This window comes from Chaetodon auriga, chromosome 11 (assembly GCF_051107435.1).
Source record: "Chaetodon auriga isolate fChaAug3 chromosome 11, fChaAug3.hap1, whole genome shotgun sequence".
NCBI lineage: Eukaryota > Metazoa > Chordata > Actinopteri > Chaetodontiformes > Chaetodontidae > Chaetodon > Chaetodon auriga.
This window is the reverse complement of record NC_135084.1, coordinates 911,352-970,650: the sequence shown is the minus strand read 5'-3', so window position 1 is coordinate 970,650 and position 59,299 is coordinate 911,352. Positions and strand designations below refer to the sequence as shown.

Below are 59,299 nucleotides of genomic sequence, written 5' to 3'. Positions count from 1 at the left end.
ACATTTTTGTTGAAATATTGTCAGGGGTATGAATAATTTTGAACATGGCATTTTTTGGGAATCCATCAATAAAATACCCCTGAAATGAATATTTTCTTAAATTTTATATTGTTGTCATTCGTTCAATTGTTGTTCACATATAACTGATACACAAACTTAAAAAAAATGTAATATTTCATCACTAAATTAAAAAATCACAAGAATTAGCAAGGGTATGAATAATTTTGAGGACGACTGTATATATATATATATATATATATATATATATATATACACACACACACACACACACACACACACACACACATATATATATATACACACATATATATATATATATATTATTTATTTATTTATTTTTTCTTATCTTCCCTAGTGCCCCCTGGCAGCCCCCCAGGGGGCCACGGCCCCCACCTTGAAAACCACTGCGCTAATGCATCCACATGAAGTAATGTTTCATGTTGTGGCAAACTAGATGCAACAGTTGGGTCGACTGTGGGGTAAAGAAGGGAAACACTCTCATTGCTTGCATTTGCTAATACTGTGCTGCTGCCAACATAAATGACTTCTGAAGTATTCATCTCCACAGTGTCTGTTGTCGAAATGTCTAGGGGGTGGTGATAGATATCAGGTCTGTTATGTGTCTTTTCACTTTCTTGTGCAGTTGCATGACTAGACTCCCCCAGTGTTATGTCACTATAAATGTCCCTCTTCTTGGTTGTTAAATAGAAACGTAAGAGAGGTAACTTTGTCTTTTCAAACAGTTCCCCAACTGTGATACTATCCTCAAATGAATGCTGCTGAAAGTCAGTTAAATCAATGTCAAAATCAGTAAGGCTCCCCTCTGCATTTTTTTTCACCTGGAAAAAATAACTGCATAGCCTTTTCAATCAAGTTCTTTTTTTTTACTGTCCTTCAGGATACTCTTTTCTTGTTCCCCCACCCTTTTTGGTGCGCACCTGCACAAATGCCTCTTCTCTGAAATGCATCCATCCCAACTAAATTTTTCTCTCATTCTTCTGGGTACTCTTTGGAGGGGTTTTATGCTCTTTCTCAGACCCACGATCGCCTTTCTTGAGAGCCTTTCTCTAAGCCGCTCAAAGATCTTTGACTTGCGACTGCTGGGTTCTTTTTCCTTCCTTCTGCAGTATCCAAAAACAGCCCATCGATCACCATAGGATGACAGATACTCTCATAGCTGGTCATCCGTCATGAGGTGTATGACACTGGAATCAATCTAAAATGAAGAAATATTTCATGAATTTATAGGTGAAGTGCATTCAATTATAACAATCAATAATCTGCATATGCAGCACCAGATACTACTTACAAAGCTCTTCCAAACATCAGGTTTTCTAATGTTTCTGTATGATTTGTCAAAATTAAGCATTTTTCCTATTATTAGCTACCTTCTCCTGTTCCATTCGCTGTATGTCTTCTTCAGGCTCATGCCGTGACCTGAAGTAGTCACTTAGCTCATCCATGTTGTGACAGTTCAAAAAACCTCTCCACCCCTGTTGAATAGAATTAAAGTTTAAATGTGACCATAAATAAAATCTATACAGTTGATTTTTACAAAATCTTTTTGTCCTAGTTTTGGTATTCAACCATCTTCAGTCAATTTCATGTTTAAATAAGACAAAAACTTTTTCTATGCTTTCATTTCTTCAGCGAAAGGGAAAACTCCATTTGATTTTACTGTGAGGCAGCTGATGACAGCACTTGATGATGATCTAGTACCTGTAGTGACTGTAGTTTATAATAACATGTTTGGCTGGATGTTGCATAAATTATCAATAACATACAGAAGCCAACAGCAACTACAATGCATGTGTTTAAAATGCTATTTCCTGTTAAAATTAAAAATGGTTAAATAGCCATGAGCCTGTTAATCTGCTTGTTGCTCTGAATTTATTTCAGAACTATGTAGCAAAAAGAGATTTGTACAAAAGTGCTATTATTATATATTTTAAATATATATTATTTGACCCATCTTGCATGGATATTTTATGATCCAATTAGTTAATAGTTATTATACTAACTCAAGACCTTGCATGACATACATTTATTTATTATCTTTATATTGATTATATGATGTTACATGCAAACAACTTAGTTGACCATTTTAACATCAGATATTTTGAACATTACCATTAGGCTTTTCCCTCTTTCATGCACATAAGTTACCTTAGCTATAACATTGTTGTGATTAAAACTGAACCTGGTTACTGAGACAAACACTTAATAATTGAAACAGAGCAATTATTTCTTAAGTATAGTATTTTGTTTTATCACAACCTTGATAGTGCAATGGCCATAAGAGCAATAAAATGTAAATCAGTGGCAATAATTAAACACTATGTGTGACTTTCGTCCTTTTATTTGAACCACTGCAAAAGAAATCACTATCAAACTTAAACTACTGTGTAACCAAAAATTTCAGTCACACTGTACATGTTAATGGAGAACTACGACATTACTACTGCCACTGAATGCCATGAACCTCGCATAGGCACCTGGCCTGTGGCTGGTGATGGAATGAGACACCAAAATATGTTTCAAAACACGTTCAGATTACCGGATTTTAGACAGCGTTGAGCCTTGATACAGTGTGAATGAGATTAGATGTTTGATTGTCCTGTTAAATATCTTATGCCTGAGTCAAATGACCATAATGTGGAATAACATGGACTGAACAAATAGTAAAATATGGAACTGTAGTGCTTATTAACATGAGCAATAGAAGGCGCTAATAATAATAAAGCGCCAATAAACTCTGATGTTATGCACTAGGTGACGTGCATAAATTATGCTTGGTTGAAGTTAGAGTATGCGGAATTATTCATTTGAAACAACATGTGATTGGGACTGTCGTCCAAGTCATTGGCTGCATCTAAGGTTCCTTCCAGCAATTGGTTGAACTTGAACCGAACGGTCTATGCTTGAGAGCAATTATAGACTCACTGATTTTAATAATCTGTATTTTGCTACCACACTCCTGGCTGCATTCTCAAGCACCTGTATAAGTAGGCTGCGTGGTTGTAGACTCAGCATGTAGCCGAGATATCCATGCAATAATCAATGCTATCCATGTTAGCTGGTCCATCTGGACATACGAGGTGCGTGTTATTACGGAGAAAAATCAGTAATTTAGCATTAGCAGGTGCCCCAGAATAGCTAGCTACTGTGTGACTTTTCAGCATACTGTGTGCAAAATGCAGCCGCTTTTGAGTAACATAAAACAACTCACGAAAGCAGTAATGACACTGTTTTCATTTCAGGGACGCCATCTCGAGGCCTGACCTTAACTATAAAACTCATTATTTTGACATTTTATCTCAAAATTTTGACTTATCTCATAATTTTGACTTTCTATCTCATAATTTCGATTTTTTTTATTTCAAAATTTCAACTTATCACATAATTTTGACTTTTCATCTCATAATTTTGACTTTTCATCTCAAAATTTCGACTTTTTAATCTCATAATTTCGACTTTTTAACTCATAATTCTGACATACCATGGGGCTATCTTTTTCGTTCATTGGCAGAAATGGGCTTCCATACTCCCAGGTCAAAAATCAAGCTGTTTCACTTAGGGCTCTCCCTAGAGGCCTGGAGCACTTCTGTTCTGTGGGATTGATCATACCTTGGGCTTCTGTTGCAGCCAGAGGCACAGGGAACACTTCACTGGTAGAGGAAAGAATGCATTCAATTAAATACCAGCAAATTCTGCAATCAAGCATCACACCGTTAATAAATAAGCAGATGATTAAAAGATGATGGCTTTTACAACAGGATAATGATCCTAAACACCTCAAGAGGCACAAGCTGAAGGTTTTGCAGTGGCCCTCACAGTCTCCAGACCTAAATATCATCGAAAATCTGTGGATAGACCTCAAAAGAGTTGTGCATGCAAGATGGCCAAAGAATCTCACAGAACTAGAAGACTTTTGAAAGAAAATATGACCCTTCTGTGCCACTGTTTTTGCTTTTTAATACCTGCTGCCTGTAATGACTTAATTTCCCTGGTGTGGGATCAATAAAGTCTTATTTTATTTAGCTGGCTACAAAAAAGCCTTTACAAGCTGTGATACATGGCAAAAGGGGTGTTACTAAGTACTGACCATGCAGCATGCCCAAACCTTTGCTTCGGGCCCTTTTCCATTTGTTATTTTAAAAGACGGAAATAAAAACTAATCTTGCTTGAAATATTAAAGAAATGTGTTATCTGTATATTTACTTATGTTGAGTGGAAATGAGGCCATCTTTTACTTGCTTAGCTATTCACAGAAACAGAAATTTTTACCAAGGCTGACCATACTTTTCCATGTCACTGAAGGCTGAGACCAAAACTAATCGGTGCATGTAGTTTCCTGACACCCTCTCCAACTCTGCCTGGCTCCTGAGACAGGAAGCCAAACCAACCAACCAAAAGGAAGAGAGAAGGATGTCGCAAAACTTTCAAATTCACAAATCTGAGGGGAAGCAAAACACAAAAAAATGTAATGTGTTTTTTTAGTAGCATTTGAATGAAGATTCATGGAGATATAGATGTTAACTGATTTTGCATATTTTGTATATATTGCATATGCATATAGAGTGATGGACTTCTGAATTGACAGTAGGTTGCAGTGACACAAACCTTTATCACAGTTCAGTGACTGTACAGGGAAAAAAAAAATCAGTTCAGTAGGACATAAAGATGATTTTAGCATTTTGAAATTTGGAACGTGAAATGTCTAGAAATTTAGCCTTGTAATAAGACACACCCACTTTAATCAATCATTATTAAATTTTACAGTGGTCATAGGTCGACTGCTAACAAATAATTACCAAATAATTCTTTAAATAATCCACATGAATTACCACATCAGTCTTAACAAAAAGCAAACACAAGCATTTACTGTTATTTTAGGTATTTGTTTGGCCTTTTATTGAACTTTAATTTGGCTTTTTACTGTGTTGAAAGATCTTGCTATTTTTGCAACCATCTGAATGCTATAAAGTAGTCAATGCTAGTGGAATCATATTAAGAGTCTCCCCTTATGGAAGAGGAAGTCATGTCTGGATACCTCATATATACATCCATCAAATACACACTTTGCATACAAATGTAAAGACTTTAAGACTTTGAATTATACAAAAGAAAAATGCACAATTTTCATGAAATAAAGCTTCATAACAATTAGGCTACAGTTGACAGTTTTATTAAACATACATTCATGTGTTCATGAATTTTGTTGTTTATTAGCCAGCATAAAGTGCTATAGCTGGTTAGATGTTAGAGGCCTCAAGTCCCAGAAAAACATTCCTATGCTTTTAACTGATACACCTCTTGCAGGAGTGCAAGCTATTTCATATACAGATATTTTTTACATTTGGTCATTCAGTCTGCAACAGATAAAATGTTAAGCATTTCTATACCATAATACCACTCCATCGATCTTCTATACCTGCTTCTTCCTGCACACATGGATTCATGGACTGATCCCAGCATGCATTAGGTGAAACAAACATAAAATTCTCAACATTTTGAGACATTCAAGAATCCTTCAGGATGTGTGGACACTGAGTCTCATCCCTTCCAAGAAGTTCCTGTCTTCCTGTCAAGCTCAAAGCATGCTTTGGAAGGCTCCAGCCATTGCAGCGAGAGTGTGAACAGATTTCTGTGTGAATTACAAAACATTTTATATTTTAGCAGTAACTGAAAATCTAAACATGATAGAAATGAAAAATTATCAAACCAACAAATGTCTGTGTGAGCTGAAGGTTTCTTTTTTTCACAGTGGTGACACTGGGGATGCACCTGACTGGAACCAAGTCAAACATTGGTTTTACAACTAGTGTGGCAGCTACAATGGTCCTCAGTATTGAACCAGAGAGAACACAGTGTGTGGTTTCAGTTTCTCAATGCCATTCAGTTCTTTGAGCTCGATGACCACCATGCAGCCCAGAATCTCAGCTTGCTGCTTCTTCATCAACTCACAGGCTGCATACAATGTCCCTGCAAAATGCACACACACACAATTTATTGATATATACAAACAATTTTGAAAACATAGGCTGACTTGAATTTTGAGTTTAAATGAAAAACTACTTCTCTTGACAAATGTCCATGTGCATTATTATTAAACTCCCAACCTCAGTAATTGGTGGAGTATTGCTTTGCCTTAATAATCTCTAAAAAGCAATTTCAGTAAGTGCAGACAAGGTTCAGACACCACTCTTGAATCTTTGCTCATTCATCCAAAAGTTTCCAGCTCATTGAGGTTTGATGCAACTGCTTTCTTAAAATCACAGCAAAGATATTCTATGGGTTTTAACCCAACTTTAGATCATACAGACTAGCAGTAGGTTTTGAAAATCAGCAATATTTATAGGAGTTGAAAAATTGTGACATGATAGTATTAACAAAATATCCTGCCACTCTAAATTACTGCATCATTCATTTCCTTTGTTCTTTTGCTATATCATTCAACTGATAAAGATTTCATTTAAATCAAAATCTAGCTCTGCAGAAAAGTTTAAAATTATTGGAGGGGTTGAATATTTCTGATTACAACTATATAAATTTGTGGTACCAAGACTCTAATGTTATGTGTCTAATTTTTAATCCTCTCATCTACCTAATGCCTGGTCACCACATCAAAAACTGTAGATCACATTAAATAATGTTATGGCATCAGAGTTAATTTAAGTCAGGGTATTATCAACCACAATCACACAGAGGTTCTAGTAAGCGAGGCTGAGGGAAGAAGATGTCTGCCCATTCACCATTGCCCTAAGTGTGCAGAGAGCTTTCAAGTGTGGCACCAATGTGCGTTCCCGTGCTATGGAGTCACAAACTGCCCCTTCATGAAGGTATACGAAGCTAATATGTAAGCAGTCAAGGAAGGGCTGATCTCTGTGTTGTTAGTTAAGTATCAAATGCTACTGTGAATGTTCCAACTTTTCAAATTTTTCGGTCCTCCTTCTTGGTTAGAAATGGTGCAGATAACCAGGACGGATCCAGATGTTGAAGTTTATCCTCCACAGGAGTTTAAGTTTGCCAGCCCAGGAGAATGGATGGAGTGGAAGCAAAGATTCTCAAAGTTCAGACTAGGCAACAAGATAAACAGAGAGGACAGGGAAGTCCAGGTCTGTTTGCTCATTTATGCCATGGGCAGTGAAGCTGAAAAGTCACTGAAGAACGACTACAACACTGTTGTGAAGAAATTAAAAATTGGGCATGTGTGTCGCTCCAAAATACTAGGCAAAACCATGGAGAGTCAGGGACAGTTTCAATTTATGGGGGAATCAGTGAAGCAGCAAGCCTGGATAAATGGATTGTTAATCTTCACATTAGAAATGCACCCATAATCTTTAAGATAGATACAGGGGCAGATGTGAAAGTCACAAGTGGAAAGATATTCCTGACCAAAAGCGTGCAAGTGTCCTGCAAACACACCTTTTCTTGGCCCAGGGGACAAGCTCAGATGTACAGTATAGAGCAGTGAGGTGTGGTGAGGTTCATGACTGGTGAGGCACTGACTCCTCAGGAGTCAGATGTAAAAATATATGAACCCAAAATATAAGCTTATATTTCAATTTTGACCTCAATTGAAACATTTAAATGTTTTAAAAGCTTTTAATTATGCTTTAATCAAGTCCACAGTATTCAACAATACAATAGCAAGAAAAACAAAGGACTATTTAATATAAGGTCAAATTCGATTTTTTAAAAATACATTTTTTTTTTTTGAACACTCATTATTGCCCTCTGCGTAGGAGAGCATGCAGCGATGTGCATTGTGCCGATGGAGCTCAGCACTGCCACCTATCAGTGTGACATAGTACTTTCTGCCTCACCTGGAGCATTTTCACTGCGCATTTATGGGAGATATAAAGAGAGACAACAATGGGCATGCGCCAACTGCCTGCGTCAGTTAGTGTGTGTGACACAGCGCCGTCAGAAGTGAGGCACAGCTATTTTCCCATTTAGATAATTCAAGTGTCATCTAAATCAAATATCCTCATTTCAAAATACACTGCTCAAAAAAATACACAAGGAAAGCTGACCGGTATCTGCTCCTTTGTGTGAGGAGGAACAGGAGGAGCACGGCCAGAGCCCTACAAAATGACCTCCAGCAGGCATATCCTTGGAGGGTCGCACAGACCTCCATGTCATAGCCAATGATACCCTGACTGTTGTTAGGTACCAGGATGAAATCCTCAGAGCGATTGTCAGACCTTACGCTAGGGCAGTGGGCCCTGGGTTTGATCTGAGACTTAATCTAGAGGTTGAACTGAAACTGTGGCAAAAGAAGTGACTTCACAAATGAATACTATCCAGTAGTGGAACCAGACAATTGTCATAGGGGTGTCCAGGCAAAGGCCAGGACTCTCTTTGGTACATATATTAGTATCCTGTTCAGTTTCTGCATGGCATGACACTGTAGAAAGGTTATATTATGATGTCTGGTTATGACCAAAATGTTTCAATCTAAAATAAGCTCCTGATAGTCTTGTGGATGTGCAGGCAATAAAAAATATATATACAGTTTAGTCAGCCACAAAGTGTGCAAGTTCTCCCACTTAAAAAGATGAGAGAGGCCTGTAATTTTCATCATAGGTTCACTTCACTTCATCACTTCAACTATGAGAGACAGAATGGGGGGGAAGAATCCAGGAAATCACATTGTAGGATTTTTAATGAATTGATTGGTAAATTCCTCGGTAAAATAAGTACTTGGTCACCTACAAACAAGCAAGATTTCTGGCTCTCACAGACCTGTAACTTCTTCTTTAAGAGGCTCCTCTGTCCTCCACTCGTTAACTGTATTAATGGCACCTGTTCGAACTCGTTATCAGTGTAAAAGACACCTGTCCACAACCTCAAACAGTCACACTCCAAACTCCACTATGGCCAAGACCAAGGAGCTGTCAAAGGACACCAGAAACAAAATTGTAGACCTGCACCAGGCTGGGAAGACTGAATCTGCAATAGGTAAGCAGCTTGGTGTGAAGAAATCAACTGTGGGAGCAATTATTAGAAAATGGAAGACATACAAGACCACTGATAATCTCCCTTGATCTGGGGCTCCATGCAAGATCTCACCCTGTGGGGTCAAAATGATCACAACAACGGTGAGCAAAAATCCCAGAACCACACGGGGGGACCTAGTGAATGACCTGTAGAGAGCTGGGACCAAAGTAACAAAGGCTACCATCAGTAACACACTACGCCGCCAGGGACTCAAATCCAGTGCCAGACGTGTCCCCCTGCTTAAGCCGGTACATGTCCAGGCCCGTCTGAAGTTTGCTAGAGAGCATTTGGATGAGAGCATTTGGATGATCCAGAAGAGGAGTCTGCGCGAGTTTGATTTGTTTGCGGAAGTTGTAAGGACGAACGGAGGAACATCGCTGGCTGAGAAAACATCTTTCCGTGGATTATTATCGTGTTTTGGACCAAAAATCTTTCCTGCAGTGGATCTGCTGGACCTTGGTCGATGTTACCAGCCCGTTTTTGCCGGCGTGTTATCGTTCTGCGGATTACCGAGAGACGTCACCGGCTACAGGTATGATGGCGGTGTGTGAGTCCTGCCTTCCCACCCTCTCCAAACTACGGGAGAGCATTTCCGGTCTGCGGGCCGATCTCAAGGAGAGGGACAAGATCCTCCTGGACTTCTCGACTGTCGCCACGGCCCAGGCGAAACACATCACCTACCTGAGGGCATCCGGCGCTGGTGACCGGTCCATGGCGGCCACGAACAACACCACCCTGCCGTGGACCGGCTCGATTACCACCGGAACTGCGGCGCCAGCACTGGCCGAGTCCTGCTGGCACCGACAGGGAGCCAAGCCCAAGACATCGGCACCTTCCACTTCCTGCCTTCGCCCCGCGGAGTTGCACTGCTTCACCGGGGAGGGTCCAGTAAGCTCAACTCCACTTAGGCCAAGGCAACCCTGGTCGGTGGTGCACCGGGGCGCTGGAGCCCGGCCATCTCCTCCTCCACCACCTCCGGAGCTGCCACTGGACAACAGGTTCGACATCCTGAGCCTGCAGGATTTCCCTCCCGTCGGTGCCCGATCCAGCTCGCCGCCAGGACCTGTCCACCCAGCTGTCCGCGGCTCCCACCAGTCCAGGAAATGGGATCCGCCAGTCCAGCATGGTCCCTCCCCCCCAGCTCGGCCAGGAGCAACCACGTCGCGACACCGGCAGGCTCCATCTCGCCCCCGCCACACCTCCAGGGAACCAGTGATGCAGCGCACCCCCCCCTCGGTGCTGGTGGTGGGGACCTCCATGGTCAGGCACGTGGCAGTGCTCGGCGGCCGGACCTTCTGCCACCCTGGAGCCCGCGTCACGGAGGTTGCATCCGCTGCTCTTCAGCTGTGTGCGCAGCACAGCCCGGCCTCCACACTGGTCCTGGAGGCCGGCATCAACGACATAAGAAACCAGCAGTCTGAGGTCCTGAAGGAGGACTTCGTGTCTCTGATCGACCGCCTGTTGGACACGGGGAAGCGCCTAATTATCTCCGGCCCGCTTCCCCCACCACGCTACGGTGACGTCATCACCAGCCGGCTTCGCCAGCTGCACCTGTGGCTGAAGGGATACTGCCTGAGTAAAAGTATCCCGTATGTGGACAATTTTATAGCGTTTTTAAACAGACCTTGCCTTTTTAAACGGGACAGTCTCCACCCCAACCAGGAGGGTTCACGGCTTTTATCAGTCAACATCGATCTCACCGTCCGGTCCTGCACTTCAGCCACCTCCTGACTAAATGGTACGACTCACGCACACGGGCCCTCGCCCACCACATGTTTCACCCACACCACACACACCTTTACACCAGTAACCACCTCTCAACCACCAAAAACCCAGGACATTCACTCCATTAGAACCATCACTTCTCACAGACAGTTAAAACCCAGGAATGTTTTTAGATCCAGCACTGTTTTTAATATTCCTTTAAAACACCATGATAAGCGCACGTCCAGCACAGATATTAAATTAGCTGTGCTGAATGTGCGCTCTCTTTTAAACAAATCTTTTATCATAAATGATTTGATTTTAGACAAAAAGCTAGATGGCATTCTCCTTACAGAGACATGGCTTGGCACCGATGCACCTGTTGTTCTCACTGAGGCTTCCCCACCAAATTTTAACTTTTTATTCTCTACTAGGGGGGGCAAAAAAGGAGGCGGAACGGCATCCATCATAACAACTACAATGTGTGCAAATGCAGTCTCTTTTAACAGTTTTACATCATTTGAGCACCATGCCTTTGTTTTTAGCAGCCCTCCTATTCTCTGCATAACGGTCTACAGACCACCCAAGTATTCATCCTGTTTTATCAGTGAATTCTCCGAATTCTTATCAATCATTCACACCACCTACAACAGGATTCTAATAGCTGGTGATTTTCATCTACACATAGACAACAGCTCGGACCCAGTATCCAGAGAATTTTTAAACCTCTTAAACTGTCTGGATTTTAAACAGCACGTTACGCAGCCGACCCATGACAGGGGACACACCCTGGACCTTGTCATAACTTATGGCCTGTCCGTGGGTGTGTCCTCTGTTGTGGATCTGGCTGTGTCTGACCACTATTGTGTGTTTTTTAACATCACCAGTTTTAATCAGCGGGAGGCTCCAGTGAGAACAGTGAGGAAACGCTACCTAACTCCTGAAGTGGCTGCAAATTTTATCCAGATTTTACAGAGCACTCCTGCAGAGATTTTACCAGCACCCTGTGATTTTATTGTTGACAGTTTTAACAGCAATTTGAAGTCAACACTGGACTCAGTGGCTCCCCTTTTAACAAAAACAATTAAGAAAAAACCTATACCTCCGTGGAGAAACGAGGAAATTAAGCAACTGAAAAGAAACTGCAGGAGTGCTGAAAGGAAATGGAGAAAATCAAAACTGACAGTCCACTATGAAGTTTTACGTCAACACCTCAAAACTTACAATAGCACTATTAAACAGGCAAGAATCTCTCACTTCGCAAAACTAATCTCCAACCACAAAAATAATCCCAAATTTCTCTTCTCCACCATTGATCTTTTAACAAACACTAATTGTAACAGATCTTATATGACAATAACAAATACCCTGTGCGAAGACTTTGCAGACCACTTCAGGTACAAAATTGATAACATCAGATCCAGTCTTTTATCTCAACAGGTTTTAACTACCAACATGTCTGGATCACAGGTTCTACCTGAGGAAACACTGGAGAGTTTTGCCCTGGTTGATGCGAGGACACTTGGTCGAGTTTTCTCCCAGGTAAACCCTACAACCTGCCTTTTAGATCCAATTCCCACACCGTTTTTTAAAACACTCTATGGATTCTTTGAGGAACAGCTGTTATACATGGTGAATTGCTCTCTTCAGACGGGTGTCTTCCCCATCTCCTTTAAAACAGCGGTGGTGAGGCCCCTTCTGAAGAAGAGCAATTCAGACCCCAACATTTTAAATAACTACCGACCTGTATCCAACTTACCTTTTTTAAGTAAAATTTTAGAAAAACTTGTTTTTAACCAAGTAAATGACTTTTTAAACAAAAATAACATTTTAGAAAGGCATCAGTCTGGTTTTAGGATGAACCACAGTACCGAGACAGCCCTCTTAAAGATTTTAAACGATATCAGGTCCAACTTGGATAACCACAAGCTCACAGTCTTGGTACTACTGGATCTAACCGCTGCCTTCGATACAGTAGACCATCGCATCTTATTAGACAGGCTGAGGCACCTGGTCGGCCTCTCAGGTACTGCTTTTAACTGGTTCGTCTCATACCTCACTGACCGACACTTCTTTGTAAGTTGGGATACATGTTCCTCAAGAACCCATGAGATCAAGTGTGGGGTTCCCCAGGGGTCAATTTTAGGTCCAACTCTTTTTAATCTGTACATGCTACCCCTAGGGGACGTCATCAGGAGGCACGGCATCAGCTTCCATAGTTATGCTGATGATACGCAACTGTACATTGCCGTGTCTCCTGATGACACAGGGCCAATTGATGCCCTTTTTAACTGCATTTTAGACATAAAGTCATGGATGGCAGAAAATTTCCTTCAGCTAAACCAGGACAAAACAGAGGTCTTAGTCATTGGTCCTGAAGGCCAGAGAGAGAAACTTTTACCTAAACTACAAGATCTTAAACCAACACATTGTGTAAAAAATCTGGGCGTGATTTTTGACTCTGAGCTTACTTTTATTCCACACATCAAAAACATAACAAAGATAGGTTTTTACCATCTCAAGAATATAGCCAGAGTTCGCCCGTTTCTCTCTCAGGCCAGCACGGAGGTGCTGATGCATGCTTTTATCTCCTGTCGCTTAGATTACTGTAATGCCCTGCTTTCTGGTCTTCCTAAAAAGAGTATCTCCAACCTTCAATTGCTACAGAATTCAGCCGCACGAGTGCTGACGAGGACCAGAGGGCGGGAGCACATTACGCCAGTTTTAAAATCGCTGCATTGGCTCCCCGTGCATTTCAGGATAGATTTTAAGGTTCTTTTATTAGTTTTTAAATGTCTTAATGGTCTTGCGCCTTCTTATTTATCTGACCTACTGTTACCCTACCAACCCTCGCGGACCCTGAGGTCCTCCGGTACTGGCCTCTTAACCATACCAAAAGTAAGAACTAAAACACACGGGGAGGCGGCCTTTAGTTATTATGGACCCCGATTGTGGAACAGCCTGCCGGAGAGCCTCAGTGTCGCAGAGACTGTTGATGTTTTTAAAAAGAGGCTCAAGACCCACCTTTTTAATCAGGCTTTCAATTGATTTGTTTGATTTATCTTATTCCTTTAATCACGTTTCTTAGCATGTCTATCTTTGTTATTTTAGTTGCATGTTTTAACAACATGTTTAATTTGCTATTTATTTCATTTACTCATTTTATTTAATTTTATGTTTATGTCTTAGTCCCTTGGTTTTTAGCTCCAGTGTTTCCTCATGGGGGTCCTTGGTTTTTAGGTCAAGCGTTTCCTCATGGGGGCCCCCCTCACTGGGAAATGCTTCTGGCCCACTGATGGGGGCGCTGCTGAGGGGACGGCTCTGGCCTGGATAGCTGGAGACCTCCGCACCCTGGTGTGGGGCCTTCTGTCTGCCTGGGTCGGGGTGGTCTCGGGCGGCGCCCCCCGGTCATGAGCCGGGGGCCCTCTCAGTGTGGATGGCCCCCACAGGTGGCTTACTACTTATCTTATCCGTATGGGTGCGTGTGTGTCTGTGTGTGTGTTTCTGTATGTGGTTATGGGGGCGGGAGGGCTGGGTCTTCTTCTCTGTCATTTTTAGCCTCTGTGAGGCACTTTGTGTTGCTTTTTAAGTATGAAAAGTGCCATATAAATAAATAAAGTTTGAAGTTTGAAGTTTGATTGAGAGAATGTCATATGGTCAGATGAAACCAAAATAGAACTTTTTGGTAAAAATTCAACTTGTCGTGGTTGGAGGAGAAAGAATGCTGAGTTGCATCCAAAGAACACCATACCTACTGTGAAGCATGGGGGTGGAAACATCATGCTTTGGGGCTGTTTTTCTACAAAGGGACCAGGACGACTGATCCGTGTAAAGGAAAGAACGAATGGGGCCATGTATGGTGAGATTTTGAGTGAAAACCTCCTTCCATCAGCAAGGGCATTGAAGATGAAATGTGGCTGAGTCTTTCAGCATGACAATGATCCCAAACACACCACCCAGGCAACGAAGGAGTGGCTTCGTAAGAAGCATTTCAAGGTCCTGGAGTGGCCTAGCCAGTATCCAGATCTCAACCCCACAGAAAATCTTTGGAGGGGGTTGAAAGTCCGTGTTGCCCAGCGACAGCCCCAAAACATCACTGCTCTAGAGGAGATCTGCATGGAGGAATGGGCCAAAATACCAGCAACGGTGTGTGAAAACCTTGTGAAGACTTACAGAAAACGTTTGACCTCTGTCATTGCCAACAAAGGGTATATAACAAAGTATTGAGATGAACTTTTGTTATTGACCAAATACTTATTTTCCACCATAATTTGCAAATAAATTCTTTAAAAAACAATGTGATTTTCTGGAATTTTTTTTCTCATTTTGTCTCTCATAGTTGAGGTATACCTATGATGAAAATTACAGGCCTCTCATCTTTTTAAGTGGGAGAACTCGCACAATTGGTGGCTGACTAAATACTTTTTTGCCCCACTGTATTGAATTTATTTCACAGCAGCAGCTTTAACTGCTATTGTAGCCTGTTCCTGACTTTCAACTGCTTTGTTCTTACTTTCAACAACAGATTTTTGTGTTTTTTGTTTATGACGCAGTCAGACTGATGTTGGCTTCCCATTCATTTATATGTGGAATAGAGGGAGACACATTTGTTTCTGGTAGCAAACTGACCAGCTCTCCAATACCCAGCCCATTTGAGAGAGGGGTTGTGACCAGGGTTCTAAATTAACACCCGCCAAATGCGAGTTTAAATTCATATTGGCGGGTGTAAATAAAAACTTACTAGCCAATTTGGCCGGTAATGCATTAGGCAATCATGTCACTTAGAGCCGCTCTACAGTTCTTGGTCATTTGTCCCCCTGACAGTCCGTCCTACATTTCCCATGAACACTGTCGTAATGCTACGTGATGACGTACAAGACGCCCATTGGCTGTGCGCAGGCACACTACAGTCTGTAGTGCAACCGGCGCGAGAAACCACGGAAACGCAAACACAAAGAAGAAGAAGAAGAATGCACGGCGCCGTATAAACTGTAAAAAAGGAGACTGAGCTAGCTAAAAGTAAAAAGTAAAGTTAAACTAAATGCTGCGGTGGTTGGGACAGATGTCTGGGGGGAGAAGAGGAAGGAGGCAGGGGATGAGAATGTCGACAAAGCGTGCGAAACGAAGAAAAGAAAGTTTAACGCTAAATGGCTGACAGGTCGTGAATGGCTTGTGTTTGATCACGAAAATGCCGTCATGTTTTGTAAGGACTGCCGCATGTACACGAAAGAAAAAAACAAGACGAATAATTTTGTGGTGGGGACTAATAATTTTAAAGTCGAGGCAGTAAAGGACCATGAGTGCCCGAAGTCATCAGGAGAGCCTAAGGAGTCTGCAATACTGACTGCTGCACTATTTGTGTTTTCTAGTTGTACATACATAATTCAATTTATTACCAATGCAATTTTTTGCAAGTGTTTAAGTCATGGCTGTTACTTATATATATTTCTTATTAAAGAAGGAAAGTAGAAACACTTTAAGTTGAAAGGAAAAATACATTTTATTAGGAATGTAATGATACTAAATACTTACTGGAAAAATGTCTTTTAGAAAATAATAAATCTGACAGCATTTTTTGTTTGTATAAATTAAATGTTTGCACTTTCTGTGTATATTTTGTTTCATGTGTTGTACTTTCTGTGCATTTTTCATGCCAACAATGTAAATACAATGATCAAATGTATTCAGTGGCACTCATAATCTCTTATTTTCACCGGGAAAAAATTTGGCTAGTGGATATTCTGATTGGCTGGTAACTTTAGAAGGTCACCAGCCACATTGGCTGGTGATCAAAAAAGTTAATTTAGAACCCTGGTTGTGACTGACCTCTCATTCATGAAATATTGTTCGGTTATCTTCTTGTTTTACGGCTGATGCTGAAATAATGCATATATAGCAAAAAGGAGGGATGCTGCTCATCTTTAGTGAGTGCAAGGACAGCAACAAGGGGTAAATGAGAGTAATATGTTTGATAAAACACTGTACAGTACAATAACAACTTAATGGACTGTTGTTGTTACCCTGATTTATGTTTCCAACCCTTCTCCAGCTGCTTTTAGCCACACCATATGAGTAAATTTTGCCTGGCATATTCAGTTCTGACTACTTACTACTTAGTTAGTTACTGTAAACATTCCCTGTTGCTCCTGCTTCACATTAAAAGCATTCCATTTGTGCCTTTGTTGTGAAGCTTTTATTGTAAAGTAGCCACAGGAAATGTAATTTATATGTCACTGGCATTAGCACCAATGGCCATTATTTGGGGAAAGAAAATACCCTGAATATTTGGGACACTTTTTTTGTAGGTGTATCAGTATTAACGATCACAGGAAGGAATGTCAGGAGAAGACACTGTGAGGCTGTTTTATCATCATCAAACAACCACCAACCACCAGGCATGTCAGAAGATGGTCAGAGGAGTCCAGCATGGCACTGAGGGACTGCTTTGACACTACTGACTGGGATGTGTTAAGCAGCCCACGCGGGGAGGACACTGACAGTTTAACACCTGCATTAGGGACTACATTAACTTCTGCATGGAAAACACTGTGCATACAAAGAAGACATAGTGTTTCTCAAACAATAAACCCTGGGTGTCCCCAGAACTGAGAGCCTTACTGAAGGAGACGAAGAGGGTCTTTAGATCAGGGGACAAAGATGAGATGAGGAGGGTGTCGAGGGAGCTGAAACAATAGATAAGGATAGGCAAGGACAGCTACAGGAGGAAGCTGGAGGAGCGCCTCCTGTTTTCAACAGATTTGATTCTACCCCATTCCTTCCCCCACCCACCAGAGTCCAGACCTGATGCTGCTACTCCTCTACACCTCCTCCCTCCCCCTCGGAGTGCCCCTGACACCAGCAGCACCCTCTTCAAACCACTTAACACACACCCCCCTGTACAGGAGGGACCAAAGTCATCTGCACCTGCTAAGAAGACTGAGGTCCTTTGCAATATAACACTGCTAAAAATTTTGTATGACTCTGTGGTGGCATCTGCTATTTTCGATGCAGTGGTCTGCTGGGGCTGTGGAAGCTCTCAGAGGAACATGAAAAGACTTAAACTGGTCAGGAGAGCTGGCTCTGTCCTGGACTGCCCTCTGGACACCATCGAGGAGGTGGGTGAGAGGAGGATGTTAGTCAGGCTGACATCGATCATGGACAACCCATCCCTCCCCCTGCATGAGACAGTATGGGGCTTAAGCAGCTCCTTCAGTATCAGACTGCTGCATCCAGTCTGTAAGTAAGAATGCTACCGCAGGTCTTTTCATCTCAACAGCTGTCAGACTGTTCTACATCATATAAGGCAACTTCAGGCCACTTCTGTTTTGCACTACTTTTGTCAATGCTAATACATGCTCACATCATCTATTTCATCTGGTGCAATTTCTAAGTTGTATATTTCTCTCAACTGTGCAATAATACTACTTATAATCCATATTGGCAACAGTTTGGCTGTTTTTTATAAACTGTATATATTGTGCACATACACCGATCAAGCATAATGTTATGACCACTGACAGATGACATGAAATGAAATGACTAATTGTAATATATGCTTCCTTTAGAGAAAATTATCGGGAAACACTCAATAAATTTTCATTGCTATGTAGATGATACCCAGCTATATTTATCAATGAAGCCAGAAGAAACCAATCAATAAACTAGACTACAAGGGTGTCTTCAGGACATAAAGACCTGGATTACCTGCAATTTTCTGATGCTAAACTCTGACAAAACTGAGGATATAGTACTAGGCCCTAAACACCCTTGAAACTCACTTTCTGATGACATAGCAGTTATGGATGGCATTGCGCTGGCCTCCAGCACCACTGTAAAGAATCTGGGAGTTATCTTCGATCAGGACATGTCCTTTCACTCCCATGTAAAACAAATTTCAAGGACTGCCTTTTCTCACCTAGGTAACATTGCAAAAATCAGGCACATCCTGTCTCAAAACGATGCAGAAAAACTAGTCCATGCATTCGTAACTTCCAGGTTCGATTACTGCAATTCCTTACTATCAGGCTGCCCAAATTCGTTGCTCAATATTCTCCAGTTCCTCCAGAACACTGCAGCACGTATTCTGACAAAAACAAGGAAGAGAGATCATATTTCTCTGGCTCCCTGCAGAATTTAGAATAGAATTTAAAATCCTCCTTCTTACTTACAAAGCCACAAATGGTCAGGTACCATCTTCTCTTAAACAGCTCATGGTACCTTATTACCCTACTCGAAGACTGTGTTCCCAGAATGCAGGCCTACTTATGCTTCTTACAGTCTCCAAAAGCAGAACAGGAGCCAGAGCATTTAGCTATCAAGCTTGCTCTGGACCAGCCCCTAGTTATGCTGCTTTAGCATTAGACTGCCAGGGACCTCCACAGATACACCAAGCTCCTCTGTCCTTCTCTCCCTCTCCATGTTTTCATGTACTACCATGGCATGTTACTAACTCAGCTTCTTCCCCGGAGTCTCTGTGCTTTGTCATCTCGCAGGTTTCCATGGATAGTGGCTGAATCTGGATTGTGGATTACAGCTACGTCTCCTGCCATGGCCCTGCCTGACATCCACTGCAACTGCTACTGCTATTATTACATCCACTGTCACTCTTCCTGTGATTGCATTTCTGTCTGTCTCTCTCTGTCTGTGTCACTCTCTCTCTCACCCAACCTGTCGCGGCAGATGGCTGCCCACCCAGAGCCTGGTTCTGCCTGAGGTTTCTGCCTGTTAAAGGAAGTTTTTCCTCCCCACTGTCGCCAAGTGCTTCTTCATGAGGGAACTGTTGGGTCTCTGTAGATAAAAGAGCTCGGCCTGTACCAGCTCTATATGGAAAGTGTCCTGAGACAACTTCAGTTGTGATTTGCCGCTATACAAACAAAACTGAATTGAATTGAATTGAAATTGAATGTACACCCTTTCATGCAAACAGTATTCCCTTATGGCTGTGGCCACTTCCAGCAGGATAATGCACCATGCCAAAAAGCAAAAATGGTTCAGGAATGGTTTGAGGAGCACAACGACAAATTCGAAGTGTTGACTTGGCCTACAAATTCCCCAGATCTCAATCCAAAAGAGCATCTGTGGGATGTGGTGGACAAACATGTCCAATCCCCAGACCATCATTGTCCCACCACCGATTTGGTCATGCTGGATGATGTTACAGGTAGCATAACATTCACCATAGCATCTCCAGACTCTTTGACGCCTGTCACATGTGCTCAGTGTGAACCTGCTCTCATCTGTGAAGAGAACGGGACTCCAGTGGCAAACCTGCCAATTCTGGTGTTCTCTGGCGAATGCCAATCGTGTTGCACGGTGCAGGGCTCTGAGCACAGGTCCCACTAGAGGATGTCGGGCCATCTTGCCACCCTCATAGAGTCTGTTTCTGACAGTGTGGTCAGAAACATGCACACCAGTAGTCTGCTGGAGGTCATTTTGTAGGGCTCTGGCAGTGCTCCTCCTGTTCCTCCTCACACAAAGGAGCAGATACCGGTCCTGCTGCTGGGTTGATACCCTTCTATGGCCCTGGCCAGCTCTCCTTGTGTAACTCAAACCTATTTTTCAATATTTCTGGTAATTATACTGCAGAAAATGACTTCAGTTTTATTCCATAATTGACAATGTCACCATGATTCTCTCATTTTGAAATAAAAGCAGAAGAATCAGAGGTGCCAACAAAAAGAAACATTAGATTATATGGACCATTTCCTTTCTATGTGTTTTGTTCATATGTGACAGATCCAGAATCCAACGAACATGATGGTCACAACGCAAATCCAACCAGGGGATTTCTCACCTCCAGTAGCCAGAAGGTCATCAATGAGCAGAATCTTCTGTCCTGGAGTCACTGCATCCTCCTGGATCTCTGCCTCTGCCTGGAAGAACAGAAAAAGCATGGTGACAGCATGCTTCTCAGCAGTAGAGACTGACATTTGTAGCGTGTGTGTTTTTGTGTTCTTTACCTTCCCATACTCCAAATCATATGCCACAGACACAGTGTTTCCAGGCAGCTTGCCTTTCTTTCTGATCAGGACAAAGCCAACACCCAGCCGCTGGGCGAGCAGAGGCCCAAACAGGAAACCACGAGCATCTAAACCTGCACCCAAACAGCATACAAAAACATGATATAATACAATAATAAAAAAATACTAATTCAATACAATGTATAATAATAATAATAATAAGAAGAAGAAGAAGAAGAAGAAGAAGAGGAAGAAGAATGCAAACAATAACAATAACAAAGGGAGTCAGGGATGACAGAGTTGCTATGTAAATAGCTCAGAGTCCAGAGTTGGTTATATGGGGGTAAGCAGTTTGGCAACTCTCAGTCTGAATGCACATATCTGTATAGTCCAGAATCTACTACCTGATGGTAGGGGGTGACCTCGGTGTGTAGTGTCACTGATGATGCAGTGGGCTGTGGGTGTCTTTTATGGGTGGTAGAGCAGTCACTGTGATTCATTAGCCTGTGTTGACCACAAGCTGCAGAGCATTGTGCTCAGATCCTGTGGTGTTACAATACTAAACCTTGATGTAGCTGGCGAGTATGTTCTCCATTGTGTTGAAGTGATAGAAGGTAGTGAGAATCCTGGGCTGTAGGTTGAGTGCAGGCACTGGGGTGCTTTTGTGGTAGAATTTGCTTATGCAAAATGCATTAAAAAATCTTGGAAGTGTTTAGACAGTGAGTAAGGTGTCCTGTGAATGTTCAGGTCATGGATAAACAACAGAAATATTCAGGTCATGATGACCAAACAATAACAGGATACAGGATGTGAACTAATGTGAGCCATTGTAATGTTGACAATGATGGCTGGGCATCCTCCCAAAATTAGAGTGTATTTGTCACGTCAACACAGTGGGTGTATGCATGTCCGCTAAATGAATGTATGTAATGCGTTTGAACATCTGTATGTGTGAGCTCACTAAATAAAGTCCCACTTTGGTTGTCTGTGCTGCACCTTGTTGTCAGTGTCATTTCTCACCACAACATAATTGGCATTATCGTCACGACTGAATAGGGGTCAAGAGGTGACCATGCTGTGTCTCTGCATCAAGTGACAATCGCGCTTGGCACCAATATAAGGTAGGAGACATTTGATTCTCATTTTATAACATCATTATGAGAAACCGGGAAAAAAATGAGAAATTTATGTTGCAGGATGGCCTATTTGAATAGGTCAATCTATAGACTGCAGGAGGGGCCCAGGCATTCTGAGAGTGTTGTATTTTGTAAAGGCATGAAGGCCTGTATTGAGAATGTTGAGTTGTGAAATTCGATGGCCAGCCATGAATCATTGTGTGAATACTGCAGTTGGCCTATAGCCCAGGCAGTGTGTGGGACCTGGCGCAAAAAGCCCAAAGGACCCGAGGTTGGAATATGTGTTACGGGAGCAGGGGGTGCGTTCGGACGAAGCCATCCTCTCATGTTAAATCTGATATCCAAGGTTGTACTTTTAGAGCTCAAAAAGGCGAGAAACCGACAGACTGAGAGACTTGTCTAGGTAAAACCTATGTGAAGGAATCCACTAGACATGAGGAGCATGTAGCGTGACATGTTACTCTAAAGTTCATTCTTATCTCTAGAGGGCACGACTATGGCAATACTATACTAGAGTGATTTCATATCTTAGTAGACAAACTCCATAGTTGTTATAAGACCTCATAAAATAAAGCAACAAAAGATTCCAATAAGAAAATCAGGCAAACATTTAACAATTAGGTTCAGGAGATATTAAGTTGATAAGGAGGTCTATACGGAGGAACTGATTTTGCTCTCAGTTCTTCAGGTGTCCCAGATAAATTTATGATACTCAGCTGGGGTAGAAGTAGGGTTGAGGAAAAAAATATATTTTAATGTATACAAGCACTGCCCAATCCAATATCTCCAGAAAAATTAAAACAACCAACAAGAAGCAAAGTTCATACATACTGTAATTAAATGAATATTAGACCTGACTGACACCCGGCCTGAACAGACTGACTGAAATAACTGTGCAAGTCTGTATGAAAGGGCACCCAGAGTGTGTGAGTACATGTGTACGTGTTTACTTTGTATGTGTGTGTAAAAGAGAAAAATGGACACTTTCTGCTCGTGCCTGTCTCTTCCTCTCTCTCCCAAGCCTGGCATATATGCACAACTGTCATAATAGCCGGTCATATATTACTTAAGCCCATACTTTCATGTTCATAATAGTCTGTCATATTTTACTCAAGCCCATACTTTTCTGTTTGTTTAAGCTTGAATTCAGAAATTGAGCATGTGTAATAGACCTTTCAGACAATAGAAGGCCTTGATAAGTCGAGTAAACAGTTCAAATAGAGTGATAAAGCCTATGATCTTAGATACAGACCCAACATACACCCATTAGACAGATATATTGATCCTGTTCAGTTTCTAATTTTTGACAAAGGGTTATTACTAGGGATGAGCGAGTACACCACTATCTTTTTCTGTATCTGTATCTGTATCTGTTCAACCATCTAAATTATCTGTATCTGTACTTGGAGGGGGCGTGGTTTAACCAGAAATGGGTGGGGCTTAAATTGGTACATTATTTTAAGTCTGAAATTGATATGGATTGACCAGAAGTTGCTAGATTTATTGTTTATTTGAAAACTATTTACAGAACAGCCTCAAAACTGAGATTCAAATCAATGTTTTTGATCACGAAAAGGAAAAGAACTATTTACAGAACAAGTTTTTTATGAATTCAGAACATGAATTGAACATGAAAAGTGTATGAATGAATATTTACAGAACAGCCTCAGAATTGAGATTCAATGTTTTTGATCGCAATATCACCGGCCAAACTAAGAGCAAGCAGACGGTAAAAAAAAAAAAAAAAAAAAAAAAAAAAAAAACCCGACCGGAGTGGAGGCAGTGACTGACGTGACACGAGCCGTTTTCAGCTCTGTCTTGTCAAATGCACTGCGTATGTTTCAAAACAAGTTCACCAAGTAACTTTAAATATCATACAAACCAAAATAGAGGCGAGCTGAACAAAACCTAAGGAGCACTGAAGAGAGCAACATGACTGTGTAGGGAGGGGCGGGTGCTGTGTGTGACTGGCCAATCACAGAGCGTGAAGACAGTCAGTTACCCAATGAGGATTTTCCTTCAGCACGAGCACGGATATTGACGAGTTTTAATCATATCATGCTCGTACTCGTCAAAAATGGTTTATCTGTACCAGATACTCGTCTGAAACGAGTATCCGGCTCAATCCTAGTTATTACATACCGTGGCAAGCACTCAACCTTGTGAGGTTGATCTCTAGACTGCCTGATATTCATGAGGGGCTGGTAAGTGGATAAGGGCATTCGTAGAGGAAACAGTGGGCAAACTGTTAGCCTTGTGAGACATCAAGGCTGTGTGAACTCAGATCCTTGAAGCACCCACTATGAAGAACCTGCTACAGCATTGTGGCAATGGGTGGATGATTAATTCCATGGCAGAAGGTACTGAGTTCAATGCTTATCAAACTGAACTGCGGAGAGCATTGCGATCTGAATATCACACCAATAGACCTGAAAGTGCTGAAAGGCGAGCTGTGATAAAGTACAAGTCTGTATCCCTCCTGTCCCAGTGGAGTACTGTTAGCCTACCTTGCCTCCACTCCACAAGAGGTGCTACAGGTAGATCAGGCTTTGTACTTCTTCCCTGCACTTCTAAATAGAGGTCTGGAGATGGACTTCCTCTCTTTGTTTCTGAACACTTGACGTTGCACTGAGCTTTGAGCTGTCTGAGTGTTTGCCATGTGTCTTTTGATCTACTTTCAATGTAAGTAGCCTTTCTTCCGCTTTTTTGTTCTCATGATATGTTAAGAAATTCTATCAAGGTGAATGATAACTTGCATTCTTTAACTCATTTGCTAAATATGATTTATGAGTTTGACATTATTTGAAAGCTGAATCCATGTTGTTTCACCATTTACTATAACCTGTTTCTTTATTTAGAACCAATCATCATCATCTTCACTATGTTAAAGAAAATAAATCGACATTAAATCAATTAAGAACTCCTGTTTCTTGGTGGTTTGTGTGGCTCCAGTTCGAACCCTTATCCATAACATGACCTACTTGCTGAAAATAAGAATCCACCTACATCAACCAACAGCTAAAGAGGCAGAAAGAACAAGACAGAACAATCCAGTTCTCAGGAATAAAGTAATTGATTCCATTGACAGCTCCAGTGCAACTAAGCTACAGAAGGTGGTGAAACCATAATGATGAATCCTATCTGACCAAACTCTCATCAATTAATTAAGAGGAGATGTACTGTAAAAACAAAGAAGTATCACTGATAAACTTTCGGAAAATGCTAATCAAAATGGGTGGTACAAATGGGTATGGTATACTGTAACGGGAATGACTTCTAACGAAAGCATGCATGCAGAAGCCCTAATAACATCACCCACAGTTGTTCCAGAGAAGCACACATTTGAAGAATGTACCGAGGTACAGCAATATGAGTGTAGAGAAGGTACATTTGTCCCACAACAGGACTAAGCACCACTTTTAGACTCCCTGTGTGTGGAATCCAATGTAGATTTTTGTATGGGTCTCAAAAGAATCATGATTATCTGGACCATCATCCTAAATTTAAATTTTGTGAAAAGTATGCAGAATTTAGGATTTTCACATTACAGAATGCACCACCAACAAACTACGAGGTAGATTATTTGGCAGATTATGAATGTTTTGCTAGTGGAAGATTTTCAACAGATGAAAAAACATACAACACCACAGATAGTTATTTGATGTGTGGTGATAATATTTTGCTACATGTTTTGCCAGTTCGACTGATTGAACTTTGTGCATTAGTATGAATGATGAATGAAATGAATGAACAACATTCTGCCAAAAGTGTATGATTTGTCAGTGGGTCAGTGCAAGGTGTCTGAAAGGCTAGCCTTTATATGTGAGAGGACTGGTCTATCAAAGCCCTTCATGATGATATGTGACAGGGTGCTCGCCTTTCAGCACCTTTATTCAGCATAGGTACTATTATTGTGGTGGCCTTGAGGCAGGTGGAGACAGTTGCCTGGGCCAGGGACATGTTTCGGATGTTGCCGAAGACCTCAGTGAACTGTCCATGGACAGTGTAAGCACGTGGTCGCTGCAGGATGTCATGGCCGAACTAGAGCTTGTTTCTTGCTACTTCTTGATTCCTCAATCATCTACACATAATGGCACATTTGGAGGTTAATAAGGCTTTGGTACGATGGCCTGAGACGTCGACACACTGCAACTTCAGAAAACGCGTTCAGATAAAAATTTGAAAAAGACAAAAACACAAGCAAATTAAGAGAGCATCAACAACACATGCACAGCATTTCAGTTTCCATTGTTGTCAATGCTACTGGCAATATCCTGTTTTTGCAGCCATGTATTATGGACTTGCAGTATGTTTTCTACATGCATGTGCATGTTTTGACAACTTGATGAGGATGTTTTCTTAATTGCTTGCATTTTGTCTTTTTGCATATATTTTCCTCAGTCAGTGCATTGAGTTCTCAGGGCCACTGGAAGGTTCTACTGGAAGGTAAACACCACACTTGAGAGATAAAGGGTTGGAGACCATGTCATTATATAAAGCTCTAACCCATCAGCAAGAGGGTCAAAGTCAAGCCTATGTATGTACCTTGTATGTATGAAACAGACAAGGCCATTTGAAACTGTTAAAGCCTTTTCTACATCTAACGACGCAGCAATTATTGGTTGAATAAGGAAGTTAGCCTCACCAACAAAATTTGAAAAAAGCTATGCATATTATTGTAAGCAAGCCAGTCTGGTATAATCCCAAGAAGTTGTGTCAACAAACACTTTTAAAAAGGTGCTGTTATCACTCTCCTCGACAGTTCCTTTAAGTCTCCATAATAGTAGCTTACATTAAACAATGCTTTGCTTTGTTTTCTTACCTACAATCAGATCAACCTGCTGGTGATTCTTCCTCACATGTTCTTCAAACAAGTCAATTACTGCTGTCAGACTGGCTGGATCCTTCAGAATGGGACAGATATCTCTGCAGGATACACACACACAGATGACGTTAATTCAATAATCAGAAGGTCTGTGGTTCGATCCTTGACCCTGTGACTCAATCGCTGTCTCTGCAGTTGACATGTCAAAGTGTCCTTGGGCAAGGTACTGAACCCATCGGTGTGTGACTGTGCATGTGAATTTTAATTGCTCCTGATAAGCAGATGGCACCTTGCATTGTAGTCTCTGCCACTCGTGTAGGAATGGGTGAATGCTGGCTTGTGTTGTAGAGTGCTTTGAGTGGTTGGCAAGACTAGAAAAGCGTTATATAAATGCAGTCCATTAGTCTTCAGTCATTTAAAATGGATATCAATATGAAATACATTTTCTGGAGAGAGAGAGTTGTTTCACAGCTTCATATACAACTCTGGTTCCAAAAGAGTTAGGACGCTGTGTAAATCCAAAATAAATATCAGAATCTATGGTGGTAAAGTGGGAGCCGAAGAGAACTCCCTGTCATTAGTGCCCTATGGAGATCGTGGGAAATATTTATCCGATATTGAATCTTGTGGAAAAAATTTATCCGACATTGAAGTGAATATAATGTCGAATATAATGGTAACAGAATGAGATAAGTATGAAACTGTGCCATCAAATATAATGACAAAATATAATAAATAATAATAATAATATAATGTAATAATATAATTAATCAAGTGGCACAAGAATGTGTTTGATGTCATTCCCATGAAAATATTAGTTAATGAGAATGGAACATGTTAGTTAATAAGAATGATGTCAGGTACGTATTGGCATGGAGTGTGCTGATATTCACTATATTCAGTTAATGAAAAGGACAATAAACTTCACAGGGCAGTGATGTGTGGTGGAAAGCACAGATAAATAAACAAAAATGTCTTGGCCAGCCAAAAAAAAAAAAGCAAATATTGATGGGAACAAATTTGAATTGAATCTCCACATTAGGAGGAGTTACAAATAGGTTTAAATGAGAGTGATTTCTGTTTCCTGATTCAGCTGCAGGACCAGTTCAGCTTATTGTGTGTATTTTGGGAACACACAATAAACCTATTACATCAGACTCCAATGACTACTGGTCATTATTAGAGTGATATTACTCATGTGTAAGTGGAACTGAACCCATCTGGCCTAGGCTTGGGTGCCTTTTCGCCACAAGATCACCTGGTGAGGGACAATTTGGAGCTCTCTGCTTCTTTTTAGTTATGAGTTGAATGAGCACACCATGCTTTGAAGCTTCACTGAAATCCACTGTAGGTAAACTATCAAGTTAAAGAAGAGAATGAAGGGTTAAAAAAAAAGCTTGTAATGAGGAGGTGGCCTAATCGTGTAGTATGAAAGTGTGTGAATGGGTGAATGTAGACTTGTGTTGTAAAAGCACGGAGTGGTCATCAGAGTAGCAGTATATAGATAAAGTCCATTTACCCTCTGTAACCACCCACTGTCACTCTCACACCACATGTGGCACCAAGATAGTGTGTGTAGGAGGAGAAGGAGAACATCTGTAATGATGTTTTTTTTTTTTTGAGTTGATAATATCAATACTATATGAATTTGGATGCATCCACAATATAAGAAAAGAATGGAAAGCAATATGCAGGCGAAAAGAGTACAAAGCAGCTACACTGATTGCAATATTATCAACAGCCACACTCGTTTGCTGTGTAGCAGGGGAGCAGTGCATTCACTGTGACTGACACTGTAAAAATATGGCTTCAGGGTTAGTGCCCATGCTATTGCCAAATCTCTACTGGTGGACACATTTTGACCATTGCACAGTATATATTTGTATATATATACACAACTGTACATGGCTGCTTCAAACACATTTTAAACCCAACAGCACAGAAGAGCTACACAACAGGCACAGTTTCAAGGTGTTGTGGGGGAATCAGGTCACTATACCTTTGGATTTAATGTTTGCACTCGTAAATATAAAAAGGGGGCACCAACCTTCCTCAGCTCAGAGGGATTTTAGTTATTCTTTTCTTTTAATGCTGATTTAATAATAATTACCGAATCAATGGGAGATCAATCTCATCATCTGAAGCGTAAGCTCTCAATACAGATTGTCTATTTCCAGCTGAAAAGGACACTGTCTGAAAATGACTTAAATGAAAAGTATTATTTATTTGACACAATAATGACAATGGATGTGAATGATGAATGATACCACAAATAATATGGATTATATGATGTAACACAAACAAATGGATGAAGAAGCTATAGCAAAATAATAAAAAGACTGATTTTGGCAATAGTGAGAAGTAGTTTTGAGGAAAAATAAGGACGCGAATGTAGTGTTAATTTCTTGAATGAATGACTAAGCGAGTCAAATGAAAATTGAGATTGTTATAGCCTAGGACAGCAACTCTTTGTTCAAACTCTTCTACTTCTGTGCCAGCGGCGTTCCACTGGCAGCCTATCCCAAACTGCCATGAAGGGAGGAGGCCCCGGGCTGTCAGCTCTGATCTGCGCTGCGGTCCAACGGGGGGAACCAGTCGAACCACGGTGGAGAACCAGTGTTTGACAGAGATGCTTCAGGGGCTGGAAGGCCTTTGATGTCAACAACAGACAAGGAGCGGCTCTTTCGATGGCTATTTGACCAAAACAGATGGGTTAAGTCTGGCTGCAGGACTCTCAGTCCAAAGAGGTTGACGGCCATATGGCAAAAACTTCTGGGTTAATAATAAAGTCGAGAATACTTTCGATGGCCAGTTGAAAATATCTACAAAAATATTCTTATGTGATTCAGCTTTAAAGGTCAAAGAAAAGAAGAGTTCGGCTTTAACTCTGAAAAAGTAATGCGGTTTAACGTGGCGAGTAAAAGTAGACAAAACATTAAAACAACACGCCAATAGGAAATCAGAAATCAGAAAAATCTGAAAAAGCGTTATTGCCAAGTACGTTTTTATACATACAAGGAATTTGTTTTGGTGAAGTTAGTGTATGACACATCTACTAAAAATAAGCTATTAAAGAAGTACCAAATATAACAACATAAATATATATATACACAAGTCTGTTTTTTTTTTCTCCAGAAACACAGTCTGTTTTTTCAGAAAGAAGTCCAAGCTGAGCGTTAATGTAACGCATAGAGTTGTGTCTATTTCAATGTGACAAGATGAGGCAGAGGTGGAGTGTGAAGAGTGTCGGGGGGGGTCCGGGCCTTGTTGATAAGGCTGACAGCAAATGGGAAAAAACTGTTCTTGTGGCATGAGGTTTTGGTCCTGATGGACCGCAGCCTCCTGCCAGAGGGGAGTGTCTCAAAGAGTTTGTGTTCGGGGTGAGAGGGATCAGCCACAATATTTCTTGCACGCCTCAGGGTCCTGGAGGTGTACAGGTCCTGAAGAGATGGGAGATTGCAGCCAATCACCTTCTCTGCAGACCTAATGACACGCTGCAGTCTGTCCTTGTCCTTGGCGGTGGCAGCAGCGTTCCAGATGGTGATGGAGGAGGTGAGGATGGACTCACCTGTGATGGCTGTGTAGAAGTGCACCATCATTGTCTTTGGCAGACTGAATTTCTTCAGCTGCCGTAGGACGTACATCTTCTGCTGTGCTTTTTTGATGAGGGAGCTGATGTTCGGCTCCCACTTGAAGTCCTGGGAGATGATAGTTCCCACGAAGCGGAAAGATTCCACAGTGCCAATAGTGGAGTCACAGAGGGTGATGGGGGCAGGTGAGGCTGAGTTCTTCCTGTAGTCCACAACCATCTCCACTGTCTTTAGAGTATTGAGCTCCAGGTTGTTCTGGTTACACCAGGTCACCAGATGGTCAACCTCCCACCTGTAGGCGAACTCGTCGCCATCAGAGATGAGTCCAATGAGGGTGGTGTCGTCCGCAAACTTCAGGAGCTTGACAGACTGGTGACTGGAGGTGCATCTGTTTGTGTACAGGGAGAAGAGAAGAGGAGAAAGAACACAGCCCTGGGGGGATCCGGTGCTGATGGTCTTTGCGTCGGAGACATGTTTCCCCAGCTTCACGCACTGTTTCCTGTCAGACAGGAAGTCTGTAATCCACCTGCAAGTGGAGTCAGGCACGCTCTGCTGGGAGAGCTTCTCCTGAAGCAGAGTTGGGATGATAGTGTTGAAGGCAGAGCTGAAATCCACAAACAGGATCCTAGCGAGTCCAGGTGCTAGACGATGAAGTGGAGGGCCAAGTTGACTGCATCGTGTTCATACCTGTTGGCTCTGTAGGCAAACTGCAGGGGGTCCAGGAGAGGGTCAGTGATGTCTTTGAGGTGTGAGAGCACAAGGCGCTCAGAGGACTTCATGACCACAGAGGTCAGGGCGATGGGTCTGAAGTCACTAAGTCCTGTGGTCCTTGGCTTCTTGGGAACAGGGATGATGGTTGAAGACTTGAAGCAGGCTGGCACGTCACATGTCTCCAGTGAAAAATGCCTGTGAACACTGGAGACAGCTGATCAGCGCAGTGCTTCAAGGGGGTTCTGTCTCCTGAAGAGTTTGCTGACATCCCTCTCATGGATGGAAAGAGTCGTCACTGAGGTGTGGGGGGGGGGTCTTTAAGGTGGGCATTGGTGGAGGTGACTGGAGCTGGAGCTGTTGGGAGGTGTCGTGGGGGATGGTTGCTGGACTGTCCCTTTGTCTTTCAAAGCGGCAGTAGAACTCGTTCAGGTCGTTGGCTAGGCATCGATCGTTGATGGAGTGGAGGGCTTTAGGCTTGTAGCTGGTGATCTGCCTGAGCCCATTCCAGACAGACGCAGAGCTGTTAGCTGAGAACTGGTGTTGGAGCTTCTCAGAGTACAGTCTAGCCTCTCTCACCGCCTTGGTAAACTTGTACTTCGACTCTTTGAATCTGTCTTTGTCCCCACTCCTGAAGGCCTCTTCCTTTGCCAACCGTAGCTGTCTGAGTTGGGCTGTGAACCAGGGTTTGTCGTTGTTGTAACTCACCCTGGTGCGTGATGGAACACAGCAGTCCTCACAGAAGCTGATGTAGGACGTCACAGCCTCTGTACACTCATCCAGACTGTTGGTAGCAATCCTGAACACATCCCAGTCAGTTGAGTCCAAACACGCCTGGAGATCCTCCACAGCCTCGCTGGTCCACTTCCTTGATGTCCTCACTACAGGCTGCAGAGCTTTAGTTTCTGCCTGTACGCAGGAATCAGGTGTACCATGACATGGTCAGAGTGGCCCAGTGCAGCACGGGGGACAGCGTGATAAGCATCCCTAACTGTGGTGTAACAGTGATCCAGAATATTCTCCTCTCTGGTCGGGCATTTAATAAACTGTCTGTATTTAGGGAGTTCGTGGGTGAGGTTACCTTTGTTAAAGTCGCAGTTACTGATGAAAGATTCCAGGTCAGGAGAACACTGCTGCTGCAGCAGCATCCTCCTCAACAAAGAATAGTAGCACTATACGTGCTGATGTTGAGGCTATCGCGGACCTCATGCTAGAAAAGCAACGCTGTTTTCTCGAAGCTCGTTTTGACCAACTGGAACAAATTGGGAAAGAAACTTGTACTGTAACTATACTTTGTTTTATTTAAATAGCCTGATTTCATTTCGTTTTACCTTTATCTGATGAGTATCTGTATGCAGACGTTACGTTGTCCTTTGGTGCCACCTTGTGGTTTTTCCGTTATATGTCTGTGGGGAGCTGCATCAGATTAATTGCTTCAGTCGGGAGATCGCTAGTGCAGTTCACTCCTCGTTCATGGCGATGTTGGGACACTATATGTCTTTTTACAAAGAATGTTGAGAGTGGATTCAATTACGCTGTTCAAGGATGGAAATATAAGTAAAGACCTTAAACTTCCACGCCTCAGTTTTTCATTGGACCACCTCAAGTGTTAACTATCTGTCTAGTTTGACAGCAACGTATCAGAAGAGGACAGAATAAAACTGATGAGAAATTGTTTGCTATACAACCGGACTTAATGACTTTAAGAGGAAGTATTGGAATTGTGAAGGCAGAAATGGGGAAAATTAACGCTGAGATGATCGCGACAGGAGATGCAACCTCTGCATTATCGGCCTGGCTGAAGGAGTGGAAGGATCAAACGCTGTTCAATTCCTAACAAAATCCCTACCAGAGTGGTTTTCCACTGGGGATGTTCAAGGTGAAATCATGAGGGCACATCAGATATACAGTGACGAGAACAGAACAGGTTCCCGTACCATGATATTTAATGTCCGTTGCTTTACCACCCATCAACACATCCTACGGGCAGCGAGAAAATCACCTGCTACAGTGAATGGACAGAAAATTTGCTTTTCCCCTGACTATAGCACCTACACCCTTAAGAGATACCAGGCCTTCTTTCAAGCCATGGACACAGCAAGAGCTAAAGGAGTTGAATTCTCCCTATGCTACCCTGCCACTCTAAAAATCAAAACAGGTGGTCAAACTGAGTCATTTCACTCTCCCAAGGACGCCGAGGTCAATTCTTTACCGAACCTCAACATACTGTCCTCACTGACAGATAATCTGCAGGACCACGACGTTCAGCTGGTGATGGAGGTGCAGCCAGCTAATGGCGAAGGGTAACTGCAGATGAAGCAATAGTTAGACTACACTTCCCCAGCTCTCATTTTTTGCTTATGGCGCTTTTGCAGCCCTCTGGATTAAACAGTCTTGGTCATTCCTATACAGTGCTTAACAAATTTATTAGACCACCACCCAAAGTAAGGTTTATTCCACAGCTGCCCTAAATTAACAGCATTGGTAATTACCAAAATCATTTTTTATGTTTCTGTAATGGTTAATACACCAATATGTAGAAGCTCTTTAAGCGAAATGATATTTTTAATGCTAAAATATAATTGTTATTGCTATCCAGGAATTTTCAAATTTACTGATTTACAAAAAAAACTGAAAAAATACTAAAGCGCATTATTATTTCTTGATTAATATGTCAAATTATAGTTATTTATTGGCTTTCCTGAACAGAAAAAATAGTTTTAGTGGTTGAATGTTATGCTTGATAAATTTCTGACTTCTCAGAGAAGCCCAGTGAGCCAGCTCAAATTTGGGTATAAAAAGGTGAATTCAGTTTGAAATTCCTCATTCCTCTTCAAAATGGTAAAACGTCGAGAGCTCACTGAAAATGAAAGAGTCCACATTAAAGCACTTCATGATGCTGGATGGTCTCTGAGACAAATAGGGAAAGACATAAAGTGTTCTCACAGTGTGGTCAAGTTGCCGAGACTGGTGCTTACAAAATGCTCCCGGGAAGAGGCAGGAAAGGAAAGTTAACTGAAGCAGATGTCAGACACCTCAAGATTTTAAGTACTAGAGACAGAGGGAAGACCACTGCTGATCGTCAGGCTGAGATGAATGCTTCTAGATCAGAGTCTGAGAAAGTCTCCAGAATGACCACAAGCAGACGACCGACGGAACAAGGCTTAAAGGGAAGAATAGCTGCCAAGAAGCCATTATTGAGGCCTGCAAACATCCAGAAATGCCTCAGATTTGCCTGGGAGCACAAACACTGGACTGTTGATGACTGGAAGAAGGTACTCCAAGTCCAAGTTTAAACTCTTCGGTCAGCATCGTCATGTTTATGTCCGCAGAAAAGCTGGAGAACGTTTTGATGCCAGATGCATTGCACCCACAGTGAAACACAGTTGAGATTCCATTATGGTATGGAAACAGCGTGGGCAAAATTAGTGAAAATCAACGGTATCATGAACAAGACCATCTACCACAGCATCTTAGTGCATCATGGAATCCCTTCTGGACTGAATCTGATTGGGCGTGGGTTCATATACCAACAAGACAATGACCCCAAGCATACTTCAAAGCTTTACAGAGACTATTTGACCAAGAAAAAGGAATCTGGAGTACTGGAACTGATGGACTGGCCAAGTCAAAGTCCGGATTTAAATCCTATCCTCAAAGATTGATTGCACAAAAGTTTCATCTAAAGCAAGTCTGTGGGAATAGCTAGAAACTATTTGGAACTCAATAACAAAAGATACTGTCGAAAAGTACATAAAAACAATGCCAGCAAAAATGCAAGCTGTTATCAAGGCCAAAGGAGGCCATAAAAAATATTAGGCTTTTTGGTTATTATGTGTGAAAAAAGACTATTTAGTCTCAGTTTGTTATTTGCCAAATAAATAACAATAACATTTTTAGTTTTAAACAAGTTTTTGAAAGATTTCTAAAATATTTTTCTCGTTTTTATGACAGGTGGTCTAATAAATTTGTTGCTGCTACATGATCTTCTCACTTGTTGGACTGAAGCCTGGTTTACGCTTCTGCGTCGCAGACCCCTACGCGGACCCTACGCCGTAGCCTGACGCGCACCTCCAAAAAATCCTGACTACGCGTCGACGTGAACGTCGAGGACTGTGATTGATTCGTTCAGAACGTAATTTTCGGTTCAGTCGCAGCCCTATGGTCGCAGCACGAAAACACCGCCATTTTCAAAGTTTCTGTGGTGAGCGCTACAAGAAAAACTAGACCAAGCTGAAGAAAGAATTATCGAGGAGGTACGCAAGTACGACCACCGCTACAACTCCTCTTTGCGGCAGCAAGAAACCGAAACCATACAAAGACACAGCCACACCCCCCTAGCGGCTTGGCGGCGAATTGCGGAGCAACACGTTCTCTCGACGCAGAACTATGAATGCTCAGTGATGGCGTACGGCGTCGCTGCGACGCAGAAGCGTAAACCAAGCTTATGAGGTGATGGGTAAGGAGAGCCTTCTCTTCTATGTAAGTCTTTATCTCCATGTTTAGTACTTGTAAAGCCTATTGCTTGCAGAACTTGTATATTCTGTGGATTGCTGTTATACAGTTACGGTTTGTTATGCTTGTCGCGGGGTTGAGCTTTGGAATGCTGCTGCCCCTTATCCATACATAGTCACGGATCAGCTTAAAGCTACTTCGTTTGCCTGCCTAGCTTATTTTACGTATGTATGTATATGTATGTATCCATTTCTATCTTGTCTTTTTTGTTAGTGTTTGTCCCTTCTGTGTGTTGTCTTTGTCTTCAGGGGATATCTTATGGTCAGATATTACATTATCAATGCGTTATGGGGCAATTCAACATGTATGCCACAGGAGAGTTGTCTGTTTATGCCACTACGCCTGGGATTATCGCCTCCGGTTGTTGCATATGTTTTCCAGTTTCCCTACTTTCTTATGAGATCCTGTCAATACAATAATGGGTGATTTATCTATTTTAGTATGGAATGCTGGCAGTTTAAACATACCACATAAACACACTTGTAGCTAGACGTAATCTTCCGATCAAAGTGCTGGACATCAAAGCGGACACTGTAGGCAGATTGGTTATTGCGAAAGCAGCGCTATATGGACGGAAAGTCGCTCTTGCTTCGGTTTATGCTCCTAATAAAGATTGAGAAAGATTTTTATGACTGTTTAAAGCATCATATGTTAGAACTGACTGAGTATTCAATAGTAGTTGGGGCTGACATGAATGCTGTGTGGGATGTTGCTCTGGATCGTTCCCATCAAAGAGCCTCAAGGGACCAAGAGCTGGCTACTGCTGCTCTGCGATCTTGTAGATGTTTGGCAATCAATGAATCTGGCCTTAAAACACTATTCATTCTTTTCTCACAGGCACAAAACATTTTCTAGAATAGATAGATTTTCTTTTTTCATCCCCCCATCTTTTTCAAAGGAGTGATGCTACTACTTTGTTTCCCATTGCTCTGTCAGACCATAAAGCTGTGTTCTGTTGCGCCACTCTGAAATGCTTATCCAAATGTGCCACTAGATGGCGCTTCAACTTGAAGAATGAGGATTTTAAAGCACAATTCCTTTCTCAGTTGGACAAGTTACTCTCTTTTAATGCGGGTTCAGTAGATAATGCTAGGATATTATGGGATGCAGTGAAGGGTTTTATCAGAAGTAATGCTACACTTTTTAGTTCTAGTTTGCGTAAAGCGAGATCTGCCAGATTACAAACTCTTGAAGTGGAATTTTCTAGATTTGACTTTCTTTTGCGAAATAATTACTCCTCAGACAGAGACCAAATGTGATCTTGTTAAAAAAGAAATGAATCACATTTTGAAACTGCAATCTGAATTCTTAATACATATAACAAGACAATGATACTATTTTCATGGGTCCAGACCCAGTCATTTACTGGCCATGAAAATTAGATCTAACAAATGCTTTGCAGACGTCCCCTCCATTAGATCAACTGATGGCCTCATAACAACAGAACCCAAACAGATTAATAAAACTTTTAGTGATTTTTATTCTGCTTTATACCATTCTGAGGGGCAGCAAAATAAAAATTAATGTGAGAACTATCTTAAACAGCTGGATTTACCATCTCTTACAGTGGAAGATTTTTTGAGCCTTGACAACCCTTTAATGTTAGAAGAATTAGAAAAAGCGGTGCTGTCTATGCAGTCAAATAAATCCCCAGGGTTAGATGGAATACCTCTGGAGTTTTATATTTTGGGAGAAATTAGGTCCTTTACTTTTAGATATGATTACAGCATCAATTAAGGAAGGCGCTTTTTCAAGAGATGTCAATATAGCTCTTATATCACTGCTCTTGAAGAACGAAAAAGACACCACGGACTACGCTAGTTACAGACCCCTGAGCCTGTTAATTGCAGACCTGAAAATCTATGCTAAGCTAATCGCGCGGCGTATTGAGAAGTTTATGCCATTTTTGGTTCATTGTGATCAGACTGGATTCATAAAGACCAGACTTGCCTATGACAATGTTAGGCAACTTCTTCATGTTATTGATACTGCGAAAGACACAAAAGTCCCACTGGCTGTGCTCTCCCTGGATGCTATGAAGGCCTTTAATAGGATGGAGTGGTCCTTTTTGTGGTCTGTATTGGAGACTATGGGGTTGGGCAAGGCTTCATCCATGTGATTCAGGTTTTATATTCTAACCCTTACGCACAAATTCTATCTGGGCAATTATTTCCCACTCCATCCCCTGTCACAAGGAACGTCACTAACGTCCCTGTTGTCCAGTGCTTTCAATATCTTGGAATTAAGATTTTTTTCCTTCTCTGCATTGTATTAGAACTCATAATTTTTTTGGAAATGCATAAAACCGTAAAAAATGATATGGAGAGGTGGGCTATCCTGCCTGCCTCACGACAGGCCCGGATTGCTATTTTTGAGATTAATATTTTACCAAGAATTAATTTTATCAGCTCAATGATCCCACTCTGCCCTCCCACAGATTATTGGAAGAAACTACACTTTGACATTTCCCAATTTATCTGGAATAAAAAATGTCCCAGACTTAAATTATCCACATTACAGAGAAGTAGAGAAGGTGGTGGCCTAGCAGTACCCAATTTTAAATATTACTTTTGGTCATTTGTGCTCCGCTCTATTGTTACATGGTGTGATCCTGACACGCCAGTGTCCTGGCACAGCTTGGAGGAAAAAATGGTACAACCATGGAATTTAGAAGATGTCCTCTTTTCGAATGTCTCTGACAAACAAGCCATATTGTATTTCGGCCCCTTAGTTTCAAATGTGATTCGAACATGGCGCTTAGTAGAAAAAGAATGATATCCTGTAGATGGCATACACTTTCCCCACTGTTTAACAACAAAGGGTTACTGATTGGAGGGAGACCTATTTCTCCATCACACTGGAGCAATAGAGGTATCCGTTACCTAAACAACTTATATATTGACACCGCTCTAAGTTCCTTCCAGGATATTAGAATTTCATTCAATCTACCAGAATCCTCTTTCTTTTTTTTACTTACAGATCAGATCTACCATGAAAGCATATGGAGTGCCTTGGCAGCAACCATTACCCATTCATCCCCTAGGCAATTTGATCTCAGTGCAAAATAAGACCAAGGGTATAGTATCTATGTTTTACAAGTTTATTCTAGAATCCTCATACCCTGATTTGCCTTTAGATAGATTGTGGAGACAAGATTATCCTGAGTTATCCAGAGTTTGACTGGGAGGATGTTTGGGATAGTATAAAGGAGGCGTCACGTAACCCTAACCACCAGCAGATACATTATAACTTCATACATAGAACTTATTTAACCCCTCGCGAACTTTTCTAAATGAAGCTGATAGACTCTCCCTTGTGCTCCTTTTGTAATCTAAGGTGTTCTGGAACATTCATACATATGATGTGGGTTTGCCCACCAGCGGCACAGCTCTGGAATGATGTCGCTTTAACACTGTCAGATCTAGTGGGTGAACCAGTGCCAGCGACTGTGCCTGTTCTGATATTAAATGACTTATGAGCACTAAACACTTCTAGACCACACAAGCGCATCCTTCTAGCTGGTCTCACAGCCAGCAAAAAGCTGGTTGTTATGAGATGGAAACCATCAGACACTTAATATTAGACAGTGGATTCTTACCTTTTAAGATGTAGTATATATGGAATTGTCAACTGTCTGCACTCATGGTGCTACAGAAAAAAAAAACTATGTACGTGGCAGACAGCAGCGGAATCTTTACAAAGCTTATTGGGGTAACCCTTTAGTCCTCTTTATTATTACCCCTTATGATATTGACTGAAATACTTCTTTCCCCTGAAGTTTGGTGTGTGTGTGTGTGTGTGTGTGTGTGTGGGTATGTATGTTTGTCTGTGTCTCACAGTTGTCCTTGTTTATTTGTGTGTTATAGTTTTATGTGCGTCTAACCTAAGTTTTCAAGTTGTGCTGTATTTTACTTTGAATCTGAATGCTTGTTTTTGTGATAAATGGACGACCTCACACTTTTCTTACCCACTCACTTTTTTATTTTTGTAATTTGATGTGCAATTGCTCAATAAAAATTTGATCACAAAAAAAAGTAAGAAGTAAGCACTTGCTGCACGCTGCAGGCCGTATACCATCCAGTGCTCTGGGCCGTGTCTGTGACGAACAGACCTTTGTGCACTTAGAATGATTTACAGGGGAACGGCAGTCGGGTGGCAGTCGTGGCCGGGGGCCCCGACAACCCAAACCCTGGACAACGACTCTGGCTATGGGGACATGGAATGTCACCTCGCTGGGGGGGAAAGAGCCGGAGCTAGTGCGGGAGGTTGAGCGGTACCGACTAAAGATAGTCGGGCTCACCTCCACGCACAGTTCGGGCTCTGGAACCCAACTCCTTGAGAGAGGCTGGACTCTCTTCTACTCTGGAGTTGCCCGCGGTGAGAGGCGGCGAGCTGGTGTGGGCTTGCTTACAGCCCCCCAGCTCAGCCATCATGTGTTGGAGTTCTCCCCGCTGAGCGAGAGGGTCGCTTCCCTGCGCCTTCGGGTCGGGGACAGGTCTCTCACTGTTGTTTCGGCCTATGGGCCAAACGGCAGTGCAGAGTACCCGGCCTTCTTGGAGTCCCTGGGAGGGGTACTGGAAAGTGCTCCAACCGGGGACTTCATCGTTCTCCTGGGACTTCAATGCCCACGTGGGTAGCGACAGTGATACCTGGAGGGGTGTGATTGGGAGGAACGGCCTCCCCGATCTGAACCCGAGTGGTGTTCTGTTGTTGGACTTCTGTGCTAGTCATAGTTTGTCAATAACGAACACCGTGTTCAAGCATAAGGATGTCCATCAGTGCACGTGGCACCAGGACACCCTAGGCTGGAGGTCAATGATCGACTTTGTAGTCGTATCATCTGACCTTCGGCGGTATGTCTTGGACACTCGGGTGAAGAGAGGGGCTGAGCTGTCAACTGATCACCACCTGGTGGTGAGTTGGATCCGCTGGCAGGGGAGGAAGCGGGACAGACTTGGCAGACCCAAACGTACTGTGAGGGTCTGTTGGGAACGTCTGGTGGAACCCGCTGTCAGGGAGGTCTTCAACTCCCACCTCCGGGAGAGCTTCGACCAGATTCCGAGGGAAGTTGGAGATATTGAGTCCGAATGGACCATGTTCTCCACATCCACTGTTGATGCAGCCGTCCATAGCTGTGGCCGTAAAGTCGCCGGTGCCTGTCGTGGCGGCAATCCCCGAACCCGGTGGTGAACACCGGAAGTAAGGGATGCCGTCAAGCTGAAGAAGGAGTCCTATCGGGCTTGGTTGGCTCATAGGACTCCTGAGGCAGCTGACGGGTACCGGCAGGCTAAGCGGGTGGCAGCTCGGGCGGTTGTAGAAGCAAAAACTGAGGTCTGGGAGGAGTTCGGGGAGGCCATGGAGGAGGACTAACGGTCGGCCTCGAAGAAATTCTGGCAAACCGTTCGGCGCCTCAGGAGGGGGAAGCAGCTCTCCATCAATACCGTTTACAGTGGAGGTGGGGAGCTGCTGACATCGACTGGGGATATTGTCGGGTGGTGGAAGGAATACTTCGAGGATCTCCTCAATCCCACTGTCATGTCTTCTGTAGCGGAAGCAGAGACTGGGGACTCGGAGGTCGATTCGTCCATCACCCGGGCCGAAGTCACTGAGGTAGTCTGCAAGCTCCTCGGTGGCAAAGCTCCGTGAGTGGACGAGATCCGCCCTGAGTACCTCAAGTCACTGGATGTTGCAGGGCTGTCCTGGTTGACACGCATCTGCAACATCGCGTGGCAGTTGGGGACGGTGTCTTTGGACTGGCAAGATGCGGGTGGTGGTCCCTCTGTTTAAAAAGGGGGACCGGAGGGTGTGTTCCAACTATCGGGGGATCACACTCCTCAGCCTCCCTGGGAAAGTCTATTCCAGGGTACTGGAGAGGAGAATCCGGCCGATAGTCGAACCTCAGATTCAGGAGGAACAATGCGGTTTTCGTCCTGGCCGTGGAACACTGGACCAGCTCTATACCCTCCACAGGGTGCTTGAGGGTTCATGGGAGTTTGCCCAACCAGTCCACATGTGTTTTGTGGACTTGCAGAAGGCATTTGACCATGTCCCTCACAATCATTCTGTGGGAGGTGCTCCGGGAGTATGGGGTTGGAGGCCCTCTGCTGACGGCTGTGCAGTGCCTGTACAACCGGAGCAGGAGCTTGGTCCGCATTGCCGGCAGTAAGTCGGACCTGTTCCCGGTGCATGTTGGACTCCGCCAGGGCTGCCCTTTGTCACCGGTTCTGTTCATTATTTTTATGGACAGAATTTCTAGGCGCAGCCAGGGACCGGAGGGGGTTCGGTTCGGGAGCCGGCAGATTTCGTCTCTGCTTTTTGCGGATGATGTTGTCTTGTTGGCTCCATCAAGCCAGGACCTCCAGCGTGCACTGGGACGGTTCGCAGCCGAGTGTGAAGCAGCTGGGATGAGAGTCAGCACCTCCAAGTCCGAGGCCATGGTTCTCGACCGGAAAAAGGTGGCTTGCTCCCTCCGGGTTGGGGGAGAGATCCTGTCTCAAGTGGAGGAGTTTAAGTATCTTGGGATCTTGTTCATGAGTGAGGGAAGAATGGAGCGTGAGATTGACAGGCGGATCGGTGCAGCGGCAGCAGTAATGCGGTCGCTGTATCGTCCATCGTGGTGAAGAAGGAGCTGAGCCGAAAGGCGAAGCTCTCGATTTACCGGTCAATCTACGTTCCTACCCTCACCCATGGTCATGAATTTTGGGTCATGACCAAAAGAACGAGGTCCCGGATACAAGCGGCTGAAATGAGTTTCCTCTGCAGGGTGGCGGGGCACTCCCTTAGAGATAGGGTGAGGAGCTCTGTCACCTGAGAGGAGCTCAGAGTAGAGTCGCTGCTCCTCCACATCGAGAGGAGTCAGCTAGACCCAGGACACGCTGGAGTGACTATGTCGCTCGGCTGGTCTTTGAACGCCTCGGGGTCCCCCCAGATGAGCTGGAGGAAGTGTCCGGGGAGAGGGAAGTTTGGGCGTCCCTGCTTAGACTGCTGCCCCCGCGACCCGGTCCTAGATAAAGCGGGTGGAAATGGATGGATGGATGGATGGACGCTGTGATTTTATCTTACAGAGAGAAAACATTAAGTGTTACAATTGGCTTTGTCTAGTGATTTTATGTGTTCTTATTCTGTACCTTCCTACTGCACTTGTGTAACCTAATGTATGTCCTCGTACTGTTCAGAACTGTGAGATAGCATGACTGGTGAAAGTCAGTTTTGATAACAGAAGGCAGATGACACTTCTCTTTTCTGTCAGTAAGGTCTGTCACATTAGATAAACGCCTAAACAACACTCACACACAGGTTGCTTATCATATTCACGTAGCTAATACACGTCGGTAACATCGGCATCCGCCAACGGAAACACAATTGACTTGCAAACACTAATTCATAACATTCATGGCCTCTATATAAGTGCTTTGTATACATGATACTTACAAAGACGAACATTTCCCGAGGCTCAAACGCTTTGGAGTCAACACAGCTCACTATGAGGATTTTTACGATGTTAATTTTTCTGCCGTACCGCTAGCCAGTCTCTCGTGAGAGGAAATACCAAAGATTGTCTATTAATGTGATGAGCACCCACTCTACAGAAACCAAACGATCCTTTACGAAGGGTGTCTCACTCTGACATTTTTAACCATAGCATTTTAACAGTTTTTAACCATGAAATTAACTTATTTATTTAAACATTTTGAACTTATTTGTGACTTTATAACTAACTGTTAACCAAAGGCATGACAGTAACTGACCAGTTACATTTGGTCGCGTAAGTCCAACTTCTGTACGGGGCTGGCTCAGCCCAAGAAGATAAATGTGAACTTTTATAAAAGATCTGGGCTCACTCTGACAGAATTCCTGCGAGAGCTCTGTAAGTCTGAGCCCAGTGCTGCTATACTTCACCTGTGACCTCAATAAATGCTTCGGCTGTGAACTGAAGATTTCTCCGGTCTGTTCTTGGGCTTCCAGTAAAAGAACCGGGGCTAACATAACGATTGTGTGCGATGGACTCATCTGCTTCTCACTATGGTCAATCACAGAGTTTAAATGATCAAATTTTCAATCACACATGTATGCTGACACCAATATACATGCATCAGACACATTTGGTTGATTAATGGCAACATTCTTCAATACCAGTACCAACGTATACGACAACTAATAGTATAACCAACTAATAGAACAAAGAAACAAGGAAAGGTAGATTATATTTGCTGAATTAAGCACTACTAATTATAATTGTCTCATGTCCAGTATCTAAAACCTAACCCCTTCTAGTCTCTAAATGGCAGTATGGTTCCATGGTAGAAACCCAATAAAAAAATGATTATGAGAGTTAAGATCATAGTTTTTGTCATTTTACAACCTAGAAACACGGGAAAAGCATTGATACCATACAAACTGTAAGTTTAGTGCTGTGGGAACATCCAAAGTTGAATCAAACATATCATTTGCATTATTCTGATGTGGTAGTAAAGAAAGCACACAGACACACAAAACAGTTTGCTACAGGAATGTCTGATTTACAACTTGTCAATGTTATCTGATTCTTGGGGTCTCTCTGAGGCCTGGTGATTGGCCATTCAGATGGTTTTAATGCCTTCATCTGGTGTGGAGCTGTAAAGAAAGAATTAGCATCTCCATGAGAACAGTTTAAGTGATAGGTAACCCTTTGAAGCTGAAATGTCTGTCCACCCCAGCTCTCCAGACAGAATGCAAGGGAAAGAGGTCAGTTGCAGGACTCTGTTCTCCCTACAGTGTTCATCCAAGATTAGTCATCAGTTCAGCATTTGACAAAATGTGAAATATGGTCACAATCTCCCATTATGTTCCTGAGATATGGTGGATAATGGCCACAAAAGTGCAGAACATTATGATGCCACAGTGCAGCTGACCTTTGACATTTTGCATATAAAATGTCATCACTTTATCATTTAATGCTGTGAGACATTTGTGTGGGATTTTGTCATAAGTAGCATATGAATTCTTAAATTATGGCACAAACTAGTGTTGTTTTTGGCGGCCATTTTATCCTTAGTCTAGTCTTTGTGGCAAGCTGTCATTTTAGTTTTTATTAGTTTTAGTCAAATTCATACTCTTTTTAGTCTAGTCAAGTTTCAGTCGACTAAAAGTCTGAGCATTTTAGTCTTATTTTAGTCAGAATTATCCGTGACTATTTTCATTTTGTTTTAGTCGACAAAAACTGATGACATTTTAGTCTAATTTGAATGAAAATTGTATTTTAGTCTCTTTTTAGTAGTGCCTAACCTAGTCAATGTAGTATAAGTACCTAGTAGTATAGACAAAATTTTCTTTCAGCCAAACCCATTTCACAATTCAAACAAGGCTGTCTTATTATTATATTATTGTTACCTTATAGGCTCAAGAATACATCCATTCCAGACACGGAAGATGCTCTGATTTGAATTTACAACATATTTATTTTACCAACCAAAGCCAGCTGGCCAGCCATTGGTCCCATTCTCTTTGTCAGTTCTCTGTCGTTAACGCTAACCTACCGCAGCTGCATCTTCTAAATAATGCTGCGACTGGGGATTGAGGAAGTGACTTCGCCTGTGACTGCGCAGTGCGACCTGATGCAGTCCCTGAAGTGAGACACAGGAAACAGAAATACTGCAAAATAATAATAACAATGTGACTAAACGAGACAAAATAATGTTGTAACATTTCATTTCATCTCGTTTTAGTCAACGAAGATGAAGAGACATTTTAGCAGAGTTTTTATTTTGTAATCCACATTTAGTCTCATTTTTATTCGTCAACAATACTGCATTATATATTTAATTATAGTTATCATCACATGACCAGCGTTTACGTTGCGTTGCGTCTCGTCTTGTTTTCGTCACATGATAAAAATTCGCTGACGATGATATTTAGTCATAATTTTCGTTGATGAAAGCAACACTAGCACAAACTTCACTTGGGACTCAAGGATGAACATGTCTTGTGAGGTCACTGTGACTTCACAGGACTAAAGGATGAGCGCGTTTTGTGAGGTCCAAGTGAAAGTTTGTGTCAAATTTGAAGAAAAGGCTTTCCTGATATCACATTCACGATGACCTGTAAACACAATGCATCCAGCCATGGCTGGCACAGAGTCATAAAAATCCAATTCCAACCTCTGTTATCAGGTCAAGCTGACAGTTTTCTACCCAACTTAAACAGTGTTGTGTGGTTCAGCAAGAGCAAGGTTAAAATAGTTTTGTATTTTTCATTATACTTTAGTTTTATTTTGTTTTGACTTTTTTTTTTTGTCTCTAATTCAGTTAGTTGTAATTCAGAATCAGAATCAGAAAAATCATTATTGCCAAATACGATTTTACACATACAAGGAATTTGTTTTGGTGAAGTTGGTGCATGACAATCTTCTAAAAATAAACAAAAAAGTAAAAAAATATATAACAATAAAAATATATATACACAGTCTGTTTTTTTTTTTGAATGTCCACAAATGTGCAAATCCAAGAAACAAAATCCAAGGTGAGCGTTAATGTAACGCATTGAGTTATGGCAATATCAATGTGACAAGTAGAGGCAGAGGTGGAGTGTGAAGAGTGCGAAGAGTGTCGGGGGGGTTCCGGGCCTTGTTGATAAGGCTGACAGCAGACGGGAAAAAACTGTTCTTGTGGCGTGAGGTTTTGGTCCTGATGGACCGCAGCCTCCTGCCACAGGGAAGTGTCTCCAAGAGTTTGTGTCCGGGGTGAGAGGGATCAACCACAATCTTTCTTGCACGTCTCAGGGTCCTGGAGGTGTACAGGTCCTGAAGAGACGGGAGACTGCGGTCAATCACCTTCTCTACAAACCGAATGACACGCTGCAGTCTGCCCTTGTCCTTGGCCGTGGCAGCAACGTACCAGATGGTGATGGAGGAGGTGAGGATGGGCGCAATGATGGCTGTGTAGAAGTGCACTATCATTGTCTTTGGCATCTAGTATATATACTGTAAGAATATGACTGTACAGTGTTTTCTCTAAGCTGCATACTCAAATGGATATCAGCACGGACAAAAGCCTGTTGGCAAACAAGGGTTCCCCCTCAAAGTCTTCTTTTTCTTAAAATTTCTATTGATATTCTATTGGCTTATTTAGGGTCACAATGGAGATCTCACAAACAAAAGTTAACTATTTGGTTCAACTTTAGTTTAGTTCAGTGGAACACAAGCTGGTTTAAATCCTACTTTTTAGATCAATCTCAGTTTGTACACATTAATGATTATTTCTCTGTGCACGCTAAAGCCACTCACAGAGTTCTGTAGGGTTCTGTGCTTGTACCAATTCTATTCATCCTATATCTACGCTTCCTCTGGGAAACGTTAGCAGGAAACACTCCATAAATTTTCATTGTTATGTAGATGATACCCAGCTAGAAGAAGAAGAAGAAGAATCGGGGGGAGACATTCCCCTTTATTCGTCGCACACGAGGCGAAATTTATCCTCCGCTTTTCACCCATCCTGGTCGTCCCTCCTCCGCGGCAGACCAGGAGCGGTGGGCAGCCAGACCGGCGCCCGGGGACCCATCTCGTCGTCACCATTGGTCAGGTGGTGATCTTCTTGCATGTTTTTAGTGGGGGTATATTTTTATGGAGGATACCCCAGGTGAACACGGGGAGAACATGCAAACTCCACACAGAAAGGCCTTTTTTCCTCAAGCAGCAGGCACCGAAGGCATGGTGGAGGACACACCCCCAGCGAGAATCGAACCTGGGACCTTCTTGCTGTGAGGCGACAGTGTTGCCACTGTTCCACCGTGCCACTAAGCAGCTATGTTCATCAATGAAGCCAGAAGAAACCAATCAGTGAACTAGACTCCAAGCATGTCTTAGGGACACAAAGACCTGGATGACCAGCAATTTTTTGTTGCTAAATTCAGACAAAACTGAAGTTATAGGACTAGGCCCTAAACACTTTCACTCAAACACTCACTTTCTGATGACAGCAATTATGGATGTCATTGCCTCCAGCACCACTGTAAAGAATGTGGGAGTTATCTTTGATCAGGATTTGTTCTTTAACTCCCATGTAAGACAAATTTCTTTAACTCCTATGTAAGACAATTTCAAAAAGGACTGCCTTTTTTCACCTACCCAACATTGCAAAAATCAGGCACATCCTGTCTCAAAACAATGCAGAAAAACTAGTATATGCATTTGTTACTTCCAGGTTGGTTTATTAAAATTACCCAACTAGAACACTGAGTCTCCAAAAGCAGAACAGGAGTCAGAGCCTTTAGCTATCATGCTCCTCTCCTGTGGAACCATCTTCCTGTCTTAGTCTGGGAAGCAGACACTGTCTCTACCAGCCCTTAGTTATGCTGCTATAGAATTAGACTGTCGAGGGACTTCCAATGGTACATTGAGCTCCTCTGTTCTTCTCTTTTACTTTCCACCTGAACACTTTAATGTCCTACCAAGGCATGTTACTAACTTAGCTTCTTCCCTGAAGTCTTTGTGCTTTGTCGTCTCACAGGTTCCCATGGATAGTGATTGAACCTGGATTGTGGATTATAGCTACATCTGCCATGGCCCTGCCTGACATCCACTGCAACTGCTACTGCTATTAGTCTTTCTTCCATTATTACTACATCCATAGTGCTGTATTACATACATATACTATCTGTTACTAATACATACATATATCACACACATAAATATATCATATGTATATACTATGCTATAAATACTACATACAGTGCTTAACAAATTTATTAGACCACCTGTCATAAAAACGAGAAAACTATATATTTTAGATATCTTTCAAAAACTTGTTTAAATCTAAAAATATTATTATTTATTTGGCAAATAACAAACTGAAACGACTAAATAGCCCTTTTTCACACATAATAATCAAAAAACTTAATATTTTGTATGGCCTCCTTTGGCCTTGATAACAGCTTGCATTCCTGCTGGCATTGTTTTTATGTACTTTTCGACAGTCTCTTTTGATATTGAGTTTCAAATAGTTTCTAGCTATTCCCACAGACTTGCTTTAGATGAAACTTTTGTGCGATCAATCACCATTGGAATGAGGAATTTCAAACTGAATTCACCTTTTTATACCCAAATTTGAGCTGGCTCACTGGGCCACTGGGCATTCAACCACTAAAACTATTTTTTCTGTTCAGGAAAGCCAATAAATAACTATAATTTGACATATTAATCAAGAAATAATAATGCGCTTTAGTATTTTTTCAGTTTTTTTGTAAATCAGTAAATTTGAAAATTCCTGGATAACAATAACAATTATATTTTAGCATTAAAAATATCATTTCGCTTAAAGAGCTTCTACATATTGGTGTATTAACCATTACAGAAACATAAAAAATGATTTTGGTAATTACCAATGCTGTTAATTTAGGGCAGCTGTGGAATAAACCTTACTTTGGGTGGTGGTCTAATAAATTTGTTAAGCACTGTATAAGTAAGTTAACTCCCACGTTTATTATTTGCCTTCAAGAAGACTGCAATCATCTGCTGCTGGTCTACTGGAGGTTTCCAGTTGAAAGAAAATTAGGGATGCAGCCTTTGTCCATTACGACCCAAAGCTCTGGAGCACGCTACCTACAGATATCAGGGAAGCCAGCTCACTGAATATTTTCAAAAGAAAGCTAACGACTTATCTCTTCACTTTAGCATTTAACTAACTAGCTATTGGTTCCTGATACAGGTCTGAAATTCAAATTGCACTTATGCACTGCAGCACTTTTTAAATTATTGTATTTTACTTGATTTTATGCATTCTAAGTAATCTAGTTAACCTATGTTTTATTATTTCATGCTGTGATTTGATGCTTTATCCCCATTTACGTTTTCACCCTTATTCTACTCTAAATGAATAAAGATTTGTGAATACAGTGGTCTCTGGGGTTATACTGCTTTGTGCCCTATAGGCATATAAGACCCACTGTGAGATTACATCCATGAGAAGACGTTCTGAGGTGGCTCTGAAATGCCTGCTTTGGTGTAATCAAGAGCTGTTGTGAATCACTATCCGTAGTTTTCGTCATTTTAGTTTTTAGTTTTATTTTTGCACAATTAAAACACACAAAAAGAAGAAAAAAACATTTTTTTTAAAATACAGTGCAGGGAGAGGCAAAAAACCCGTACGGATTATTTAAAGCCTCCACCTAATGAAATTAACATAAGATTTTTAAGAACTCAGAAATACATCATATTCTGTTGGCTACAGGAAGGGAGTGGTAATACTAATTTCCAGCAAAATTAGTTTTGATCTCATATTTGAAGATAGAGAGGTGTCAAGTTCTTAAATGTTTTTTGCAGATTTGCCTGAACTTGAAAAGGCTGGAGGTGACATCAGAGGACGCAGGACAACTCAATTCATTTTGTTGAACAATTTCATTTACTTCTTCACAGAAGTCATGGAATAGCCATAGAATGGGTTGAAAACCTGAACAAAGATACACAAATGCAATGTTGATTTACACAAATAAACATTTGGAAATTTCAACCTAAACTACAAGCTGAATTTTTATTTCTTCTTTTAATGAATCATTAAATTAACTAAATCATTTATGACTAAACAGTCAATAACTTTAATTAGAGTAAATCAAATCAAATTATTTCTGAAATTACTTAAAGTAGCTAATTTTAAAGATATGCAAATTAATCTACACACCATGCTTCTCTAATTCTGTTTATCAAAATCATTGGCATTACTTTACATAAGTGTTCAGTTATGTTTAATTCAGAGTAATTTCACAGCTGATTTAAAAGAAATGCTTCATAATTTGTGCTTTTTTTTTTAGCATTGAAGTCTTTTTAATGCAACTATTCATCCTTTTTAGATTACACTTTTAACTTAATTCTCTTAACCACTGGCCTTATTTTTATTTTTAATCATTGCCAATTGAATTTAAACCAAATTTAAATATTCTTACTTCATATGAAACCATGCTTAACTTAATTTATCTAAACAATGAAAGAGATTAAACAGGCTACTTTTAACTGAAATAAATCTATGCACGCAAGTAAAGTTACATTTGCTTAGTTTAAAAAAATGATAGATTTGATTTAATTTTATAAATAAACCAAACATACTGACCGATAGCGTCTCAGTTGTCTCCTCTGCTCTGCTCTTTGTCTGCTGCTGCTTCTGCTGCTGCATGCTCTCTGACTGCATCTCCTGCCTGCCAAACTAATTAAGCAGTATGCAGCTCACCTGTGCACCTACTCCCTACTCTACTCTGTATTGCTCTGCAGCAGCATGCCCAATTAGGTGTTTAAGCACTTATTTAAATTAAATTCATTAATTTGACTAAACTAAAAAATACATGACCAAACAGTAAAAAGTCCATTTTTTTTTCTTTTGTCTCAACAAGATGGGAGACATGTTTTGATAAAAGGAAAATTGGGTATATCATTGATAGCTTTATTAAATGTTTATGCTCCTCCTAACTCTAAATGGAAAATCTTTAAACAACTCTTTGGACTTGAAAATAACAGCAACTCAGCCAATTTGCAGAGGGAGCTTTAACAATAGATTAAATCCTAAACTTGATTCCTCAAATGCATAAACAATAACTGTCTAAATTGACACACAAGATAATTAACTCTGGTGATTGATATGGGGTTAATAAATGTTTAATCAAATCCATTAAGGAGGAACGACACATATTTCTCCAACCACCACTCCTGGATAATTACTACTTTTCGCGAAGACCCACATGGTTGGTGACTATGACATAGGCATTATGGACCTGTCAGACCATAGTCCTCTTCACTTAAAATTCAATCTTGAATTGGATCGGAGAAATACTTTGTAGAGATTAAACACTGACAGTTTGAACCATATAAAGGACCAAACGAAGGTGGACATTAAAGATTGCTCAGTACAGAATCATGATGGTAAAGTTTCTCCTCCAATACTTTGAGATGCTGCCTGGAAGGTAAAATAATTAGCTACAATTCCAACTTAAAGAGGTGTTGGCAAAAGAAAGTCAGAACTGAAACTGTTGGAATGAGATCACAAAGACACAGCTGACAATTATTTAGAGAATTAGAGAACAACTAATGAAGAAAAATGAAATAAATGAGATTTACACAAAATATATTCAAAAGAGGTTAGTATTTACAAAACTCTTTGAATAACCTCATACACCACAAATAAAAAGAAATAGCTGTAGTAGAACTGCCCTGTAACTGACCTAACGTGGCAAAGACTAAGGAAATGGTAGTGGACCTGAAGAGAACCAAGGCACTGGTGACCCCTGTTTCCATCCAGGGGGTCAGTGTGGACATTGTGGAGGACTCCAAGTACCTGGGGGTACATATTGACAATAAACTGGATTGGGCAAAGAACACTGACGCTCTCTACAGGAAGGGCCAGAGTCGTCTCTATTTTCTGAGGTGGCTGAGGTCCTTCAACATCTGCCGGACTATGCTCAGAATTTTCTATGTATTTGACTGTACTTGGCGAGATGCAGACTTTTGAATTGGAACAGTACTTGGACTGAGACTGATGACATTTTTCAAGTACACAAGAACACAAGTACAGAGAAGAACGCATATTGAGAAAGGCCTTATGAGTCTGCGGTTGCTAGTGCTATTCTCTGTGCTGTTGCGTGCTAGGGCAGCAGGCTGAGGATGGCAGACGCCAACAGACTCAAACTGATCCGCAAGGCCAGTGACGTTGTGGGTATGGAGCGTGACTCTGACAGTGGTGTCAGAGAGGAGGATGCTGACTAAGCTATGAACTATCTTGGACAATGTCTCACACCCACGTCATGATGTGCTGGTCGGGCACAAGAGTACTTTCAGTGAGAGACTCATTCCACCAAAATGCACGACTGAACACCACAGAAAATCATTCCTGCCTGTGGCCATCAAACTGTACAACTCCTCCCTCTGAATGGCCCTTATCTCAGTACATATATTTGTTTAGTTATCTGTATATATATTTTGTATATATATTTTGTTTATATATATTTTTTTCTCTTTTAATTGCAATTACATGTGTACATGTTTATCTCTTCTATCTCTTCTTCATCTCTTCTATTTCTTCTATTCTTTTAAGGAGCACTATAACAAAAACAATTTCCCCCAGGATCAATAAAGTATATCCGATTCAGATTCTGATTCTTCACCCCTTTTTCATTTCTTCAAGAGACATGTGGTAAAACATCCCAACTTTTAAGTAAGTAATTTGAACTGTTTACAGGGAAGTGTTAATTCAGAGACAGACAGGATGTCTGGCTTTCCAAACTCCTTCAGGGGAGCGAGAGACACAGACAGTTCTACTTCAAAGGTTACCTTTCACCTAGAGTGTTGTTCATGGAGATGTTAATTTTTCTTTACAGCTACACCCGATAAGGACAAAAAAACGTCTGAATGGATAAGTGCCTGGCCTCAGAGGAATCTCCAAAATCAGATAAAGCTGATAGGTTGTAAGTTAGAGATTCCTGAAGCAAACAGGAGGTTTTTGTATGTCTGTGTGCCTTCTTTTCTATTACACCAGGATAATGCAATCTATATGTTTGGTTCAACTTTGGATGTTCTAACAGTATTAAACTCATCATCTGTATGATATCAATGCTTTTGTTTTTCTGTGTTTCTAGCTTCTAGAACCATACAGCCATCTAGAGGTTCGTAGCGGTTATGTTATGGATACTTGACATGAGACCATTATAATGAGTAGTAATAATAGTAGGGCTCGTTTCGGCAAATATAATCTGTCTTTCCTTATCTCTTTGTTCTAGTATGCAAGAAGATCACTACCTGACCAATGGTGACAAAAGAAACTGGGTCCCTGGGTGCCGGTCGACTGGCAGCCCACCGCTCCTGGTCTGCCGCGGAGGAAAGACTGACCAAGGATGGGTCAAATGCGGAGAAGAATTTCACAAGAAGCATGGCATGTGCAGTTTCCCTCCCTAACTATGCATGTTGTGTGTATGACTAATAAAGGATGTCTTCGTAGTAGTAGTAGTAGTAGTAGTAGTAGTAGTTATACTATTAGTCATCACATATGTTAGAATGAGTACTGAAGAATGCTAGCTTATATGTTAGTATTATTATTGAAGAAATTTGTCATTATTCATCAAAAGGTGTCTGACGCATGTTGTGAACGATGTTGAAATGTCATTGAAAATTGATCATTGGAAATATATGTGACTGACCATAGTGAGAAGCAGATGAGTCCCTCACACAAATCATTAGTTAATATTCTCTCTCCATAAGACATATATAAGACAATCAGCAAATCAGCCCACATGCGCAACGGTCTATTCGTCATGGACCCGCCCCGGCACACCGGATATATCTGCCTCTTATTACCTTACTAGTTAGTCTTCTGTTAGTCTTCAGTCTTGTCTTGTGTTCTTTTATTCAGAAAAACTTTTTTCCTATTTTTTCAATCTTCGTGTAACTTTCATTTTTGCCCGCCACATTAAGCTGCCTAACTTTTCCGTGGTTAAATTCTAGTCACGTAATAATATTTTTGGAGACACTTTCGACCGGCCATCGAAGAGACTCTCAATTTTATTATTAACCTAAAGTTTTGCCATACGGCCGTCAACTCTCTGCATCGAATACCTACAGCCAGCCTTGACCCATCTGCCTGGGTTAAATAACCATCAGAAGCCGTTCCACGCCTGTTGCCGACACTGGAGGTCCAGACCCCTGATACATCTATGTCCAAGATTGACTCAGCACTGTGGTTTGACTGGTTTCCCCCATTGAATCGAGGAGCAGACCGCAGACACAATCGACAGCCTTGGGCCTCTTCGAGTCAGTTCAGAGAAGACACCCACTGGAGCGTCGCTGGCAAAGTGGGCATGCTTATGCCGTTTTGAATAATGAGTTGGTGTCGTAGGGTATAATAATCTCAATTCTCCTTAGACTCGCTTAGTCATTCATTCAAGAAATTAACATTACGTTTGCTTCCCCATTTTTCCTCAAAACTACTTCTCACTACTCCCAAAGTCATTCTGCCATTATTTTGCTATAAGTTTCTCCATCTAGTTGTTTGTATTACGTCATATCCATTCCCATTATTGTGTTAAATAAATAATATCCTTCATTCAAGTCGTTGTCAGACGGTGTCCTTTTGAGCTGGAAATAAACAATCCCTGTATCGAGAATTTACGCTTCAGATTATCAGACTGGTCTACCGTTAGCTCATTAGTTTACAGTGGGGATGCACATTTTGGATTTTTTTTATGACCGTTAACCGACGCCCTTTAACGATTAATAACCGTTAACCGATAAGATTTAAATGTCCTTCCATGCTGCCATTCCAACATTCCGTCATTCCGACATGCTGCCATTCTGACATACCACCATTTAGACATATCACCATCCCGAAATACCGCTATTCCGACACACAAACATCCCACCATTCCGACAAGGCTTTCCATGTAAGGAAAGGTTGGAATCAGAGAGTCACTGACTCGGCGCTGTCCGGTGTTGAACTGCATATTTACAATGATGGCAAATAGTTAGATTACTCATCTAAAATGTAAAAAAAAAAAAGCTACAAGCTTTAGATATAATTAACAGTACTGTAGGCTTCAATCGTCTGCTATTGCTTTTTAAATTATGTCGAGAGCGAGCGCGCTGGTGATTTCTTTAATTGTGTGTTCTGCTTCATTTCCAAAATAAAGTTTGAGCTTCTGAAATCTGATTTTTAAACAGTTCTGATGGAGCTCAATGTTTATCTGGATGATGCGGCTTCATTCCGAACAATTTTACTGTAAACCTGGACGACCCGCGACGTGTCTGGAGATAAAAAAAATAATATTCAATGTAATGTGTGTTTTGTGCGTAATTGCATACAAGGATACACACCCTCCCCTACTGTACAACACGAAGGAGACTGGAATTAGTCAGTGACTTCAGGTGTCATCTGCAGAGCCGTCATTGATATCTGTAATATTAATGTTGCATATGATGCCAGCGTGCATGGAGACACACGCGCCACGCGTCACACTTTCTCCCGGCCATCATGGAGGGCAAAGTTCGCTGCGATGGTCCTCCATCGTCTGATGCTGGATGCTTGTTTCTTAAGTGGTACTGCATTGTACTCGTACTGCTGGAGTATTTCAGTGCTGTACCGCATAATTTGCAAATGACCTCCTCCCCTTTCCGGTCGAAATTGTCCCACACAGAACTCCTTTTTGCTCTCTTCATCTTCGCTGTAAAGTGGGCTGTGATGGAAAGCACGTGATGGCATGTGTTGCACCTGTCGACACGCCCCCATGAGTTGATTGAATTACGTAGCTTAAAAACAAAACTGACCGTTAGTATTAATCGGTTAGAGTTACTGTTATCGGTTAACGGTTAAACGGTTAACCATGTGCATCCCTAGTTTACAGCATTACAAGAAATAATGAATAAAATCCTTCTGAGCTGAGGAAGGTTGGTGCCCCTTTCATATTAACGAGTGCAACATTAAACTTAGAGGTTTAATGAACTGATTACCCCTACATAGCGATGTTTAAATTATTTTATTTTATTACCTATCAGAATTTATATTCTCAACTTCATTTTGATGAAATGGGAATTTTCTTTAAGACAATTCTCCTAACCAAATGAACCAATGAGCAGAGTAATGAGCTTGCAGCTGAAATATCGAAAAAAACAAAATTAACACCATGATAACTGTTTTCACAAAAGCTTGGATAATTAAGGGTCATGGGCATTACTACAATGTTATAGAATAAAAACAGAAAGAAAAACATGTATGTATCATGATGATGTTGCAGCCACAGTGTCATTCGTAAACCGAGGTGGGGGTGTAACTCTTTTTATGACGACCAAGAATTATTTATTTTAATTGATCAATATATGTCTTCAAACATGTCCTCAAATGTCTTGTTTAGTCTAACCAACAGTCCAACACAAAAAGGTATTTACAATAATATGAAACAGAAAAGCCGCACATCCTCCCACTGGTAAAGTTGGAACCTCACACAGTCTTTCCTGGAGTTGGAGGTTCATAATTTACCTTAGCTTATCCTGGCTGTCATCAGTTTGCTCAGTTGTCACGGAGGTTAAATTATCACACAACACGAGTCATGAAAATTTGGTCACATGATAACAGGTGGTCGTATATGTGACCACAAAGTAAACTGACCAATGAGGACAGTGAAGACATGTCTCTAAGAGCACCGTAAATTTCCTGTGAAGAGCACCTTGTGCTCAGAATTTCTGGTCAAAAAGCTGGACACTCCACTCTTACTGTTTGCAGAATATGTTTTTGACAAAGTCCCAACACCACACACACTACCCACCAGCAACCTTCGAGGCTGAAGAATGAAGCCAAGTCAATCTCCATAGACCCCCCACATTAAAATGCTGATCTTTAAAAATACAAATAAATAAATGATTAACAATCCTGTCTATATCCTGGTACTAAAAACTGTTTTGGTCTCTATAGCTGCTTTCCCCTGTTCATGAAAACTGTACAGGGAACTGATAAGATATAACTTTTACTCCACTTTTACTGTGTACTTTTGGAACACACAATAAACCTATTACATCAGACTCCTAGGACTACTGTCAATTATTAGAGTGATATTATTGATGTGTATGCTGACCTGAACTCATTTTGCCCAGGCTTGGGTCCCTTTTCTCCACAAGAACTGTAAATTTTGGCACTGAAAATAAAATCATTAATTTTTTTAATCTGTACAAGTGAATGATCGTTGATTAAGATAGTAAAAGGGGATCCAAAGCGGTAATTTAAGATGCCAGTGACTAACGCCAGCATGTACTTGACTTACGGACCGTAAGGTGGTACAGCAAACAGGTAAAACCGCAGTAACATGCCTAACTGTACAAGACACGGTCCAGTATTAGGCTAGAGCGAACATGTACAGGTGAACGAGTACAAAAAGAGAAAATTAAGAGAACTGCTGCTCCATAACTTTATAAGCAATCGCTTCAGAATGTCAACTGACTTTCTGACGAGATCAATATCTGCTGACTGTCTTCATTACAACACATGTTCCCAACATGTGCGTTAAAGCTTGTATCCGCTGCGAAGCTCGGAGCTCCTTCCTTCACCTGTTGTGTGTGAAGCATTTAGTGCATGTCCAGGTCTTAACGCACTGCCTAAGTTAGACATTAACCTTTATGTGCGTTGGGCAGCTTAATTTACATTGATAATAAATGAGGTCTACAATTCGCGTGCCGAATGAAATCGTATTTGGTGTCTTACCTGAACATGATGCCTTTCTTCGGAAAGTCTGGAAAAGGTCGAATGTGTCTGAGAACCTGACTGAGCTTAGATTCAGAGTCTGCTGCCATTTTCGTAATATCACCTGATTCCTTTTTTCTGCTCTCCTCTTGTGTCCACGTCTATCCTCCACTTGGCGGCTGCTGCTGCTTCTTCTTCTTCTTCTTCTTCTTCTTCTTCTTCTGCTTCTTCTGCTTCTTCTGCTGCTGCTTCTTCTTCCTCCTCCTCCTCTTCTTCTTCTTCTTCTTCTGCTGCTGCTGCTGCTGCTGCTGCTGCTGCTGCTGCTGCTGCTGCTGCTGCTGCTGCTGCTGCTGCTGCTTCTTCTTCTTCGATCTGTTTTATGGCGGGTGGCAACCAGCGTTATGGTGCATTACCGCCATCTACTATGTTGGAGCGTGGACCTGAGTAACTACCCTGTGTTATAAAGCAAACAAACCAAAACAGACAAAAAAAAAAAACAATAAATTCTTTGGATCAGCCCTTTTTCAGTGAGATAATTGAATAAACAATCTACTCCAGTGGTAAAAATGTCTTTAAGGTGATCTGTTCAACTCCCAGTTTCCTGATGTCCCTCTCTAAAGTTTCTTGTTGTCTTGAATATTTCTGACAATGAAGAATGACATGCTCCACTGATTCCTCTACTTGACACTGCTCACACAGTCCTGTGGGGTGTTTATTTATTAGATGAAGAGTTTTGTTCAGCTCTGTGTGTCCTACTCTCAGCCTGGTTAGAATATTCTCCTCTTTTGTGCATCTTTTGTCTGTCCTCACTGTACCCACATCTTGCTGTAATGAATAAAGGTGTCGCCCTGTGCTTCCTGTGTCCCAGCTGTGTTGCCACTCTTTGATAATGTGCCTTTTAATTAATGCTTTTGCTTCACTTTTACTGAAAGATATGTCCATACTTTCCTCCTGATTAAGGGCCTGTTTTGGTAGTGAATCTGCTATTTCATTCCCTTTTACCCCCCAGAATCAGAATCAGAAAAAGCTTTATTGCCAAATACGATTTTACACATACGAGGAATTTGTTGTGGTGAAGTTGGTAGATGACAAAACTACTAATAATAAACTATTAAAAAGTAAAAAATATAACAATATAAATATATATACACAAGTTTGTTTGGAAACACAGTCTGTTTTCTTCCAGAAAGAAATCCAAGCTTAGCGTTAATGTAACGCATAAAGTTATGGCAATATCAATGTGACAAGTAGAGGCAGAGGTGGAGTGTGAAGAGTGTCGGGGGGGGGGGTCCGGGCCTTGTTGATAAGGCTGACAGCAGATGGGAAAAAATTGTTCTTGTGGTGTGAGGTTTTGGTCCTGATGGACCACAGCCTCCTGCCAGAGGGGAGTGACTCAAAGAGTTTGTGTCTAGGGTGAGAGGGATCAGCCACAATCTTTCCTGCACACCTCAGGGTCCTGGAGATGTACAGGTCCTGAAGAGACAGGAGATTGCAGTCAATCACTTTCTCTGCAAACCGAATGACATGCTGCAGTCTGCCCTCGTCCTTGGCGGTGGCAACAACGTACCAGATGGTGATGGAGGAGATGAGGATGGACTCAATGATGGCTGTGTAGAAGTGCACCATCATTGTCTTTGGCAGATTGAATTTCTTCAGCTGCCGTAGGAAG

At 41.7% G+C, this 59,299-nt stretch overlaps 1 protein-coding gene across 1 annotated transcript; it reads right to left on the bottom strand.

Moving 5' to 3' along the window:
* Nucleotides 1-5,229: 5,229 nt before the first annotated feature.
* aprt (adenine phosphoribosyltransferase) lies at nt 5,230-58,011 on the bottom strand. Its single transcript, XM_076743057.1, has 5 exons — nt 57,652-58,011; nt 26,649-26,752; nt 20,691-20,824; nt 20,525-20,603; nt 5,230-6,006 (listed from the first exon to the last, which is right to left on the bottom strand). The coding sequence occupies exons 1-5, from the start codon at nt 57,738-57,740 to the stop codon at nt 5,867-5,869; spliced, it is 546 nt and encodes a 181-aa protein (XP_076599172.1). The 5' UTR covers nt 57,741-58,011; the 3' UTR covers nt 5,230-5,866.
* Nucleotides 58,012-59,299: the final 1,288 nt, after the last annotated feature.

Bases quoted from the DNA above. Each gene is read 5' to 3' on its own strand.
- aprt (XM_076743057.1), bottom strand. From the start codon at position 57,740: ATGGCAGCAGACTCTGAATCTAAGCTCAGTCAGGTTCTCAGACACATT. The intron at 20,604-20,690 runs GTAAAGAACACA...CTGTTCTTCCAG, and splicing joins ATGATTTGGAGTATGGGAAG to GCAGAGGCAGAGATCCAGGA. The intron at 6,007-20,524 runs GTGAGAAATCCC...TGCATTTTGCAG, and splicing joins TGACCTTCTGGCTACTGGAG to GGACATTGTATGCAGCCTGT.